Source organism: Bidens hawaiensis, unplaced genomic scaffold, assembly GCF_021521415.1.
Source record: "Bidens hawaiensis isolate Kalapana, Puna unplaced genomic scaffold, B.hawaiensis_p1.1 tig00007840_1, whole genome shotgun sequence".
Taxonomy (NCBI): Eukaryota; Viridiplantae; Streptophyta; class Magnoliopsida; order Asterales; family Asteraceae; genus Bidens; species Bidens hawaiensis.
Genome location: NW_027491543.1, coordinates 609,153 through 672,394, shown reverse-complemented (window position 1 = coordinate 672,394; position 63,242 = coordinate 609,153). Strand labels below are relative to the sequence as shown.

Below are 63,242 nucleotides of genomic sequence, written 5' to 3'. Positions count from 1 at the left end.
TGAAATATTTCGGACGATAAGTAATACTTTAGAAATAATTATATTAATTCTTTAAAGGTAATTAATCAAATAAGTTACAAGAGTAAAACAGACATTTTTCACTATCGCTGACAATAGTCATAAGATTAATTGTTGCACTCTGTTGTCGTGGGAAGGAGGCTTTCACCTAGACGCCATGACCATGTCACGCCACGTCAAGGGTTCGTGGCCTTAGCCTTCACCACCGGAAAATATGGAATTTCAATGCTTCCAATGGTTTTATCCTAACTTTTTAATATGCATTTTATTATCTTGTCCAACAAAATGCTATCATTTATTATTCTTATTTTTAATTCTGTTATATATTTAATTGAAGACTTATTTTTTTCTCAAAGAATTAGTGCTGGGTAATTAGAAAAATAAAACTAAATACACAATCTTTTTTTAATGAACTTTCCGACAAAGTTTTAACGAAAACATAATAGTTAAAGGAAGTATTTTTATCACATACGCAATTTAAAACGCACTTGAATCGACATTTCAGATGATATGTAATTGTTTATATTAATTAATAGAAATACATTAAATAATAAGAAAACACACTAATCACTTACCTTAAAACATGTTTAAATAGAGTGTTTGTCTACGTGGCATGTGTATCGTCAGTGGGAACTTGAAAGTGTTGACTATGCAAGAATGAATGACGGAATAAAATTAACCATTGATGATGAATGAAAACAGAACGTGTTTGATTGGTTAATGAAATAAAAAACTCTATTACACAAGGAATCCGTTCTCTTTAAACATATCAAAATCATTCATCCGCACTTCATATTTTTTTTCATTCCATTTCGTCTTTCGCCTTACTTTCTCAAGACCACCACCATCACCGATGTCATATTTTTAACGGTGGTTAGTTGATAAATGATGATACCTGGAGTTTTGACAAATTCATAAATAATAAACCAATAACATTGATAGGAAAAAAATGAACCATACGACAACTATATCCATTAAAATCTCATACATAATCAAGTTATAGATAAGGTTTTTATCCTAGAGGATAAACAAGTTACTTCTAGTTCTAGGTAGATTCCCAACTCCAAAGTCCAAAATAAATATGAGGACATGAAAAAAATATGTATTTAAACATAGTATGCCAATAGCATAAGCTGACTACAAAATATAATATGAATAAAAGATAAAAGCATAAAGACACGAAAAAAATAAAAGGAAATGTAAAAAATCATCTAAGATAAAGGAAACGTTTCATCCCTAAATGAAGGCCAAGTTAAATGTTTTTTCAACATATAAATAACATAACAATGTAAATTATATATTTAGTCTATTAAAGGTATTTTTGTTTTTTTCTCTTAACTTTATGGTTTTCTTATTATCTTTATAGTTTTCTTATAAAGTAAGTCAATCGATGTCAAAGTAAGTCATCAAAGTTTTGAAATACACTTAGAGCATTCACATTCCGTTCTTCATCCCCATCTCTATAATTACACTACAAAACACTACATTTCTCTTTCCTGTTTAATTAAATAATACTTTTATCATTACAGTTTTCTCTCTCCCCTACTCACAACCAATCCAACAAATATTAAAAAATAAATAGGGGCAAACAATGTTCCCTAAATGTTTCCCCAAATTTACAAAAAATCACCACATTTCTCTCTCCACCCTATAATTTACACTCACAATCGTTCAAAACCCATCCCTATAATTTACCAATCCCCTCACATAATTATGAGGGATGGGATGGGATGGGAATGCTCTTATACACAATAAAATGTTACTGTGACCATTTTAAATATATATATATATATATTCAACATTTAACATTCTGTATTGAGAGGAGAATAAAATTTATTGTTACTTTAATAAAAGTATGTGTCAACATTTATTATTAAAATGAACCCCATATGGACGGTCAGTTGTGAAGTCCGATCGAGGATCCCACAAAATAATTGATTATAAACAATAATTCAATAAGGTGACTAAAATATTAATATACATGAAAATATCAACACCACCTGCATATATTAAGTCGAGATTCATTTAAATCATATTTAAAACACATTTCTCATTAACACTGATCAAATTATGTATAGATCTGTCGATACTCGCAAAGTTAGGTTGTCACAAAGATATTGTGGGGTGTGCATGGTTATTTGGTTTGTCAGTTTAGATATGAAGAAAGACAATAGGCTATATTTGTTTTAATGGGATTAATTACACTCCAAAATTTTGGACTTAACCTTGATCTATAGGGAGAATTTAACTCTTGAATATTGTGAAATTATGGATTTATCTTTCTCGGTTCTTGAAATCGTTTATAGAAGTCTCGGTTATTATATGTACACTTATCATAAGTATGAATTTTCTCATCTCATCTATAAATACGTCCACCTTGATATTCAAATATGTTTTTCCTTGATTTGAAGGCTATGTTAAGAGTGAATGAGTATAAGAGTGACAACGTTGTATGTTAATTTCCTCTTCCATCTTCGAATATGTTTTTTCCTCTATCGCGCTAGAATCAACATCTTCTCTCATTCCCTTCCATTCACCATGGCCGGTTTTGCTGTCACTAGGCATGCTTCATTGTCTAGAAGATGGAGAAATAATAAGCCAAAGTCTATTTAAACAAAGTTGTCCAAATACAATTCTTCAACACAAAGGGCACACAATATGCGTTTGTTAAGTTTTGGAGAAAGGATGAGAGACACATGACATTATCTGTATCGTTTGTCTAGATATGAAGTTTGAAGCTATGTAGGGACATACATGAATGAATGTGGGCAAACTTGTGTACTAAGGTTGGTTTTTAATGCGTGTATGCATTTAATTTGGGTGTCCATTGGTTCATTTTGGAATTTTTGAAACTAGTGATGGATCCATAAATTTGTTATATGAGGAGACAATTGATTAAGCTAAAATTCGTCTATTTAGAAACAACAAATAATACAAAACACTTAATAAGTAGGCATTGATGAGTATTTGATACATTGGTAAGAAAATACGAGTACAAATAATCTAATAAGCTAGATAACTTGTTAGGCAAACGGGTTGAATCTGCAATGTCTCAAACAATAAACTAATTAGGCAACTTGGTTAAATTGAGTTTGATTTATTGTGTCCAACCTCGAATAGGGTATGTTTGGTATGAGTAAGGAATGACAAGAGAATGTAATGGTCGGAGGTATTCTTGAATATTAAACAACCCAAATTATCGTCATTCCATTATCCTAATTGGTTAACCTATAAAAACGAAATAAATCATTATTTTTTGTTATTTAATAGGACCGAAACTCCACATAAATGAAATAAAAATAGTAAAGATATCACTGCCTCAGAATAAAAGAAACGTTACCAAAAAAGTTGCAGTGGTGGTGGCGGCGGTTATGGTGGTGGCAATGGCGACAGTGGTGGTGGTGGTGGCGGTGGTGTGGTGTGGTGGCGGTAACAGTGATGGTGGCAAAGGTGGTGATCAGGCGGTGACAGTATTGGTCAGGTGTGGTAGAGGCGACAGTGGCAGGTGATGGTGGCGGGGCGGTGGTAGCAAACTAGCAATGGGGTGTATAGCCACTTAACCAAGGGCTGGGCCGTTTGGGCTTTTAGTTGGGCCAGTTACTAGTTTTTCTTCTTGCACCATTGGATTAATTACTAAAAATTTCCACATACTATTCTACTAATATCGAAAGGGGAATCGTATCTTAGTGTCCTCAGCTATCACTCCCACTGATAATAACATTCTTTTTGTAATATACAGTTGACTCAACTAGTATGAAAGAACATAATAACCATAGATTTTTTATGTTCCATAAAGCTTATAGATTAATAATTAACAATAACTATGAGTATTTCAATATTCTATATATTCCAAATATTCAATATTCTATAAATTCAGCATCACGCTCCAACGCATTTTAGTCCCAAAAGCCGAGGCGCGACACACTCAATGTGAAAAAAATAAGGCCTAGTTATCAAGTAAACCTTTCACAAACCTGGTTATCAAATAAACCTTCCATAATTTCTTCACACCTTGGTTGTTTTTTCATATAAACCTCCAACAGACCTGTAACTTTAACCAATTTTGACCAAAACTATATCAGGCACGCCATTTCCTCATGGGCTTTTTGAACCAAGGATGTAACTAAGCTTAAAGTTTGACCCGTTGAAGTCAACTTTCTATGGTGGTAGCAATCATTTCTGTACAATCAAGAATCTTGTTTCTTTTTGTTCTAAAAGTAGAAAAGGTTCAAGCTTTAAGAGTATCAAGAACCTAAATGTAAAGAAATGCACACATACCTCCACCCGCACACTCGATAAAAGCATAAACTTGAGAAAGCCGTTACCGACAGCACCAGAGATCTTGGGTCAAGAGGCCACCCTAAATTCATTGTTCAGAAAAGTTCCAACAAGAAACATACATCCTTTTGCACCTGCAAGTAAATTTCACTCATATAGAAGAATCATACACTTTCAAATATCCCCAAAGTTAAATAACCATCAGTAGCGGTAAAATCCAACTCGCTTAAAACTGATAGATTGCAAAGAGCCAAGTTTTACAACTTTAACATACTACAAATTCCAATGATTAAGAGGATAATACAAAAAATAACTTAAAACATATAATGATTGATTCATAAATACTTTATCCACAAGCTACAAATCAAAACTAAAATTGCAGTTATGTAACTTACAATTTGATGATTATCAACACTTAAAATACAATTTTTGTAGTTCCAAACTTCCAATCTAAATAAATCATGATCAAATCAACCAATATGAACATTGTTCTCAATTTTTCATTCCTTCCAAAGTCCAAACTATTAGATCCATTAAATTCTGAAATCGAAGACTCGAAAGCATGTAGCATATAAATATTGCATCATCATTACTTGCTCCACAATCTACAAATCAGACTAACATTGATGAAATCATAATCCAATCAATGAAAACAAACACTGTTCTTTCTCAACTTTTCCATCCATTTCAAACTATTAAATCCATTAAATTAAAAAACGAAGGCTCGAAACCACGTAGCATCATCAAAATCAAAAACTTATCAAATATATTCATCGAGTTCGAATTAAACTAGATTTAATCAACAAAGATGAACACTGTTCTCAAATTTTCATTCATTTCAAACTATCATATCCATTAAACCAACCAATTCGAAGGCTCGAAACCACATAACATCATCAAAATCAAAAACTTATCGAGACACCTATTAAACCGAAACAACATTCAATTAAACTAAACAAAACATACCAAAACAAACCCCACATCCTTAGGCACCGTAACCACCACCTCTCCACCACTAACCACCGCCGTAGCCATCTCCGGCACCGTACACTCCGGCAACCTAACCCGACACAAATCCACCAAACCCGAACCAGCTACTCCATCATCCGGTCTCACCACAACTTTAATCACACCAGGAGATATCTCAATAGCACGTGCAGCAATCTCACCGCCAATATTATCATCAGTTTCAACCACAAACTTCAACGAATCAGACGTTTCTTGAATCGAAACGACGGCGTCGGAGTAGAAGGGAAGCTCGAGGACTTTACTGAAGATGTGAGGGAGTCGTTGGAGCTTCTTTTGACGGCGGGTTGGAATGGGATCGTATACGATGATGTTGTTCTGCTTGTTGGATGTTGGGTGAATCTTCATGGGTGTTGGAATTTGGGAAAGTGTAAATCCTATAGGTTACAGATCTTATGTTAATGAATGTTTAACTGGTAAGTGAGTTTGTGTTTTTTGAGGTTTATGGTGTGTGTGTGTATATTATATTGTGTTTTTATATTAAAAGTTTGGGATTTGTGAAAAAGAGAGTGGGGAAAAAGATGGAAGTGAAGTTCCATGAAAATTACAGGTAAGGTTGGAGAAGGCAAGTAAAGTTAAAATACGCGTTAATCAAATAATAATATGAATATTTTGTTGTTTGAATAACAAATGAGCTACTGGTTAAATAATAACTCGTATTTTAATTTACAGAAAGCCTTTACCTCTGGTTAAATCATCACTCGTATTTTGATCCGAAGAAAGCCTTTACCTAAGAGATAAAACTAGTTTAGTTCAATAATCAAAGTAATGAACGTCATCTACTCGCTTAGTCTCACATCGTCATCTGGTGCCGTCGACATAAATGATTGGGGTGGGGGGGGGGGTATGAATTGAAATTAAGTCATATGAAATGTCAAGTCTCTCTTATCCATCTATCATCAATTTATTGGTATTAAAGTTTTAAGTTTCTTGTGGATTGAAAATAGAGCTAGAAACTTGGACTTAGATTGGACAAGATGGAGAAGGTTTGCGATTTAATTATGATATGTGTAGTTTTTGTATTGTCTTGTTGCCCAATCTTACTAGCTACTTGCTAGTGGGGTGTTGGGCATGTGTTTAATGAAGTTTGCACTTCAAAAAAAAGAAAAAAAGAAAAAAAAAACTACACCTTATATTTGGAAGGAATTTTACTCACAACTTGAGTACCATTAAACTAATAGATTATGAGTTTTACTTAAGTAAACATACTTTCACATCGGGGAATGCAAGTTCGTTACCTCGATGCCAGTTCATGGGACGTTAGTTGTAGAAGCTTTCGCAAATGTTACATGTTATATGTCATTAGATTTTCTTTTAGAGTTTCTATGTTACATCATGTGAACTTTTAAAGTTTTAATAAGAAACACGTTACCATTACATTTGTCTTTACATTTGACGAGGGTAATTAAGGATTAGACAAGCAAATTTAATGGATTGCCACGCATATGAAAGTAAGTGAAGGAACCAAGAAGTTGACTAGCGAAATCATAATATATGGCACCTCCTTAGTAAGTAAAAACACGGGGTTGTCAAAGGAATACAACGGTAGACTGGCGAGCCATGAAACTTTTTTGTAGGTTCCGTCTTACTTGAAAAGATAATCTTTGTTTCTTTACTCATATTGAATTTGAAAATCGAAATAAAAAATGAATGATTATTGATGATTTAGGAGGGTTGTAATAAGGGCTGAAAATCGAACAAATCAGAGGCTTTTTGTCATCGAGGTTGGTTGCCTGATCCAATGATGCTGGAGTTGACACTCGACAGCTGTGATAAAAGCGAAGGGCATAACTCAAAAGGCCAAAAGCGCAAAGGGTCGGGTGTTATATTTTAATTTTTGTAATTGTATTTTCGATTTCACATTTATTTAACTATTATTTAGGTTTTGTATGTTAACTAGGTTATTGGTTCACTTTATCTTTAATTCTAGTCTTCGCTTAATATAATGCTATGGCCGTTTGTCCGATTTAATTGTACATGTTTAGAATTTAGTAAATTATATGATTTCTTTAAAAGTTACATAAAATATGTAGTGTAGTATTTATGATACTTGAAAATAATCATGATAAGATATTTGATAAATATTACATTTAATATTTCATGAAAAGATAAAAATAATCAGTAACATAAATTTTATAATTTAAAAATATAAGGATATTTGAATAATATACTTATAAAGAGTAACTAATTAATATTATCGGGCCGAGTGAGAGAAATCCTCAAGGAGTTGCATAAATAAGCAACCATATATGCAATCACTACTTCACAAACAACAATATTCAGTTCTTCGTTTTCGATCTCTCAATCCCTTTGTTGCGTGTTCGGTAAGTAACCATTTATTTGCAGTTCTAGCTTATTAATTCCACCTTCCTATACGTGTTTCTTGATTATAATAATCTTGTATGTATAGGCAGTAAGTACCATGGACAAATATGAAATAATCGAACAACTTGGAAGCGGTGCATTCGGTGTTGTTTGGAAGGCCTTCAACAAGCAGACTTGTGAAACCGTGGCGATCAAGAAACTGCTAACAAAGTACGAATCATCGAACAAGACCATGATGCAAAGAGAAGTCAAAGCACTCGTATTCAACAGCCATGAGAACATCGTCAAACTCAAGGATTTAATCAATGATCACAACACCATCTTCCTGGTATTTGAATGCATGCAAGGCAGCCTCCACGATCTTATGGTTTATCGATCAAGGCTTCACGCGCCGTTCTCAGAAGCCGAGGTTAGACACGTCTGCTTTCAAATCTTTAGAGGTCTCGCATGCTTGCACCCAAACGGCTACCTTCACCGTGACCTCAAGCCCGCGAATGTTCTAGTTTCCGGTGGTCTAGTTAAGATTAGTGATTTTGGTGCCGCCTGCGAGATAGACGACGGGCCGTACACGGATATCGTTACAACAAGTTGGTATCGTGCCCCTGAGGTCTTCCTACATTCGGAGACTTACGATTCGGCTGTTGATATGTGGGCGATGGGCGCGATAATGTTTGAGCTACTCGCCTTTCGACCATTGTTTCAAGGTTCTTCCGATCCACGAGTGTTCCACAGAATCTGCTACGTGTTAGGCGCCCCGACGAAAAGTTCATGGTTCGAGGGACTTGAACTTGCAAGAAATATGAAGTTTGAGTTTCCAAATTATCCCGGTGTGCGGCTTTCTGAATTGTTACCGATGGCGAGCTTCGGAGCGGTTGATCTGATCGGTTCACTTCTTTCATGGTCTCCACACGCGAGGCCCACTGCTATGGAATCGCTTCGGCATCCTTTCTTTCATGGCTGTTACCTAGAGGACCCCGAGCCTTCCTCACCACCTGTGTTCGAAAAGTTGATGGAGAAGATATCAAGTTCGAAAAGTTGTGAAAGAGTTGCGGATGCACGTGAAGATGATCTGATTCGATTGCTTCCTGAAAATCCCTTTGAGTTTATGATGGAGAAGAAGGGTGAATTAGTTGCAATTTGAATGTCACTTTTCTATGTTTTTGAGTTTAGGGTTTATAACTCGGATCAAACAGTTGTTATGTACTTATGTGAATTTTAAACTGTTTTTGGTTTATATCTTTTGGGATGGTACACTTGGTTTGGTTATATGTCACGACTTTTTTTTGTTAATTGTCTTCAAGCCTAAAGATAATTTTTGTTTGGCTTTATTGTGTTAATTTGATGTGGTGTTACGAAGCAAGCTTTTATTGAACACAAACCTTGGAAACATTACTAAAACATAAACATAAGCAGATAGATATCAAACCGTCACCTTATATGCTACGTTGGATTTCAATTTTTTTAATTAAAAAATTCATTTCTTTTACAACACTATAAAATCAAAACACACTAAAAAACAATAAACGATATAAAATGTATTTTAGAGAGGGGGCCCCACACCTTCGTCGTTGCACATGCGTATTTTTGGACCCCTTTTCCGAACACCGGCCATTTCAAACCTACATATACACTACAACAAAAGAATTTGATATCACGAACCTATAGCGACATCACCACGCCATACTTCGTTGGCAAGCCTATACCGACGACATGGTTGCTATAGGTTTCACCATCGCATCCCCATTGCTACAAGTGGATTAGGTTGTCGCTATATAGCTAAGCCTTTAGCGACAACGTGGCGTGTAGACAACTCTATTATCAGAAATTTCTATTGTGGGGAGTGTTCACAAGCTCTCCAATGTGGTTGTTAAATGACATACTAGTCCATTGTCATTCAAGATGTAAAAGTAATATATATATATATATATAGGGGTGGGTTAACGTACAATAATGGCTTATCATACATTAGGTACGCGACATTCCTGAGCGTTTGATTAAAAAACGCGCGGTGGCAATATCGTAAATAACCCAACAGTAGTTCGCAATCAAAATTCGTCGATTACAAATCAACTCTGATCCGAATTCGGAACTTGTCGCTCAATCTAATCCAATTTCTAAACTCTAATCACAGCTTAAAGTATGAAATCTCTAAAGTCAAAAACCAAATCAAAATTGAACGTCGCTGAACATCAAGAAATCTTCAAATTGATCAAAAATTGATGATTTAATCAATCGAATTGATGTGTAAGAGGCTTTAGAATCGTCAATCGATTATGGAATTGCAGAACTCAATCGAGCTCTTATTAGGGTTCAAAATATTATGTTTAAACGTTCTGAAACAAAACTGAAAACCTTTAAACCATCTGACCAAAAAAGAGCATCTTTAAACGTTCTAAAACGTTCAATGAAGTTCTGGGTGTTCAAAAAACAATGAACATCTTTAAACGTTCTAATACGTTCTAAGAAGTTCAGGTTGTTAAAAAAAGTTTAGAAATTCTGATAAAGTTTAGAAGTTTTAAGAAGTTCTGGGTGTTCAAAAAAGTTTAGAAGTTCTGATAAAGTTTAGAAGTTCTAAGAAGTTCTGGTTGTTCAGAACTTCTAAAACTATAAAAAAAAACACTTGTAAACATGAAATTGAACACTGAAATCACTTCATATAATCTCATAATCATCAAACAATCGTCAATCGACCGTTAATTTGATCATTGATTCGATCATATTAACAAAATATGGAGCGTCTGCAACTGGGTTTCTGCATAATTCAAAATTGATTAATTGAAACTTCAAATTGATGATTAACTGTACCAATTTCAAAGATTAATTGATCAATTAGTTCAACAATTTCAATTTCAATTGGGCAATTTTATCAACTGACATGTGAGCAACAATTGATGGCTGTGTCAGAAGAAGATGGTGGTCGCGAAGGTGGATGATGGACGGAATCGTTGAACGGCGATGGTGAAGGTGGACGGAATCGACGGGAGAAGAGGTTGACGGAGGTCGGCTCGCGTAATTGTGATTTTAGGATTAGGATTGTTATTGAAGATGGGCGTTCCAGAATGTCGCGTACCTATTGTATGATAAAATAGTTTCCTAAAAATAACCCTCATATATATATGAGGGTTATCCTAAAAATAAGTAGTTTTCTAGGAAGACTAGGAATAAATCATAACCATTGGATCATGTTAATCAATGGTTGAGATTTAAAATTACCAATAACCGATATAGTTTCCTAAAATTATTCTTTCATCATTATAACCGACATAGTTTTCTAAAATTGTTCTTTCACTATCATTTGTAATGCCAAATATCAAAAATTTGTTAGTTATTACTATTACTAAGAAACTCCATATTATTATTTGAACTATACGTCTAAACGTTTAATAGTGTGAACTGTGAATAACTCAATCTTCTAATTTATTGAACTGTTACTCTATAAAAGGTATTTTGGGCCGTGGAAACAACATTCCGTTTTGGATTTACACTTGGGCTGATAAAGTCCAATTAAGCTATGTTGTTTCCATTAATATTGTTTGAACCAGAAGCCTAAAATGTGTGTTAAAAGGAGAATGGGTGCACCAAGATAAGCTTGTTTGGTTTTGGCATTGGAAATCGACCCTAAGCAGTAATGCTGAATTTCAAGAATTTAATATTTGTGAAAAAAAATACTCGATCCTTGCTCCTCCTTTGCCATTCAACATTCCTGGATCTGGGCTGAAGAGCGACTGGCATGTTTACTGTGAGATCGATTCGTTAGGATTGATCTCCCCTGCAATCCGAGCACCTCTTGCAAATTATATTGGAACAATTGGATTTCTTTGAAGATTAGGACTTCCGACGCACAAAAAGCATATATGGGACTAGAAGAATGATAAACAAAAGACTTTACAACCCGTTTTTAACTGAACTTTAGATAAAAGAAAAAAATAGTTTTATATTTTGTTTTAAACTATTTATTTATACTATATATAATATAGGAGTGAGGGACCTCTTAAATTTTAAGAGGTATCACTTTTGTTGCATATTATACAAGTAGCAATGCATATAATTTAAAAAATGTAGGGGTAAAATAGTCTTTGTCTATTAAAAAATAATATACAATAATGGTCCTTCAACTTTAATAAAGTTTTGTCAATATATTAAATACTTACACATTTTCCCCTTAATTAATAACCAACTACCCCACAACATTTTAACGGCTGTAACTTTTTCACACGCTAATATTTTTTCTAAAAAATTACACCATAAAAACGAGCATTTTATTATCTTTAATTTGAGTATCATATTGCTATAGTTTATTAATTTTTAAAAACTAACATGTTACATGATTACCAGTTATTATCGGCAATGGGTCGGACATGTTCGACTAATGGTATTAGAACGGGTTTGGGTTGGAACAAGTTTATACAAAAAGGGTAAATTTAGTTCATGTCGGGATGAGTTTAGATCGAAAGGGTTCTTGTCAAAACGAGGTTCGGGTTAACACATTTTCGGGTCGGAACATGTCCGTCAAAAAGGATTTTGTTAAAAGTAGTTTATTTGAAATTATTGTACATTTCATATTTGCTTCTTGCTTGTCGCCACCTGTTATGCGCGTCCAAGCATCAGTGACGTGGATGACATTGTTTATACATATCGGGTTGCTCGCGTATAGCCATTATGTGGCGCGCTTACTGGCACCGGTTACACGCCCGATGCCACGTTAAACGCCTACCACCGTCGGGTTACGCACGTACCGTTGCGAGGTTACAAACGTACTAACACCGGTTATATTTGTGCATACACCGCTGCATCGCGCGAACAACTGGCTAGTATATGATTTATGAGCATGTATTTTTGCTTTGTAAGTTATTTATTACAATCGATTTCTAAAATTAGTCTTGTCAATTAACTAATTAAATGAGTAGTTGGTATAAAATCATTATTAATAGTTAAAAAAAAAAAATAGTATCCCCCCCCCCGTTTCAAAAGAAAAAAAAAGTTTGTATGTAGTAAGTTATTGTGGAGAACCAACATCCACTCACGTACCCGGTGACTATCCATTAATGGGCCATCCCACCCATTATTATTATTATTATTATTATTATTATTATTATTATTATTATTATTATTATTATTATACCAACCACTTAATTAGGTTAAATTGTTTCTTTTAATAGATTAAATCACTTTTCCGAGATAGAAAACACAACACGTAATTCTTATATGTTGTATCGTTTGTCACGTAATTCTTAGCTTCGGATGCTATGGACCTTTTGAATAGAGTTCAGAAAGTCATGAATAGTAACTTATCGGCTCATAAGAATCGAAACTTTGTTTTTAGTAGGATTGAGTTTGCTATAAAAAACGGGGTTGCGGCGCAGCTTGTTTTCCGCTTACATGCCATTTCATTGTAAATCGTTTGGTTGTTTTTAATATTAAATAATAACAAGGAGGTCAAAAACTAGTCAAAACATCCTTTTATAATAAATTGTTTAGTTACAACTTACAAGGCATGTTCTTAATGAAAGATTGACATGATACAGTAAAAATAACTTAACAACATAACAAAAACAAATCTTCAAACTTTTGTTTGATGAAGTTTTAAAGAAATAAGGTTATCAATCAAAGGTAGATGGAGAAAGAGAGTGAATGTGAAAGAAAGGTATGTGTGTAATAAGTATAATGATGACGCTTTAGATCCATATATTCTTAGACTTCAAGATGAAGGACCACTCACAACCATCCAAAGCTTTCTTTCAAATGTAAGGTAAGTATTTATAACTTATAAGGTAGAATAGTATTTTATTCATAGATATATATATATATATATATATATATATATATATAATCTTTAGATTGGTAAAAAATGATTATGTATAAATGGAAGATCAAACTATTTAAGTATGTGGTAAACTAATTCTCATTTTTGTGAGGTGGTACGATGATTTGAGTGTAGAACATGAGGTCAATAGTTCAGTCTATGTACACTACAACCTTTTGTTGTAAAAATATATGTTAATAATAACTATAACTATTTCAAATATTTTTTTAACAGCCAACGAATCCTCTAAATGAGTTACTGGCTAAATTCATGACATCGGGATATACTCACATTCAATCCTAGGAAAACCCTCACCTAAGGCCAACACCCGTGAACACTCGCCCGAAAACACGACAGCGTGGTGAGATAAAATCTGTTCAGTTCACGGATCAAACTAGCGAACGCCACCTTAATCGCCTAGTCTCTCATTATCATCCGGTACAACCAAAACTAAATGGTGAGAAAAAAAATCAAAACTAAATCACATGAAACAACAAATCTCTCTTTTACTGCTTCATCAGCTCACTTGTAACTTCACCCTGTGACAGATAAATGCTCGTTTCTCAATCAAATCCAAAAATATCAGGTGGATTGACCTTCCAATAGGTTATAAATTTTTTTGTTGTGCATTTAGTCAGGCGCTTTAGTGGAACTTAGCTAAATAGCTAGTTGATAGGATTGTTGTACATGTTTGTTAAACGAACATATTAAGAATATATTTGGATTTCAATTCCCCTCAATTCAAATTCCTATTGAAATGTTCAGAGTTCAAATCCAATTCCTTCAAATTCCAAATCCTATGCAAATTCCAATTCCAATCCATTACATTTCATGAAACGAACGCGCCCTTAAGATCTATTATTTGTATTTATGCTACAAACACATTTTCAGTTAAGGAGATAGTTGGTAAATAAATTTTATCAGTGTTCAATATATGAATTCTTTACATACAATTCTGTACACAATATGTGTATTTAGGGAGTAGGTTCCTTCTAAGGTAAAGCCAAAGCATAAATAATACAGAGAAAATTCTCAATAAACTTTTGATATAAATCGAACGAATTAATCATTACAAGAAATGTCTTATTTATAGACACTTATGATCCGGCTCGTCAAGACCTATTTGTTCGTTAGTTGTGGGCCTCACAACTCCATTCCTGGCCAAGTTATGCCAGTTTTTATTTTGAATCTTTTATTTGTCATGTTTCTCTGTCTAGTTGGTCCAAATAAGAGTTTTGTCAATTGTAGGGCAGTGTTAGTTGGTTCAAACAAAAGTTTTGTCAATTGTAGGGTAGTGTTTGTTATACAGGATTAGCATGCGAAAGTGAATGAACCATTGTGAGGCAATGAAAGAAAAGACTATGCTAATTAATTGGTCAATCGAAATCGAATCACCTATCACACAAGAAATTTCAAACACATCGAAACCCTACTTATTTTTCATTTTATTCTCTCTTTCACATACCCTACATTCCCAACACCACTACCACCACAACCTAGCCGCCTCAACCGTAGTCACCGCCACCACAACCAACACTGACACTACCACTACCAACATTGCCACTATCGCCGCCACCATCCTCACCACTTGACCACCATCATCGCCACCGCCACCACCACCACCACTACCATCGCCATGTCCATTTTCTTTAGTATTATGGGAATTCTTCATCTATTCACATAGGTTGGTTAATTAAACAAGTCAATAGAACGATAATGATAAATGCTCTTTATCCATTCAGTTTCCTTGTCTGTTTCATCTCTTCCGTTCATTCGATTAGCTCATAGTAAACAGAAAAGAGAATTTATCATCACCTTTAACTATGTGAATTAAAGTGTCTCTAAAAAAAGTAATTTGCCCAATAAGATTTACCACGTGTATGAGCTTACTATTATAGGAAACTACAAGTCAGACAATCTAGTGATAAAAATGATCAATTTAGATCTAGATAAACAAGAAACAAGATAAATATTATTTTTTTAATAACAAAAACATGACTAGAAAATATAAAAGTTATCGGGCTAACATGCAAACGTTAGGTAAATGATTTACCTTTGATATTAGTTGATGCCATAGCCCATACGAAGAACAATATCATTGCAGGTAATTTTCCTAGATTGTATCGCATGTGATATGTTGCAAAACAACAATAATCATTTATTACGTATAATTATGATCTTTTTATCATTTTGGGTCAATATATTTACAATTTAAAAGATCATACATATCAATATTTTCAATGAATTAATTCAAGCATGAAGTAATCTTCCTCTAGAGCTCTAAACATAGAATAGTCTTTATTAGATCTTCCTCTAGTCAATCCAATCACATTCCCTAATGCCACATGTAAAACGGTTTAAAGCTAACTTGCATAGTGATATGTATGATCTTGGTCAATGTGGGACTACGGGTGAGCAGAATTAAAGATTTTGAAGTTAGTTAAAAGAAAATTAAGAACTTCAAGGGTACATATATTTGTCATTAGTTGAAAGTTGCTTTAAACTGTCGTTTTAAGCTTCTGGTTTTCTCAGTACAACTGGTGATAGTTTAGGGGGTGAAGATAAAACTTTGCCTTGAAAGTTCTACAGCGATGAAGATCAGGTTGTTATAATCAAAATCTAGGGCTTGGAACCACTAATTCAATTCTCTCTTATTACTCACTCGTTTCTGATTAATTCGCCTTTCTTAATTCTGTAATAACCCTAAATCAATTTCTTGAAATAGTGATTGAATAATACCACTTCGTTTATGGCTTAGTGTTCTTCGTTGTTAACTATGATTTGAATTCTTCATTATTGTTAACACATTAGACACCTTGTAACCATCATCAGCAAAAAACATATAACTATTTAAAACTGGGGTTTAAATTGTATGATACCCGGAATTGCTAAATAAATTTGACATTAAACGAGCTCGATCTCAAGCTACATACACGAGCTTGATCAGGCTTGTGATCCTAAACACTCATATAATTTATTTAAGTATAACATTCTTCAAATAATATAATATGGTTTTACCGTTCTGCCGTTACCCCCTAAGTCAAATTCCACACCTCAAACTCAAATGGCAATTTGATGAATCATCACACATGCGTTTTAAAGTGTGTGGGCGGGGGACAAGGGAAGGGAAGGGGGGGGGGGGGGTTGAAGGTAATTTGACATTTAACTATGCAAATGACTGTTTGATTAAATTCGAGTTTTTATTCATCATCCTAACACATGAATATATTTTATGCACACATGAATTCGCTCATAACATCATGATTCTTATCTTTCTTTTATTCTTCGTTAAATCAAATTATTTAATCACACATAAATTAATATAAAAATGGAAAAAAAAATTGAAAAACTTATATTTAATAGCTTTATATTAGTTTTTGTGGGTGGAATACTCTTGGGACTTGGATGGTAGTTATTTTGGATGGAAGTTTGGCCAGATTTTTGCATAACTTAACTGAAAGTCAATATAGCATAAGCATCCAACTTTGACCGATCAATTAGTCAGTTTGAGACTGGTGGCTTATGACAGTGAGTGATTAATGTTTACATTATTTATTTATTAATTACTAGTTGAACTTGTTTGAATCAATATAATGTAAACTCTACTAATGTATATGCAATATTTAAACTGTTTTCAAAATACTTTATAATTCTCTATATATTTCTATTAGTATGTCATGTATACACTACGGAGGTTCACACGGGGTGCCTACATGGCTCAAATGATGCTCCATGCATAAACACCGAGCATCCCATCCTCTCCTCATGCGTGACGGGGTGCGCATGAGGGCCACTGCGTAACTCACCCATGTTTCCCATTTTATGACCCCATTACTCACAAGTCACAATCTCACTCAATCATATTATTTTTCCTTTTATATATTCATTTCTTTTATGTATTTAAATAATTTAAACATATGAAATGGTAGGGAGTGAAGTATAACATGAGTTGAGTGGTGAGGTTGAATGTTGAAGGAAAAACTGAAATAACGCGCTCTGACGTGGTGAATGATGAAGAGTAAGAAAATATGTGTGATAGCTAACAGGTGTTTGATTTTGATGCTTGACTTCTTTTTTTAAAACGACCAATTAAGTAACGCCGGGTACTCCGTACGCGGCCCCCATTGGCTAAAGGTAGCCCGAGCCGGCCACTAGTCCGGACGGACGGAGCCCCTAGCGGTCCACCTATTAAGGGATTCACCAGATAAAACCTGACCCCCACGCTCGTCAAATGGCACGACAACGAGGAGCCGGTAAAACCGATTGAGATCAGGACTCGAACCCTGGCAAGCCAGAGTCATCCCTCATATCTCTCATATAAATTGGTGATAGTGAGGTTTGAACTCCCTCCTCACACATCCGATTTATGATGCTTGACTTCTTTTATCTTCCAAATATCATATATGGTGTTATTAAAAAAAGAATAATCCTACAATAATCAAATTAACTACTTAAAACCTCTTTTATTTAATTCACTTGGAGAGAGAGTTACATCATTTGATTTCCCTTTGTAAGACACACACGTGTATGGTACGTGTGTATATATTTTGTGCGTGTATCTAATATAATATTAATTAAATAAATAACTAGAGTAATAGTCACTCCACAAATCACAACTCAACCATCATTTTCTTGATTAATTATTAAAGAAGTCCTTTTTGAAACTTGTAATTGCTTCCTAATTCAGAAATCACAACACTTTCTCGCTTCTTTAATTGATTTTTACAAAGAAATCTAGGAGGGTAATTAACTATAACTATTTATCTAGAAATAAATAGTTAGAATTTTGTTTCTGATCGTCAAATTAATAGAATTATTCAAGTTAGTTAAAAACAAATTGTGACACCATATTTTTTGCTTGTAAGAATTGTTAGCATAGTTATTGCGGAGACTTATAGGGAAATCATTTATCATGGATTTTTTATACCACTTACACTTAAACACACTTTACTGTGGAGTTCTTTCCTAATCCACTACTATTATGCTAAAAATATGTTGGTGATATCTTAGGCATGGAGTTCTTTATAGCTCAACAATTCTCCTGTGACAGGATATAACTTGAATTTTCTTAAGGTGTTACAAACACCCCCGACTCATCGTGTTCGATGAGCTTTACCCCACCAAACTAAACATAACAAAATTGGCTCTTATATCATTTGTAACATTCGGCTTCTCCTTACCAACATTTGTGTACGCTTGTCACCAAGGATCTCAAGGATTTGCTCTTATAAGTTAATTGCCCGGATAGAAATTTTATAGGAGATCACCCATCATGGTGCTGAGCATGCTAACTGTGGAGTTCTACTCTAGTCGACATGTTGGTTCAAACAAAATTGAACTATGTAATATTTACCTAAGGTGGTGAACAAATTGTTAAAAAATGACTCCAAAAATGAAAAATTACTCTAGTGGCATGGGACAAACATTCATATAAGATTTTAATCTAGTTTTAAATTTTCCCAAGCTTTGCATCGGAAGAATACATGAAAATATGATTTTTCATCAAATTTGTACACATTCGACTTTATTTATATATAAGTTAATTAATTGACAAATAATGAGTTTGATATTCTCCTTTATTTAGGAGAAAGAGAGTTTTGCAACAAATCAAAGTGTGTCAAAAATTGAATTGAATTTTATAAATATGAAATTTGTTTAAGGTGTTTCTGTTACACAAACTTTTATATCCATAAATAGAAAACGATTTTGAAAAACTTACTCTAGTGGCATGGACGCATGGCATGTGTCAAACTCAGACATCAATACAAGATTTTAATTCAACTTTCAAAATTTCACAAGGCTTGTGTAATTGCAGTGTTTTGAAACCCGGTCGGGTCGGTCGGACCGGTTCGACCGGGACCCGGTCCCTATACTGGGTCGGGTTAGTATATTTGGGCCGCTTTGAAAAACCCGGTCGGTTTTGCCGGTTGACCCGACGGGTGAACCAGTAAAACCAATTTTTTTATTAAATTCAAAATGTAATGTGTATGCCGGGATTCGAACCTAGGACATTTTGAAGATGAAAACTTTTATAATTACCCATGACCCAACCAACCAAGCTTCATTGATATCTTAATTGATCAAACATATATCATATATGTTTAAAAAACAATATATAAATCATAGATAAACATTAAAGTTTGTTATTATTATAATTTTTGGTTATTATTAATTTTTATATGTATATGAATTATATATATATAAGTATATATATGTAAATATATATTTAAATTATTTATTACGTCATCCGAGTCAAACACCGGTCTGTCCTCCCGGGTCGGTCCAACCTTTGACCCGGTAAGGCGTCCGGGTCGACGTCCGGGCCGGATCTGAAAACATAATTGTGTCTGAAATTTAGATTTTATCAACTCCGTACATAGTGATTTCACTTTAATATAAGTTATAGAATTGATAAATAATGGATTTGGTGTTCTCCATGATTATTTTACAATAAATCGAAGTGTGTCAAAATTAAGTTAAGTTGTATGTGATATCAATTTCCAAAGTAGTTATGTTAATACGAAACCTGAAAAGGTAATGAATAAAAGTTTTCACATAGCCGAGTGGACAAACCTTGAAGTTGTATATAAAATTTCTCATGTGTTAATTCCTTAACTATAGGAAATAAGTTATAGCCCAAAAGTGCGTGAAACACCATATTAAACACTTTCACATGTAACCTTGACCATGGTGTTTATTTTACCAAAATTGGTTAGAATAGTAGAATACTAGACACGAGTCAGAGCAGAACATATTTTCTCTTTTAGGAGATTGGCCTATGTTATTACTTCTTCTTTTCCATAATATGAAACACCAAAATTTTTTGTGTTATCTTGGGCATGCAAGTCATTTTAATAAATACAACCACTACTGTGTGAAACATACACGTTCATTTAAAAGTAGACATGAAACTCGCTTTAGAGGATCCGTGTCAAACAACACATTGGTCTGAATCTTTCCACGCTTTAATTTACATTATTGTAATCACGAATTCACGAATTGTGAACATCAATTTGCTATACGTGACATGATCAAAACACTGTACACTAATCGAGTAGTTTTCACTTTAGAAAATACAATAAAACCTACCTTAATTTGCAACAAGCCTTGTTCTCCACCTTACTCCATTTTCACCATTTTCTCTTTCTAAACACTCTTTTCTTTCTTTCTCTCTCATTTGGGGTTTCCCCCCTCCTCTGTTTTGGGACATCTTCACAACACACAAACACAAACACAAAGAATCTTCAGCTTTTTCTTTATGGTATGTCGGTCAAACCCTCTTCATGTTTACTAATTCTTTAACCTCAAATTCAACTTTACACTCTTTATGTTCATGTATCTATATGTGCACACATATATATGCATCATGCTTTTTTACATTTATCCATAATAACAAGTTACTAGCATGTGCTGATGTACATGTGCATGTGTTGTCTCCCTGATGTCATTTTAATGCCTTCCCTCGATTACTGCACCAATTTAATACCTTTTTTGGAAATTTATTAACCCTTTTACTTTTCATGTGATTCCAAAAAAACCCTAATCTAGTTTTATTCCTTGGTATAGCATGTATTTATGTTCCTTATTTTTACAAACTCTTGCCAATTATTTTTAAATTTCTGGTGTTTTTATCTATATGTTTTGATTATGGATTTCCAAGATGTTTATTACTTTAAAATTGGCTAATGAATAGTTAGGTGATTCATGCCATAGTTGTTTTCTCGTGACTATACTATAAAACCGTATCAAACACTTCTGGTCAGTTATGCCTGGTTATAGTAGCTAGGAGAGATAAAGAGATATGATTATGCGGATAAATATAACCGTTTTATGTATGACACTATGACAGTTAAAATAACATGTACAAATGTTTATTCAGTTCTACACTTTAAATTGGACTTGTAACATATATATTCTACGTAACAATGTTCACAAACTTTTATGAATTAAAATACTATATTTAAAAAGCATAGAAATCAAATTAAAGACACACCAAAACATCTTTTTTCCTCCCAAAACTTTTGTCTAAGGTTCATAGGTTGTCTTGTCATGTCTTGATCCAACAAACTGACACCCATCACTTCTATAAAAAGAATGAAAAATTATGTGTCTTTGTTCAATTAAGGATATGGGTTTGTGCACTTTCATATGTTTTTACCATTTATAATATTGCAGATTTGTTGATATGGAGAAGATGAAGGTTGACAGTTATTCTCCCACATGTGTTCTTGAGGATTATTTAAGGGGTTTGGAATCTGATACAGTTTCCTCAAAAGAAAGCACATCTGGAAGTGATCAAGATCATCAAAAGGATTCAAAGTTTTCAAAATGGATGGATTTTGTTCATTTGATTAAAAGCAAATCTAAGAAGTGTTTGCATCCTATTACTAGTGGTTTGCAATTATCAAGAAGATTAAGTAGCAGTTTTAGAGAACAGTTTCCTGTGATTCCACCTTCTCCAATGGTGGATATGAGTTATTTTAAGCCTCATTGGAAGAACTTTACATTCTCACAGTTGCAATCTGCCACTAATAATTTCTCAAATGGTAAGATTTTTGACAATCTTGATTATTTTTTATCTGGATGTGTTTTAATATTTAGGGGTTGAAATTGTGTTCGGTTAGCGGGTTTTGGGTAGGTGGCTTGTAAATTAATTTTAATCGAGTTCTAAACGGGTTGGTGGGTTGTAATAAATGAGTTGACGGGTTGATCTTCTCAACTATATTTTTTTTTCTTTTATTCTAGTTTAAACGGGTTTATGGATCAAGCTGTTTAATTAAACGGGTTAAATTCATGAGCCTGCCCGGACACCGTCTGATAACGATCCATTTAATTAAACCGGGTTAATTAGGTCAACCCGAACGACCCGTTTATTTACTGATAAGTGGGTTAAAAAATCAACCTGAATGCCACCTGTGTTAATTAAATTGGTTAAAACAGGTCAACCTGTATACAAACCGTTTAATTAAACGAGTCCTAAACATGGCCTTTTTTTATTAAACGGGTTTAACTTGTCAACCCGAACATGGCCTGTTAACTTTAATGGGTTTAACATGTCGACCCGAAGATTTCCCGCTTAATAAATCAGTTAAACAGACCAACCCGAACAAGACCTGTTGTGTCTGTGTTTTGGGTTGTATCCGGAATCGCCACACCTAATTTTACTTATTAGTTCTTGACATAACAAGAATTTACCAAATACCATGTTTTATTAAAATTACAGGATTATTTGATTCTAACTATTATACATCACATAATTAATCACATTACAAATTTTATAGAAAACATGATTGGAAAAGGAGGTTATGCTGAGGTGTACAAAGGAGTTTTTAAAAATGGCCAACTTGTTGCTGTGAAACAACTCACACGAGGCCCGATCGATGAACGAACCGCGAGCTTTCTATCCGAGCTAGGCATCATGGCTCATGTGAACCATCCGAACACAGCCAAATTAATCGGTTATGGTGTTGATGGAGGGTTACATCTTGTTCTTGAGTTGTCTCCCAATGGTAGTTTAGCTTCATGGCTTCATGGTTAGTAATAATTATAACTTCTAAATTATTATAATTGTGGGCCCAGACCGGCCCGTTAATTATTGTTTCTTGATATTAAAGTGTAAGGGAGTAAAGGGTTAAAGCTTAAATTTGAATTATACAATTTTGTGACAGCTTTGAAGGAGAAATTAGATTGGGACATTAGGTATAAAGTTGCTTTAGGGACAGGTGAAGGTTTGCTTTATTTACATGAGGGATGTCAAAGGAGAATCATTCATAGAGATATTAAGGCTGCAAATATATTGCTTACAAAGGATTTTGAGCCTCAAGTAAGTAAAGCCTTATTTTCATTTGTTGGTGTGTTTGTGACAGAACAGAAACACAAAATAAAAAACATACTATTTAGAGAACATAATCAGTAAATGACAGTTTTTGGAAAATCATCTTAAGGTCAAAATTGAGACTTTGTGTGAGGGAAATTGGATCCAAAAGTCAACGTCTGGCCCATTGCAGTCGGCCCTTTTCTAGCCCATTATTTCGTTAATAGTTAGTTAGTTAACATACCGGTTTGGAATTTTGGATTTGTATTTTGGTTAACTAATTTGTACAACTTAAATAATCAAAATATAAATATATAATAAATTGAGAAAAATGGTAAAAACAGCATAATCCTTTGTTATTATTATTTAAAACACAAACTGTTCAATTATTCTATTTGGTCCTCATCATTACATTCATTAAGTCACAAACTTTAGTCTAAAAGTAGAAAAATATGTGACTATCAGTGTGTGATTTTTTAAGTTTTGTACACAAACAGTCAAATAGCAACCATTATCATTTCAGATTTGTGATTTCGGGCTAGCGAAATGGCTGCCCGAGCATTGGACACATCATACGGTTTCAAGATTCGAAGGCACATTCGGGTTTGTACATTTCATTACTGTTTGTAAAGTTTGTATAGCTGTATCATACTAGTATTGTGATTATTAAATTTCATAATTTTACTATTTTGTGTAGATATCTAGCTCCAGAGTATTTGATGCACGGAATCGTTGATGAAAAGACTGATGTTTTTGCCTTTGGTGTACTTTTGTTGGAGCTTATTAGCGGTCGTAGAGCTCTCGATTATTCCCAACAAAGTCTTGTTTTATGGGTATTGTTCGTCACTTCGTCCTCTATTTAACCCGCAAAGGGGTGGCATTATGGGCTGGGTTGGGTGGGTTGAATAACGGGTCAAAATATGTAAACTTTTATATTTGTTTGAAACAAGTCAAAGTTGGGTTGACTAGAAACATTTGACCCGTTTGGCATGATCAAAAAAGTAGTTCAACTTGACCTGTTTTCTGTTCATCTAACTTTTTGACACGGTTTGAAATATTAATTTTAAAGGAACATTTGGTTTACTTAAACAGGCAAAACCGTTGCTGAGAAAGAATAATGTTAGAGAGCTCGTTGATCCTGCGATCGTTGATCATTGTAACACCCGACAATTGCATTTAACGGTTTTGGCTGCTTCTTTATGCATACAGCAATCATCCATTCGACGCCCTGATATGAACCAGGCATGTATAATATAATCTTTCAGATGAAGCTTGACTTGTATCAAGCAGCATTTAACCATGTTTAACCGCGGTATAATGTATATACAGGTTTTACAGATCCTAAAAGGTGAATATGGTGGATGGGAATTCGCGATGCAAAATTGTAGACGTCGGTCGTCATTGAAGAAACGTTATGAAGAGCTTTTTAGCATGGAAAATTACGGTACGGTCACTTCACAAAACCCAAATCATGATGGTTGATTAGGTTTTGTTATATTAAAGTTGTAACTATCTAGACAATTTATGAGTCATGTTTGTGAAATTTTGAAGTAGAAATGTTGTATTATGTTCACATGTATAATTACTTTTAGTTCAATTGTAAAAATATATATATGTATTGTTGTTTTAAGAATGAAAACAAAGGTTGTTGGTGGATCCAACAACATTTATATGATGAAGAGTATTTGTATTGTCATGTGACTTTTAATATCTTATGAAGAACCTAAAACAAGATCATTTTTGAGAAAATTGGGAGTATAGGATAAAGACAATCAGTGAGTTAGAAATACCTTCCTTGAATGTTGAATAGCATATATTTATCAGGCTAACTATTCCAAGAGTTTCTACTATTCCAGGGGTAAAAAGATACTGTAAAGTTAACTTAAAGTATACTCTAAAAATTGTTATTAAGAATGAACTCGCAAGCTTACTTGCAAAGATAGAATGAGTACTTTTTATTTACAAGGTTTTCTCAAGTTTAAGTTATATAAAAAAAAAAAAAAAATCCAAACGCGTGAGTGTATTGCAAAGATATCTTCACCATTGGTCTGTCTTCAGTTGTTCACACGTTTTAAACGCGTTTTGCGTATTAGTAAAACATATTTTGTAACATATTCTTGTACATTTATTATCCGGTCAACTGTTGTTATTCACTTCCCTTAATTAGTAGCTAGTTTTGCTCCTGTAATTATGTTATTACAGTAAAGTCTGTAGGCCATCTGATCTAATTGTATCCGGTACAACTGATTCTTCTTGGACACCATAATGATCAATCACAAGAAGTAAAATAAAGAACAAGATAAAACTATGAATGTGATAGTAACTTGATAAACAAACTTCTTATTCCACAATAATCAGTATGTACAATCGTAATGTCACAAGCCTTAAATAGATAATGAAGTGTTGCGTTGGATGGGAGGTGACGGTTTTGTGATAACCGTCCCAAACGATTATTCGTGACCAACTAACATCTCCTATAATCACAGAGATTATCTCAATCTACAAGTTGTTTGTTGGCCAAAGGCCCAAACATTAATCCCGCAAGCCCAATTCGACCAGTAGAAACCTCAATATAAAAATTTATATGTTAAACAGAACAAAAGAATTCATTTACCAGTAGGAACCTCAATAGAAACTTCATCAGAAAGTTACCACTACTCTGTGTTGGTACTTAGTGCCAAGCATTATTACCACTTAACTAAGTTACTACTGCTTAATAGTTAATTGCCACTTTATCATATTCTTTATTTCAGAAATTGTTTTAAAAGCTACTAACTTGTTAGGTTTGCCCCTTGAATTGAAAGCATTATATGGATCCCAACATTCGAATAAACACGCAATTGAATTTTAACAAGAATAAGATGATAGCATTTATTCGATACCAAATTTATGAGAAAATATTCAACTAACAATGGGACTGATCTTTATTTGATTCAGATACATGATTAATGAATGATGATCACTTAATCGAGAATATTAATTAAATAAATTCTTGTTTTCTTTAGTAAGTCCACTCTTTCGGGAGAAATATTTCAGGTGAAGAACTTCGGTTTTGAGAGATGACACATGTTGGGCTCGACACATCCCTGTTCTTCTTAGGTCTAATCTGATCGCATTCTAATCCCATCACATTATTGTTATGCTCTGAAATAACCAGAAAAAACATGCGACGTTAATGGTACGGTAATGAATGGAGATTATTTACAAAAGGTTAATATTAGATATATAAGATTCAAATAAAACCAATATATGTGTACCTTGAGGCTTGATTTGCAAGCCTAATTCGTGTACGTTGAGGTTCAAAGCTTTTACAACACGAGATGGAAGGAGAATGGGAGCAATTGCTGAAAATAACCATCAAAGATATGTTCAGTTTAAAATTGGTTATTTAAGACATACAATACTGACTCTGGTTGGGACACCAAAAAAAAAAATTTCTGTTGTATATTATTTTTTTACAGCCTGTTTTATATTATTTAAGCAATTAATTCGGATATAATGATTAAAAAATATAAATATGATTAAAGTTTATACTTAATATATAATAAGTATAGGATGTGTTCATTACAACAGTCTTTTAAATAAAACATAATCGAAACTGAGCTCCTTATTAGTAAACGAGACGACTTTGTGACTTAAAAGTTATTAGTATATAATTTCTAGCGATTTAAAAGCTCTCTTTAGTTTAATATGGTTCTAAAGAAACAATTATGACATATCGTGATGATATCGAGACAAGAATTTACCTGGTTTTCTAGGTTTTTCGGCTTCGGTTCCTGCTGTACGAGGAAGAAAAACTCCTGTACCACAAGATCTTTGGCCAGAAACTAGAAACATAGCTTGCATACCAGGTCCTCCAGCTGCCCAATTTGTGGAATACTTGGTCTTTTGATCCGGTTTTGAATAATTCTTCCAATGCTAGCAACACAAAATAAAACTATTTAACATTTACACCAAAATTCGAGTTCATATTCTTTTTGAACAAGCAACTCCATATATAAATTACTATGTACAATGTAAACGGTCTAAATCAACTTTCTTTACACAACAAACAAACTAAGACGCGATTCTTTTAAAATAACTAAGACCATTCCTAGTCCAATGCCACAAACACCAGCCGCTTGTGACAAGGACTAGGCTTTGCCCCTTTGGCATGAGCGCTCACAAACGGAGATGTGGGCCCATTCACTCACAATTATAAATAAACTAGCTACGTGCCCGCGCGATGCGGCGAGGTATGCACGCAAGCATGACATCGGATGCGTAACCGGTGTTACTGTCTCTGTATGTGCGTGACTTCATAATAATACGCGCGTAACCCGACGATATTATACTCGTATTGCGGCATTGGAATCTTAACCGGTGTTAGTAAGCACGTCACACAACGATTGTGCACGCTCAGTCAGGTGTTGGTGCGCACTTAACGCTACATTGAACTCGTCTTGACCCGCAACCCGTTCCGCTTGATAATTTTCTAACTGAAATTCGTTATGACTCGACTCCTTTCAACCCAAACCCGTCCTGACCCAAACCAAATTAACTTTTTTTGTATCGACTCATTCCAACCTTAACCTTTTAGACCCATGACCCGAACGACCGAACCCGCCCGATTCGTTTGCCGATCTTTAATAGTAATCACGTAACAAGTTAAGTTTTTGAATGAAAAAAGTATAGCAATACCATACTCAAATTAAAGAGAATAAAATAGTCGTTTTTATGGTATAATGTTTTAAAAAAATTTTAGCATGTGAAAAAGTTATAAACGTTTAAACGTCGTCGGGGTAGTTGGTTTAAAATAAGGGGTATATATGTAACTATTATATAAATTAACAAAATGTGATTAAAGTTAAAGGACCAAACTTGTATTTATTTTTGAATAAATTAAAAATAAACCATAAAATTTTGCTAAAAGACAAAATTGTCAAAATACAAAATTGCCCCTAAAATGTCTTAATTTTATGCATTATACTTTGTACTAAAAATAACAAGTTTGGTACCTCTTAAAATTTAAGAGGTCCCTCACTCATGCTTTATATATAGTATAGATATAGATAAATAAAAAGTATGTATAATTGTATAGACATTGTACACACACGATACTATAAAAGTGCATTGATAATTTGATGCCAACTTCATGTAGTAACTGGTCAATGAGATTCTGGAATCTGGAATCTTTCACATTCTATATTGTGCTATAACATAATTGGAAGAATTCAGAATCTTTCAACTTATGGTGCTGATTTATTTATATTTGATTTCATACTTATTAACACAATTTGCAAGTTGCAACACACCGGCTAAACGACAGTTAAAAATGATATGAATATACGTTATTTTATATTCTTAAATACCCTAACAAATTTTTAGGTTGGATGTATAAATCTCGTCAGTTAACAAGTTGACTATTTTATACAAGAGTTGACATCATGACTGCTATATTTGATAGAATTCTCACAATAAATGCTAGATTATATATTATCATCACTTATTCTAATCACCCAATTAGAAGTTTTTATATGAATTCTCTCTCCATGCTTTGTGCATGTGTGTTACAAATTAATATCGTGTACAAATATAATTACCGGTGGTGGTGACGCCAGAAGAGGAGGTTGTGCCCGCGACTTCCGGCCCGGCGGAGGTTGATGTCTGTGCTTATAGTTATAATTGCTCTCCTGTTAATATTAACAGCATATAAGCCCACAACCTGTAAGGCGTCCGGTTTGATGTCTAGTCTGGTTTTGAAAACATTGAAAACAAAACTAAAAGTGTGCTTACCGTATAATTAAAACGAAGATCGTCTTCTCCAAATGCTTCCAATTCGCCATTGACAACGCTCCGTCGCTGTTATTGTTTCAGTTATCATACATTAGCGCGATTTATTTAAATCAAACTAATATTCGCCTAATTAAAATCTATCTATACGAACTCAAATGATTAAATGTAATCACTGCTTTTCAGTTTTATATTTTTAACTTAGTATTATTATGCATATATGACGATAATTCAAATATTAATTCAATTACATTAAATTCAAACATAAATCCAAAAGCGTATTCAAAAAAATAAATCAAACATAAATCAAATCCGAAAGAGCGTGTAATACCTTTGAAAATAAGCGATACTCGTCTTGTCCGGAATCTCCACATGCTTCGGTATCATCATTGAGAATGCAAGTAGGAAGCCATGGCAATCCTGAGTCATGAAACTCGACGATTTGATGCGCTTGTTGAGCCATAATCGATGTGTTTATGCGATTGGAGACGGTGAATTTGGGAGAAGAGAAGTTAGAGGGAATGTGGATTTCCAACTCTAGACCTGCAATGTAACTACTTATAGTTGCCACCCTTTATATATGAGTATGAGAATTTGAGGAAAGAAGGCTGTTGTTTATATAGTGACACACAGACACTGTTCCTTTATTTTCTCCGGAAATTATTATTTTTTGTATTCAAGTTTTAAACAACTTTCCATAATTGTCCTTATGTATATTTTTTAATTATTGTTTTTTTCTTTTTGTTATCTACAACTTTAAACCAAAAGTTGGTAATCTAATGGTCCTTCACCAAGTAGAAGGGTCAATTAAGTTTGACCAGATTGAACTCCGATCGGTCAAACCGAAAAAATGTTTATTACGCCGGTTCGATTATAAGTTGATGGACAGGACATAAATGAACTAGACATAGCACACAAATTTTTGAACCATGACGGTTGGTTGAAGCTAAATAGTAGTGTCAATTTGCTTGCAAACTCATGAGTTGGACTTAAATGAATCGACAAATTTTTTAAGGGATCATAAAAAATAATCGTCACGATTGGGTTATTTCTTTGTTAGCAAACAAGTTTTTTAGACCAGGTGAAACGAAATGTGTTTATAACTTGCTACGTTCTAACTTAATGTTGTCCAAAATGTGTTTTAATATTTAATTATTTACAATTTACTAAATTATTTATTTACTTAATGACAACTTTATTAATAATACATTTCTTTTAGCATTGTATTTTACACATTAATCTTTACAATTTGTAGAAAGTTGATACAACTTAGACAATCATTTTCTCAACAGTTTCGACTGGCTATAAAGTATAAACATAAACAACCCACCGCATCCTAAATTTATTCTCAATCAACTAATTCAACTATTCAGTTTCTGTTCATACTCATGTCTAATTTTATTTTGATAGGTATAATATGCTAAAACTGGTAAGGGTAGAATTGTAATTTTAGAGATAATGAAGTAAATAGAAAGGAGTGTGGGGGATATGGATAGGTTGGTTTTGGGTTGGGTGAACCTCTTCACGTTTTTTAAATAAAAACGTTAATTTCACAGTTAATTTCCTCACGTATGGTTGTTTCTATCCTTTCCATTATTGTAGCTAACACATTAATTATGTTTCATCTGTTTTTTTTATTCTTAAACTACCCTTTTAGTTGTAAAGCCAAAAGGTTTATGTCTTTTTTATACAAATAGTTTAATAAAAAAAAGTTGTTATATCTAGTGAACGAACTCATAAGCAGTTGTATATTATAGTTTCTGCCATAAATCAGGAAATAAAAATGTAGGTTTGCTCGATACGTAACGGGTAATTACCCAGTAGAAACCCGACGGGTATGTATAAGATTTCTAATTATAATTAATGGTGAGGCGCGTAATAAAACTTTTAACAATACTCGTTTGTTTCTAACAAAGATACAATTTATAAAATAAAATATTATTTTGTATAACCAACTTCAATTCGATTTCTAATTTCATCACCAAAATTTGAAAGTCATTAAGTTGGTTATATGATCATTGTAAAACATTTCCTTTAGGGGTAACCAACCAAGTATGTAATGTTTATTTAGGTAAACAAATTCAAGGAACATAGAACTGATGTATGCACATGATAGTTGATACATGGTTGAGATCAAACTAACAGCCTACAAGTGTTCCTTCTCCTTCACAACCACCCACAACAACACCCACCCAACAACACCTTCAAAAGGTTTGGTTTAGTAAAGTGGAGCCCACAAGATATATTTATAACATGGATATAATAAGGTAGGCTTCCTATATTTCAACTTCTCATTCATATGACCATTACTAAATATAAAGCTAACTCACCCACTTTTCAAAACTAAAATATGTCATAAAATTTGTTGTTATTTCCTGAATGATTTATCGGAAATTTTTAGTGGGGAACCATGTGTGGTAAACGATATCACCGACTGATCAACTTTCACCTTTGAATGTTATAGGTGGATCACTGTGACTATATCATTAACAGATTAGTGACGATCATTCACCAACGGCCACTGATGAACCAATCTGTTTATCAACAACACAACTCAGCCTGAACACTAGAAAAATCGAAAAGGATATTTGATAACTTAGGCTTATCCTTGAAGGGCTCAATTGACAAAGAATGATACGGGACCGGGTTGGATCTGAAAAGCATTGGGCCAACCAAAATAACCACACAAAGTTGATGGCTTATTAGGCTTTTTATTTTATTAGAGCATAAAGGCTGACCCAAGCCCAGCTACATCGTTTTATAAAGAAGTTCTCACGAGGGTAATTGATAAAAAAATAATATATAATAATTAAAAAAAATACTAAAAAGTAAAAACGATAAACTTATCATACATTGTTTAAGAAGCAGTCGTTATACTGTAATGTTTAAAACAAGTATATATAGTTATTTTCGTTCTTGAAATTAATTTTTAATTGTTATCAATTAACTAATAAAGGGTAATGAATGATTTTAGGAATTTAGTTGGTTTCAAATTATGAGAATTAAGTGGGAGTGACAAGTGACAAAACATTGTAAGTTTTTTAAGATAGTATAGGTTAGAGAAATTATGAAATTATCAGCTAACTTCTGAGTATAATTCTATTCACGGTTGTTCATGAATTTTGAAGTGTTGTGCGACTGATAAAACATGCCTGAAGAATATCTGACACATGCTCTGCAACGACGATAGCTACGTATATTATTATGAAATGGTTGTATTTTTCTTTCATTTTAAAGGGAACTGTTCCCACCAACATTCAAGATTTTTACTAATAGTCTGTGTGTATAAAGATTAAAGACTAGTGCGTTAAATATTTAAGAATAAGGGTGACATGTGACACTTTCCAAAATGTAGCTTATGGGTACCGGAGTCTTTTTTTTTAATGTGTGTTAATCTTGGAATTGATCATGTTGTTATAATATGTAATTTTCATGGATCGGAAACAAAACATCTACTACTCTACCAAGGGTTGCTATTGGACACTTATCCCCTTTTTTAGGGGGTCAACATAGGAGTCATGTAGGCTGTTCTCCTTTTATAAATCTAATATCTATGATCTATCTAATATTTTAAATTAGAAAAAAAAATACTGCATTACATAGACCTGTTTTCTAATTTTATAACCCATGACGCGTATCTATTTTACAAACAAGCCGTATCAATATACTTTACCCTAATAGTGATTCAAAACATTCAAGGGTATCTAGTTGTTGATTTTGATCTGATTCCAAACGGCGCTATAATCAAGTATTATGAATTGCAAATTAAATAAGAGTTAATCTATTGTATAATCAATAATTCCATATGTTAATCGATTTTGGTTTAATCGTTCAATAATTCGAAACGGCGCTATACAAAGCCGGCCCTGACCTTGTGCAGGTGGCAACCACATAGGGCCTACTCTTTTTCGGGGCCATAATTTTTTAAATTTATATTTGTTAATACAAAATCTCATAATTAGAATAAAAGCTAAATAACAGGAATAAGAAAAAAAATTAGTTTAGGCTCATTAAAAAAATTAAGCCTATTGTTTTAGCCCATTCATATAGACATAGTCCATTATTCAATAGTCAATACTTGTTGAATCATTAATAAAAGCCCAATGCCATGTTTAAAGTTTAAACCAACTAACCCAATTAAAAAATGGTTTGCGGGGAGAGCGTTTCTGCTTATGCCATTTAGCTCTTTCTTATCAACGATCGCCGATCATAATAGAAACTAAAACATGTTCTGGTTTTTGATGTGGAGGCTGGAGCACATGGAAGTGGGAACGAGGCCGGAGGTCGGGGTCAGTTAGGATCACGTCTCCCTTATATAGTCTTTTTGCGCTTTTTGGTCTTCGAACAAGTCAGTAATGGGGCATCATCAGTATGCCTTGCGAACACTATCATTTTGAGTGCCACATCTTCTCTATAGAAGCAAAACTCAAACGGATAGAAAAGATAATCCAACTACATAACTGATGAGGTAAATATAACTAGAAAATATATTTTAAATTAATAATTTTTTTTTTCCATTTCATTGCTTCCATGGTCATGCCTCATGGCACGACAAATACCAAGCGATAGGTTAGCGAAGCGTGAGCAGGCACACAGAAGGAATGGCTAAAGGCTTCGGTCTAACGGGAATGAGCAAGGACGAAGTGACAAGATTAGTTGCCTTTGCCACTCCCATTTAGAAAGAAGGGTCAAAGTTTTTTAACCCGTAGCTTTACCCATTCCCTCCTTTTCAGCAATGCTTGTGTAGGGCGCCATAAGAATTCGGGCTTGACACTCTCACCTTAACAACGAGTGGAAAATCGATAGTTGTTGGTCATGGATACTACAAAAATATCTCCAATGAAAATGAATATTTCACATGGAGATCTTTATGTTGAGTGTTCTTCTATCATACAACCTAGCAGCTTATGTGAAGCATGTGGCCCACCCCTCCTAATAGTTCAAGGCAGGCGGCGAGAACTATGATTCAATCTGGGTATTCAATCTCGCCATTGAGATGCTCAGAAAAATAGTTTATTTGTGACCTTCGTAAATTTACAAACCCAAAAACTCAACCGTTTAACATTTCGATGTAATTTGGATCTTCTGTTATATATAATAAAAATAGTGAATTTATCGAGTATTTATGCTCATTATATTGCTTATGTTTACAATGATGTTTATTATTTATAATGTTTTAAAATTCAACCCCAAGTCTCATTTCATGTATTTTGTACATTTATGGCATCTAAATCCAACTCCAAGAACCAAATGTGTCAAATTTCAAAATTATGAAAAATTGGACACATTGGATACACAAGTGCCCATCGCGTAGCGCAACAATCTTAGGTTTTATCCCGTAATTTTTTAGGTCGCGCTACGTGAATCCTTCCGTTTATTGCTCGTCGCGATACGCGACAATGGTTCAGAACCGTTAAAACGAGTTTGTCTCACGGCTAGCATCATGTTAACCCGATTTCTCGCCTCTTGACTCGTTTAATTCATTATACAATGAATCCATACTTTTGCTAACTTGTTAATATAAGTTTTGATGTAACTATTTTGACTCATTTTGGCCCCACTAATAAAAGTCATGGATTCATAGCAGTTACATAATAAAGTGAAGGTATATATGTTTAATACTACTTAGAGAGTAATTTTGTCATTGTATGTATGCAATCATAAGTTGATATATGTGTAATAACCAATTTCCCCATAGGTTGATGCCTGAAATTGGCCCGTAGGGGGTGGGACTATAATATATCATGCGAGATGCGGTGTTCATCGGCCCAAAGTTGTTATTATTGTTGTTGAGTGAAGTTTCCATTGCTCTAAAAACTTCGACTATTCTAAAGGCATGACTATTAGTTGGTTGAGGTTTCCTCAACTAAAGACCCTGCGCTATTTTGAAAGCATTATCGATTAAAAACTTTAGTGCTTTACTATTATCATTGTACAATAACTCTAGCATTGGCTAACATACACCAATTAATTGTAACAACCCAGCATAACCACATAATATTGTCCATTTTGACCGGGATGAACCACCATCGCCTCGCGGATTTAGAACGCGTCATGATATGGAAGATATCCAACTCCTTATAAAAAAGATTTCATTCTCTTTCCCAACAAATATGGGATATTATATTAGTCGTATCATCAATTAAAATATATACATATAGATGATTGAACCAACGTAGTGTAAACCATTCGGGCCGAATCACTTAAAACCATTCATAAAATAGATCGACTAAACCAACGCGGTGTAAACGATTCGAGCCGAACTTATTCGACTCGCAAACAAAGCATACATTTCAACAAATTTAAAACGCACGTGCTATTTAAATACCCAAAAACAATTCACAATTAACACTTTACACCTCCAAGAAACCTTTACTTTCTAAATACACCCCTTAAACATTAACCATTCATCCAAATGACCCCCTCGCACAGTCTCCATCAACAGATTTCATTCCATTCGCTGTACAAACAATAAATATAATCATTAACACCGATCACCATCATGCAATCGATCTAAACCCATATCATAATTCTAATTCACTCTTATTATTAATCGATCGATTATTAATTTTTGCTTTTTGTAGCTGTTTATTAATGTCAGGTGGATCAGTAACCGGAGCACCGGTTTCCGGCCGCCGGAGCACCGTACGCGTGGCGGTGGTCGGTGATCGGGGCACCGGTAAATCAAGCTTAATTGCGGCGGCGGCGTCGGAGAGTTTTCCTGAAAGCGTGTCTCCGGTTCTTCCGCTGACTCGGCTTCCGGCGGATTATTATCCTGACGGCGTTCCGGTCACGATCATCGATACGGCATCGAGGTTGTCAATCGTGTCGGGTTGGCGGTTGCGGGTTGCGGGCTGTGGTTGACGGGTTGAAATGTGTAACACGTACCCGATACATATTATTATTCATAGTCCAAGATTTTAACTTTAAGCCGCACACACAAATTCGGGTCGACTTGGTTTATTAAAAAATGATTTTTTTTTCTAAAACGACCCGTTTTATTATTGATTTTTAATTGATTGAATTATAGTGTTGTTTGTTAGTTAAATTCAGGTCGACCCGCTTAACTCATTTATTAAAATTTATTAAAAAAATATGATTTATTTTTGTTTTTTTCTCTAAAACGGCTCGTTTTGTTATGATTTATTTAATTGATTAAATTATACTGTCATTTAGGTCGATCTGCAAACGACCCGTTTAACCAATATATCGGAAATGATTTTTTTTTTCTAAACGACACGTTTTGTTTTGATTTTTTTTACATTGATTAAGTTATAGGTTAGTTAAAATTTTTGTGTTGGTTGTTAATGTAGTTTGGAAGGTAAAGCTAAGTTAGAGGAGGAACTGAAGCGAGCTGATGCGGTAGTGATAACTTATGCTTGTGATAGACCTGAAACACTTAATCGCCTTCAGACTTTTTGGATTCCTGAAATTCGTCGGTTAAAGGTTTCTTATTCATTTATATTTAATAATGAAACAGTAAAGAAAATTAGATGTTATATGCATTTAATTGTTTCAAATGGTGATTCTGACACTTGATTAATGTCTTTAGATTTATGTATATATGTATAGGTGAAGGCTCCGGTGGTTGTGGTTGGTTGCAAGCTAGATTTGCGTGATGAACAGTTTCCGGTGAGTCTAGAGCTGGTGATGGCTCCTATAATGCAACAGTTTAGAGAGATTGAAACTTGTATAGAGTGTTCTGCAGCTAATCTTGTCCAGGTATGTTATTGTGTTTTGACTTTAATATCAATGATTATAGTTAGCAATTTTGTCAACGCATAAAGTCCAATAATATTACTTACTGTAAATAGATAATTAGATTATTTGATTTTCTGTGTTATTGCCAGTTTTTACTCAAAGGTTAACCCTGTACTTTTACTACTTAAATGTTTTACTTGATGCAGTATTAATTAATTTCCTTTTCATAAATATTTAAGCTATTTTGTGTTTTGTTTAATGGAATTTCTGGTCAAAAGATCTAAATCATACAGAAAGTCAAAACGCTAAAACGCGTCCGGAGAAGTTAAAAAGCAGGAGTTTTGTTTGCTGCATCAAGTTTAACCTCTCCATCATAGCGCTAATTTGTTTCGTGATTACATTCAAAAGCTTATTATATCTTGTTTTGTAGATACCTGAGGTATTTTACTATGCTCAAAAAGCAGTTCTTCATCCAACAGCCCCCTTGTTTGATCAAGAATCTCAAACGTTGAAACCGCGATGCATAAGAGCACTAAAAAGAATATTTATTCTTTGTGATCATGATATGGACAGTGCATTAAATGATAGCGAGTTGAATGAGTTTCAGGTAGCATGTCTTCTGTTATCTTCCATAAATCCATTACAAGAAAGTCTTAATACTTTCTTCTTATAACGAGCTACTTTTTTTTATAACAGGTTAAGTGTTTCAATGCTCCTCTACAACCTGCTGAAATAGTTGGGGTTAAAAGAGTTGTGCAGGAGCGGGTTCCGGAAGGGGTCAATGATCGTGGGCTTACCCTAACCGGATTCCTGTTTCTTCATGCTTTGTTTATTGAAAAAGGCCGTCTTGAGACCACGTGGGCTGTCTTGCGTAAATTCGGTTACAATGATGACATTGAACTCTGTAAAGAGAATCTTCCTGATCTATCTAAAAAGGCTCCTGACCAGGTTATGCTCTTTTTAATTACAAGTAATTTTTCTGTTTTTTTTGCATTTCCTATATGATATTCAATATTGATAATAATTTTTTAACGGTTGTTTTCATGTAGAGTGTTGAGTTGACTAGTGAAGCTGTGGACTTCCTTATAGGGATTTTCCGTTTGTTTGATTCTAATAATGTACGTTTTCTTTCACACGTATTCTTAGTTTTTATTCAAAGGTTGTTAACTACATTAAGGATCTTTACTCAACTTTTTCAGTAGCTGTTTAGTAACTTTGCTCGTATATGTTAAAATTAGTAAACTCCCATTACCCTGCTGATAATGTTGTGATGTAACTAGTGCCATTGTAGTTACTAGTAAACTCTTGTCATTTTTAGTTTTTGAAGTTATTTGTCTCTATTATATGTCTTGGAAGTAAAGGTCACATACTGAAATTTGTAACTGATTTACATGCATATAACTCACATGTAAACACGTTCACCTGCTAGGATGGAGCTCTACAAGATTCTGAGCTTGATGAGCTATTTTCAACTGCACCAGAAAGGTTCAGTTTTTCTTTTTTTCTTTAATGGTTCCTATTATAATGCCCGGACACTCGGATGAAGTATTTTCATATTATACTTTGTTATTAGCTATGACACTCAATTGACTAATTACAAGGTCAACATTTCTTTTAAAACTAATATATATTAATTTTTAAAGCAATATGTTTTCTTTCCAGTCCTTGGGATGAAGCACCTTACAAGAATAGCGTGGAGAGAAACGAATTTGGGGATATAAGGCTTTCTGGTTTTCTCGCTCAGGTACGTGTGATAACTTGAATACTTAAATGGTATTAATATAATTACTAATTATATTAACATTTGTTCTTTGGAATACACACACATATTCAAATATAAAAGGTTTACTAAGTTTAGAAATGAAATACATGGTTGCAGTGGGACCTAATGACGTTACTGGACCCATCGAAAAGTTTAGCCTATCTGATATACCTCGGATACTCTAATGATCCTAAAACAGCACTCCGTGTTACTAGGAAAAGAACCTTAGATATCAAAAAGCAACTATCAGACAGACATGTTTATCAATGCTTTGTGTTTGGGCCCAAAAACGCGGGCAAGTCTACCCTGTTAAGTTCGTTTGTCGGAAGGTAAACTTATAAAATCTTTTGTTCTTTAAACGTTTTTCTAAATGTTCTAAACCAAATTATTATCTCCACAAACCGAGTTTATATCTTATAAAACACGTTTGCTTGCAGGCTTTTTCAAAATGCTCATGGTTTAGCTGACAGTTATTCTTATACAGTCAATACAGTTGATCAACTTCGGGTGAGTGTTTATTATTAACAATTGTGGTTTTATACGTGTACTTGACAATGGTGTCTTAACAAGTTTCATTTTATATCAGGGAACTAAGAAGACTCTTATATTGCATGAAATTCAAGAAGATGATGTCAAACAGTTTTTATCTAGTAAAGATTCATTGGCTGCGTGTGACGTGGCGGTTTTTGTTTACGACAGGTAAGCTTCATGCTAATGTAAACTGTAGAAACATGAAATGAATCTGACCTGATCCATGACGATGTTCCCCGGTCTTCGAGATGAACGAACCACGACTCGATCTTCTTCTCCGGTAGCTTGTGATCTGCAATGGTTTTTGGGGGTGTGGAGGTGACTGCTAAGAAATCTCAAGGATCTCTTGTTTACAGACACAAAAATGGTTATGGTGGTGGCTCTTATTGAGAACAATAACCACCCTTAATAAGGAGGTGGAGACCTCCTTATATAGGGAGCCTCATGGCCACCATCATGGTACCCTAATGGGCCTAGCCCAGTTAGGGTTACCTCCACAAAACCCCCTCAGCCCAATAATATTGTATTAGTCCATATAATAAAATAAGCCAGACATAATAAATTAAGGTCGTAAGCCGGGTTTAGTACCATACCCCTACATAAACAAAAGTTGTACGTTCATACACTTGTTTAGAAGTCTAAAAAACATTTAAAAATGAATATCTAATTGGTTGTTACAGTTCGGATGAATATTCCTTAAAAAGAGCATCAGCACTTCTTATGGATGTAGCGAGGCGAGGTGAAGATACCGGTTATGGTGTACCATGTCTCTTCATTGCTTTTAAGGATGACTTGGATTCTTACTCAATGGCAATCAGAGACTCAGAAGCAGTAATTAAAGCTTTATTGTTTAAATAATATTTGAAGTTTTATGATGTAAATTTAACAATCACTTGAATTTTGTTCTAGATTTGTCAGGAGATGAAAATAGACGCACCCATCAGTATTAGCGCCAAGAAAAGAGAGATGAATGATATCTTTTGGAGAATTGTAAACGCAGCTGAACGATGTCATTTGAGTGTCCCGGAAACCGAATATGGAAGAAACATGAAGCAATATCGCCGCCTTGTTAATCACTCCCTCATGTTTGCTTCTGGTAAAGAAAAAAAAATCACTTCCCCTTAAACACGATAAAAAATGAGTCGAGCCCAAGCCCAAGCTTGAACTCGACTCGTGAACAATTTTTGAATCTTGAGCTCGGATCATTTATTATTTAGTTATTTTAATACAACATACAGTTAAGTTTGCATATATTTATAATTATATGTATATAAGATAATATATATAAAGTGTGCCAAAATGATATTTTCTTAGAAAGTTTGATTACCCAATGTTTGGTATGTATTTTTTAATAATATAATGTTTCTACAAATTTGCAGTCGGAGCTGCTACAGCTGTAGTAGTAATGGCAGCATACCGAGCCTACGCGTCAAGGAAGAGCCATTCGGCCAGTTAGGTGCAAAGCATTAGCATCTTCCCGAGTCGCGGTACTATACAATTCAAAATAAACGGTTGGTTGATTGGTATTTTCCAACCCTTTTTAAACTGTAGTGTACAAAAAAACAAATAGTTCAAATCTCAGGTATATTTATCTTCGCAATTTTCTCATTACCATTTGTTCATGTTATTTGAAACTCTGTCATCTTAAAGCTCTTAGTTATCTTGAAAGCAACCCATGATTATTATTATTATTATTATTATTTATTGTTACGTTGGATCATTTGCAAGGTTGTAAAACTCGCTAGGCGCTAGCCAAGGGTTGGGTAGGGACTAGCGATTAATCTTGATTAACATGTATTAATCGGATTGAAATTTTTATATGTAATTTTGATAAATTAGATATAAAAGTTCACATAAATATTTGAAGGAAGGTTCACATAGTGTAGTTAAAACTTTAACAATTAAACGTAAAATAACAAATTAATGAGAAAAACAAATATCTGGGGTTAACGGGTTAAAACCAGGCCCATTTGCCTTCCAAAAGTTTTTAAAAGTATCAACTGTTTCTTTAAAAAAAACGTTCGATCTGGGCCGATTTGGTCCAGTTTGACTTGATTTAGGCCGACTAGGTCCAATTACTAATTAAATGGACCAATCAGCTAAAAATTTATCGGCCTAGGGGCACATAACAATTAATCCCCGCCTAGGCCCGAGTTTTATAACACTGGTTGTATACATTCATTTAGGGTATGATACTGATCAAATGTAATCAGCAACAGAATATGATATGATATATGTGTGTGTTGTATTTTACCATTATACAAGATCATGTATGGGCACATAGGAGAAACAATCTCTAAGTTAAAAGCTAAACCCTAATATTTGGCTTTAACATAAACTAATGATATAATCGAACACTCTCCCTCGAGTGCTAGGGGAGTAGGGGTGTTCTTCGAATCCAATTCGGATTATTCGAATTTGAAAATTTTAAATTGAATTCTAATAAAATTTTCAAACACGATTCAAATAAGGTTATCAGAATTCTGGTTTGTTTAAATAAACCGAATAAAAAATTTCAAAACCGCAAATTATAAAGATGAAAATTACATCTTTAAACTTAGACATAACCCAAAACCTATATATTACATATGCAAAATTGGATTATTCAAATCGGATAGGTTATGCGGAATTCAAATTACAAGTTGGATTATTCGTAAATTTCGAATTTAGTTTGGTTCGAATTTGAGGTTGTTTTGAGTCCTATTTGAATAGTGAACATAGATATTAATTATAAACGTGGCTACTGTTTCTTGATTGACCAGTTTGGAGAATAAAAAAAGGATCCGACCAATTTTATGAGGGGTTTGCATTTTTGAGCAATTAGACAGGAAAGTGAAGACACTGATGTCCAGATTTTTAGGGACTTTTGATATTTGAATGATGGAGAGAAGTCAATTAGAATGGAAATGTGGAGGTGATGGTGTCTATGTATCTATGTCTCATTGGTTCTTGACCCCAAAATGATTTCATTTCTCTCAATTATTTCTTCAAAGATTCCACTCAGCCAGTGATTAAAGGCATTGAATGGGGTGGCCTTTGTTATTATTATTATTATTATTATTTTTTTTACTTTTTTTTTTGAGAGGGAGGCTGAAAATGGATTCAACTTGGACTGATGATCAGATGATAACTCACCAATATATTTTTTTCTTATTATTATATCATTATTTACTTAATATTTATTATTATAAATATAGATTGAGAGTTTGAGACGTGTGATGGTTAATACTTGATATATTTATGGTTTTATGTTCGAAACCTGATTCAATGAGAGATTTTCAACTGTGGTGGCTTTCTCCTTAATGGTTTTCTTGTGTTAGCAAGGTTGAACCGTCAAAATCAGCATGTATAGTTGAAATTTTGTCTCAAAAAGACTCACTCAGGTATTGAGTGTAGTTTCGAACGATGTTAATTAAAACTGAGTCTAAGGAAAACCTAAGGAGGATCATGACAAGAAAAGCTTATAAGATCTTGTGCAAGTAGACTCTGGTGTGTTATCCTCTCTATATCTTCTTAGGTATGTGGCCCAACATCCTCTGCGTCTCTTGCGAAATGGTGTAGCAAAAGTACAAATATTTAAAGTGAAATAGATTTTCAAAGCAAAATATATCATTCTTGGTATTTTAAACCATCGACTACGCGTATATATAAACGAGAACTCCAAAGATGATAGCAATCGGTAACCACATCTACACTATACGTTCTTACATCAAAATAATTTCACGTAATAGTAGTTCGTTACCAAAATGATATAGAAAGACGATGTAACTAATGATACTGTAAATAAGTAAAACATTAATAGTATGTTATATGTGTTTATGATTAAACTATATGAAATATTACTGCATGGGCAACTGAAATTAATTTAATGTATGAATTGATGATTACATTGCATGTGTTATCCATGGCTACTGATATATGTATTGGTGTATGCATTATGTTTACACTACTCTGTTACTCAATTAATGGTAAACATGTGTTTCTTCAATGTTCTTAATATATTTCAACTGTTTATTATTTCAATTTTTGTTCGGTTTGGGTCCATATTTTTCTAATTGATCTTCTAATATCTTACAAGGTATGTTTTTGATCTATATGTATAGTGTAATATTATCGTTGCCTATAAATAATCTTTTATAACATTTGAATAATGCTGTCAATAATTGAAGAGGTAGGTCCCCGCAAAGCCCAGTTGGACCCGCAAGACACACCTTGAAGAGGTACGTCTGTGCAAAGACTAACTGGCCCCGCAGGACCCACCATGTTCAGAGAGAAGACCTTACACGCAGTAAGCCAGCTGTTCCCGCAGGAAAGCCTCCCTTGGTATAGTACCATGCCTGTTCCCGCAGCTATGGGTACAAGCCAAGAAGGAAGGCTACCCGCACTAACGGTAAGGCTACACGCATAAGGCACTAACTCTTATACTTTAGCAATGTCACCTGAAGGAATGAGCAAGGCGGAATATTCCCGCCCAAAACAGCCAGTCCGTACGCTTCTGGAAGATCTTTTGTACTATACCTGCCAAGGTATGGACAAAATAGACAAGATCTGACCAAAGCAGCCCATGAACCAATCACAGGGTGACAGCTCACCGACAATAGTACGAGGAGGAGCACGCTCTAGTACAAAACGTCACTATCAGCCGCTGCCTACCCACCAACTCCCATCGTGGCACATACATAGCCCGTAGTTGGTGGAAAAGGAATAGTATACAGCCGGCCATATCACTATCAGCCGCTGCCTACCCACCAACTCCCATCGTGGCACGTACATAGCCCGTAGTTGGTGGAAAAGGAATATTATACAGCTGGCCGTACCTGCTTGGAAACCTACCTTCGGCTATAAATACTCCAACACCTTGGAACGGTATCATGATCTTATCTTCTCTCTAGCTATTTCTCTCTATATACATTTATATTCAGAGCAATCTAGTCTGATTCTCACGCCGGAGGGTGGTCACAAGGAGGAACCCCCCCCTTTCTCAGTGACGAGCTCACGGTGTCTGTTTTGCAGGTCAAGAAGAATAATCATCTTTGCCGGACCTAACCCTCGTGGGAAACATCTACTTAACCCCCAGATTATCCTTAATCTGCCGGGGTCACTTAGTGTTTCTTCATTGGCGCCATCCGTGCATAAAAGCTAGAACTAATTCTTTTTCTCAGTTTTTTCAAAACCTCTGGAAAGATGGTTAAGGTTACTCCATGCCAAGGCCAACGAGTGACCAAGAAACTCCGGTAACCACAACCCAGCTACTGGGGGGAACACCGGCGAGTACACAATTTTTACGAACACTACCCCGGTTACCCAAGCCGGGACAAGTGCAGTAAACAATCCTCCCCTGGGATTCATTGATACCCAGTTGGAGAAACAACAGACGAGGCTCCCCCGCCAAACACTTGATTAAGTTAAAGCGTGGGCAGAAGCACGTCAGAAAGAATTCCAAGCTGAGTTGGATGAACGTTTACGTTCACTCCAACAGGCTAATGACGAATTCGGAAGCACTCGACAACAGCTAAACATGAGCAACGATTGCGAGTACTTAGACGATGATTGGGAGGAGTCCGACAGCGACGCAAACCCTCGTCATAGGGCGAAAGGGAAGCGTAAAGAAACGGACCTCCAGCCGAGAATAAATTTTGGAGAAACCTTTAAACCAAGGAACGCGGGGGGAAACCCACGTGACTTCTCCAAAACCTTCAGGCCAACTGTTGCAAATGCGGGAACGTCCAAGTTTGCAAGGGACATTACGGAAGCAATCGCCCCGAAAAGTGCCAAACAGATGTCCAACATCGGCACTTATGATGGCATATCCGACCCAGACGATCACTTGAACAGATTCATAGCGGGGGCAACCGTCAGCAACTGGACGGAACCCACGATGTGTTATATGTTTCAGATGACGCTGGTCGGAGCGGCCAGGGCGTGGTTTGATCGTCTGCCGGTCCACCACATCTACGATTGGGCGGACTTCCAGCACAAGTTCAGCCAACACTTCAGTCAACAGAGAAAATATACTGAAGAGCAGTGGACGATCCTAAACTGCGTTAGAGAGGAGGATGAATCTTTGCTAGACTTCATCACTCGCTTCAACTCAAAGAAGCTGAGTCTGGGCACCATAAGTGAAGATCTTGTTCGCGCCGCTTTCATCCAGGGCGCCGAATACCCAGAGCTTATCCGCACGCTGACGGGTAAAGACGGCATGCCATCCACATGGGATGCCATCATGACGGCAGCCAAGCGCTTTGCCGAAACGGAGAAGCAACTGGGTAGGAATCTTCCCCAGAGTACAAACCTCTACACGCAGAGGACCAGAGAAAACAACGTCCGTACCGCCCGGCAAAATAAAAAGAGGAAGCTTGGTATTTGGCAGTCAAGGGTAAACTTTGACACCTCATCCAGCTCTCGCCCTCTATTAGGCGGAAGGGATAACACGCACTCATCAAACCGGAACCCTAGATGGACGCCACTCACCAAAAGCGTCACAGAGATATTTGCCACCGAGAAACTCCCATGGCCAAAAGCTCAAATGATCCGACAGCGCCATAACGCTGATCAGAGCAAATCCTGTGACTTCCACGGGACAAAGGGCCACACCACTGAGGAGTGTACATCTTTGAAGGATATTGTCGAAACATTCGTCAAAGATGGAAAACTTACACACCTTGTGGCATCAATCAAGAATGGAGGGAGAAATGATAATCCGTACCAGGGCAACGGACGAAAGCCCGTCGACATCAGCATCCACATGGTTCATGGTAACGTCAGAGGAAGAAAAAGACGAACGACAGAACCATGTGCGTGGAAGGAAGCTGAAGTGCGCTTCTCGCGAGTGCCAGGAGGGCCCAACAAAGAAGGCCCTATAGTCATCAAAAGCCAGCTGGGGCACTACATCACTTCCCGCACTCTTGCTGATAACGGCGCTTCATCAACGGTCATGTACAGGCAGTTCTTCGACAAGCTAGACGACGAAGACAAAGAACGCCTGGAAACGGTCTACGCCTCGATGGAAGGGTTCGATGGCAGCACAAACACCCCCTGGGTATCCTATCTTTCCCCGTCACTCTCACGGACGGGAAACACTCCCGCACAGAAGACGTGGACTTCGTCGTAATGAGGAAGCCACACCACACATACGACATTCTCTTCGGGAGAGACGGGATGGCAAGATTCAATGCCGTGGTGTCTTCAGTCCACGGCCTGATGGGGTGGCCAACAGCTGAGGGTGTAGCGATGATCACCGGTATTCCCCAGGTATGCATCGCATCTGTCTCATCTAAACCCAAACCAAAGATGGCTAAACCAACCATTACCGAACCAGAAGAATGGGCCTTCAATGGCAAATACCCTGACCAGGCTATTACCATTGGCCCAACAATCACCGATCCCACACGCACATTACTCAAACGCTTACTGCAGAAAAACGCTGACATCTTCGCGTGGACACCAGCTGACATGACTGGTGTACCTCGAAGTAAGGCAGAGCATAAGCTCAAGTGTGACCTGGCTTTTACGCCGGTCATACAAAAGCGTCGAGTAATGGGAGCGGAACAGGCTAACGCGTGTAGAACTCAAGTCAAGGAACTCCTTGACGCAGGCATCGTACGCGTTAGTAAATATCAAACATGGGTTGCAAATCCCGTCATGGTACCGAAATCTAACAAACAATGGCGCATGTGCATAGATTTCAAAGACCTAAACAAAGCATGCCCCAAAGATTATTACCCGTTACCCGAAATTGACCTTAAGGTAGATTCGTTAGCACCGTTTCGCCTTAAATGCTTCCTTGATGCGTATAAGGGATACCATCAAATCCACATGGCCGTTGACGATCAAGACAAAACCGCATTTCGGACGCCCGATGGCACGTTTTGTTATCAAATGATGCCATTCGGACTTAAGAATGCCGGGTCCACATACCAACGCCTGATGGACAAAGAGTTTCATGCCTAAATTGGGAGGAACTTGGAAGTTTACATGGATGACCTGGTCATCAAAAGCCTTGAGCCAGAAGCGATGTTGAAAGACATCGAGGAAACTTTCAACACGCTCAGAAAGATAAACATGAAGCTCAACCCGAGCAAGTGTTCTTTTGGAATGGAAGAAGGGAAGTTCTTAGGAGTCATCGTTACCAAAGATGGCTTCAGAGCGAACCCTGAAAAGGTCGAAGCCATTATCAAAATGGAATCGCCTACTACCATCAAACAAACTCAGACACTGAATGGACGACTAGTCGCACTCAACCGCTTTTTGGCGAATCATGCGGATAGGTCGTTCCCATTCGTGTCAACATTGAGAAATTGTTTAAAGAAAACGCACTTCCGCTGCACACCAGAAGCGGAAGCAGCTTTTCAAGAGATTCGGTCACGCTTGATCGAACTCCCAACGCTCACAGCACCAGAAGCGGGGGAGGAGTTAATCCTATACCTCTCCGCCACAGATAGAGCAACCGGGGCAGTCCTGCTAGTAGAACGAAAAGGCATCCAGATACCCACTACTATGTTAGCCGCGTCTTAACAGACGTAGAAACCCGGTACTCTACTTTGGAAAAATTAGTCTTAGCGCTCGTACAGGCTTCACGCAGGCTAAGACGATATTTCCAAGGTCACCCAATCACCATTCTCACCAACTTCAAACTTGCAAACGTTCTACGCAAACCCGAGTTGTCAGGACGCCTAGCCAAATGGGCAATAGAATTGGGAGAATATGCGATAAAGTACAAGCCAAGACCAGCCATAAAAGGTGTAACACCCCGACCAAAGGCGGATTATACATCGGGGCGCCACATATTGTTTCATTACTCGTGACACTATTGGGTGTCAATATTTAATAAATACATTCATTCGCGCACGCGCAAAGTAAACATAAGATAACATAAATCATCATAAATCAATATATTATAAATCATAATATTCGAACAGCAATAACTTGTCTTGATACATTTTAATCTAGGTCAAAAATAAAGAAAACTTCCTACGTGTCCACAAGCTCCAAAACAGCTACTGCAAACCTGAACATGTGTTAAAATAAAACGTCAAACACTTGCGTGTTGGTGAGAAATCAAGTTTAATACAATACATAGATAACAATAAATCTGCGCGCAACATGTGTATGTCTGGTTTTCAACAAGGGTGTAATCTGATCGGGACCAACTCTAAGATTCATAAGACTGCCAGTGCTCACAATTGAGCTCACAAACAAAACAAACTGTGCATGTGTAAACAAAAGAGAAAATCATAAACGATAGTTCTCCCGTGTTCATCTAATGGTACCATGAAAACTGCGGAATAGACCGACAAGACGGTTAATGATCCACACATACAAATAAACAGCCAAGTCTACGTCCTCAACACATGGGATACTGCGCGACTAAAGTTCATAAACAAGTTTAAGACTCTAAGTTTGTATGAACACATGAACATCCAAAAACATTAAAAGCAAAAAGGGATTAGGTACGAGATTACTCACTTGATAAACGGTGCGGTGTAAGATAAAGCAAGAACCAACTTTAAACAAGCACAAGTTAACCTATAATTAAAGATTATAGTTTTAACGATTGGTTTTAAGTCTTGAATATAAGTTAGCATAATTAATAAGTAAATTATTATATATATATATTACCGGAAAAGCAGGGCAGAACAGGGAGGAAGACGGAGGCAGAGAGGGAGGCGGCAGAGAGAGCAAGGAGGAGGACAGGGGAGATTAAGTGTTTTGTGTGTGTAGTGTTAGGAAAATAATACTATTATTTATAGAGAAACCCTAGGGAACACAATCCCTAGAAAAAGGGGAAAAGATCTCAAAAAGTAAAAGATTCCAAAAGCAAAAGATATGGAAAGATATGGCAGCTGCAGAGGCAAGATAAAGCTGTCAGGGAACAGTAAAAAGGCATGGGCGGTTCAGAAAAAGGTACTGGTCAAGCATGGCAAAAGCAGATTCTCAAAAGATTATGTCAGTCACTTTATCTGTCAACCAATGGGGTTGGTGCGCATGCTGCGCCGAAAGTAACTTTTCAGACATAAAACAGATTAGGTCAACAGCTCAAAAGATAAGACAACACAAAAGCAAAAGGCTAGATTAAACAGAAGAAAACTCAAAGGGTTGAGCGCGAGAAGGCTAAGGCAGACACAGAAGGTCAAGAGAGCGCGAGCGCGAAGGCAGACAGAACTAACCTTAACGCGTCGCGGAAAGAACTACATTTCTAAGCGCGCCGCGGGAAGAATCACATTCCTTAGCGCGCCGCGGGAGGAACTAAAATTCCTAGCGCGCCGCGGGAAGAACTATAATTCTTCGCGCGTCGAGGGATGAACTACGATTCTTAGCGCGCTGCGAGAAGAGTTCGTCTCGCGTATCGCTGAAACAGGTGGTCTTCACGCAGGATTCCTTGTAAGGGGTCTAGCGCGTGGAGCTGCGCAGACAACCTTAGGCGGAAAGGAACAAAGGACAAGCAACGAGTTAGAAGAAAAAAGAGGGAAACAAGGCGTAAGGGCGGGACGGCGACAAGAGGGAAAAGAAGGCGGAAAGAGAGAAGGAGAGGGACGGGACGGCGGAAAGAAAGAGAGAGAAAGAGGCGGGAAGGAAAAGTATATATTATTATTAAAAGTAAAATATAAGTATAAATGAATATTAAATCATAAAAGAAAGAGATCGGATCAGAGAAACGGGTACCTAGGTCGGGTCGGATCGGGTCAGATGTCACAGTCTCCCCTACTTTAAGAAATTTCGTCCCGAAATTTATCTCGAAGTAGGTTGCGCAGAGAACAGGTGCGGGTACTTGATCTTCATTTGATCTTCCCTTTCCCATGTAAACTCGGCTCCGCGCTTGGACTCCCAGCGAACTTTCACGATAGGGATACGACTGCGCTTGGTTTGCTTTACCTCGCGATCCATAATCTCAACAGGCTTCTCAACGAAATGCATAGATTCATCAACTTGAACTTCATCAAGTGGAATGTGAAGGTTCTCGTCAGCTAAACACTTCTTGAGATTGGATACATGGAACGTTGGATGCACATTACTGAGCGCGGGCGGCAGGTCAAGTCTGTAGGCTACTTTTCCCACACGCGCGAGAATCTTGAATGGACCAACATATCGAGGAGCAAGCTTACCTTTCTTCCCAAAGCGGACAACACCTTTCCAGGGCGACACTTTGAGGAGAACAAGATCACCAACTTGAAATTCGAGAGGCTTTCGTCTACGATCTGCGTAACTCTTCTGTCGGCTTCTGGCAGTCAGCAGATGATCACGGATCTTGGCGATTTTATCGGTTGTCTCTTGAACAAGTTCGGGTCCTGTGATTTGAGTTTCACCCACTTCGCTCCAGCAGATCGGGGAGCGGCACTTACGACCGTAAAGTGCTTCAAATGGGGCCATACCGATACTGGAATGATAGCTGTTATTATAAGAGAACTCAATCAAAGGCAGGTGTGAATCCCAATTACCTCCAAAATCAAGAACACAAGATCGGAGCATATCCTCAAGAGTCTGAATAGTTCGCTCAGACTGACCGTCAGTCTGGGGATGATATGCCGTACTCATGTCCAAGCGAGTTCCTAGCGCAGATTGGAGAGATTTCCAAAAGCGAGATATAAAACGGCCATCGCGATCGGATATGATGCTCAAAGGAGTACCATGGCGGCAGACAATTTCCTTGACATAAAGCTGCGCGAGTTGCTCAACACGGTAGTTTTCACGAATGGGCAGAAAGTGAGCAGACTTAGTCAAACGATCCACTATTACCCAAATGCTATCATGTTTGCTTGCTGTCAAAGGTAACTTGGTAATAAAGTCCATTGCTACACATTCCCATTTCTACGTAGGAATTTCTGGTTGTTCGAGCAAACCAGATGGGCGTTGGTGTTCAGCTTTTACTTTAGAACAAGTCAGGCATCTAGCTACGAACACAGCAATATCCTTCTTCATACCGGGCCACCAATAAGTAATGCGCAAATCCTTGTACATCTTATCAGCGCCAGGATGAATAGAATACCGAGATTTGTGCGCTTCACTCAGGATATCAGCGCGAAGATTCTCATCAAAGGGAATCCAGATGCGATTGAGATAGCAGAGAATTCCACTCCGATTAGGCACAAAATGCGCTTCCGCGCCACACGCTAACTCGGCGCGAAGGTTACCATTACTGATGGATGCGCGCTGCGCGTCACGAATACGCGATTCAAGGTTGCTTTGAATCGGCGCGAAGTGAAGCTGCTGTGCGCGGCAAAATACAGTTAAGCTGGCAGGGTTTTCGGCTGAGCGCATCGGCTACCACATTAGCCTTACCAGGATGATACCGGATCTCACAATCGTAATAGCTGATGAGTTCGTTCCATCGGCGTTGCCTCATGTTAAGTTCCTTTTGATCAAAGATATGCTGAAGGCTTTTATGGTCGGTGTAAAGGATACACTTAGTACCATAAAGGTAGTGTCTCCAGATCTTCAAGGCAAAAACAACTGCACCAAGTTCGAGATCGTGAGTTGTATAATTCTTTTCATGAACCTTGAGTTGCCTTGATGCGTAAGCGATAACCTTGCCTCGTTGCATAAGAACACAACCGAGACCTTGGTTGGATGCATCGCAATACACGACAAAATCATCATTACCCTCAGGTAGCGCAAGAACAGGAGCTTCACACAACAAACGCTTGAGCGTCAGAAAGGCTTCTTCTTGCTTCGAGCCCCAAATATACGGTTTACCTTTGTGCGTTAGAGCTGTTAAAGGCAAAGCGATCTTTGAGAAGTTCGAAATAAATCGCCGGTAGTAACCAGCTAAGCCCAGAAAGGAACGGATTTCGGTAGGAGTGGATGGCGTAATCCAGTTCTTGATTGCTTCAATCTTGGATGGGTCGACATGGATACCCATCTTGTTAACAACATGGCCAAGAAACTGTACTTCATCCGACCAGAATTCACACTTGGAAAGCTTAGCATAGAGTTGCTCAACTCTAAGCTTTTGCAACACCAACCGAAGATGTTGCTCGTGCTCGGCCTTGGTCTTAGAATACACCAGAACATCATCGATAAACACAATCACGAATTTATCCAAGAAAGGCCTACACACCCGATTCATTAGATCCATGAAAACGGCGGGTGCGTTGGTTAAACCGAAGGACATGACCAAGAATTCAAAATGGCCATAACGAGTTCGAAAAGCAGTCTTCGGAACATCTTCATCGCGGATGCGCAACTGGTGATAGCCAGAGCGGAGATCAATCTTGGAGAAACAAGAGGCACCTTGGAGTTGATCAAAGAGGTCGTCAATACGCGGTAAGGGATACCGGTTCTTAATGGTGAGTTTGTTCAACTCGCGGTAATCAATACACATGCGAAACGATCCATCTTTCTTTTTAACGAACAACACCGGAGCACCCCAGGGCGAAGAGCTAGGGCGAATGAATCCTTTAGCAGTCAACTCTTGAAGTTGGCTGGCCAATTCTTGCATCTCAGCGGGTGCAAGACGATAAGGAGATTTAGCCACGGGGGAAGCACCAGGGACAAGATCAATACGGAACTCGACTTCACGAGCGGGAGGGATACCAGGAAGATCATCAGGAAAAACTTCAGGGAAATCACGCACAACAGGGATATCGCGAAGCTTCTTTTCTTCAGCAGGTTTAACCACATGGGCTAGGAATGCAATACACTTCTTCCGCATGAGTCTTCGGGCTTCGGCGCAAGACATAAGTTTAAGACCACTGGAGGGTTTTTCGCCGTAAATATGAAGATCACCATTTTCTCGAGGAATGCGAATCAACTTCTTGGCGCAAATAACTTCGGCGCGATTATGCGTAAGCCAGTCCATACCAATGATAACATCAAAGCTTCCAAGAGGCATAGGGATGAGGTCAATCAGAAAATCGTTTTCGTTAAGGTTAAGCGTGCAATCTTTAATCACAGAGTTAATTAAAACAGTTTCACCGTTAGCCAATTCAACTGAAAAATTTTCTTTTAAATCGCTGCGCGGTCGCGCAAGCTTCTGCTCGAAGGCGCGAGAGATAAAACTTCGATCGGCGCCAGTATCAAAAAGTACAGAAGCATAAAATCCGTTAAGCAAAAATGTACCATTAACTACGTCATTATTCGCTTGCGCTTGGTGCGCGGTTATGTTAAAAGCTCGTCCACGCGTCACTTGGTTCGAAATCTGGTTCACCGGATTCGCCTGTGTGATTTGCACTTGTAGTCTCGGGCACGCGTTCCGGAAATGACTGGGATCACCGCAGTTAAAGCACGATCTGGGTCGTGGGTTTTGGTAGGTTGGTTGTGGGTTCTGCGGGTAGACTGGTGGTGTTGGCGCAATTGGGTTGGCGAGAAGGACTCTACAGTTTTCTGCAAGGTGACCAGTACGGCCACATCGGGTACAAAGTCGACACGGGGTTTGGGTTGGGTGGTGAAATCTACAGGTTGGGCAAAAGGGGTGGTTTCCTGTGTAAGGTTTCTTAGTTGGCGGGGCAGGGAGTGCTGGATTGGTTAAGGCATAGTTGTGGACTACAGGAGGTGTTGGGTAGGTTGACAGAGGGTTAGGCGCATAAACTGGAGGTTGGTAAATGGGTTGCTAGACAATGGGCGGGTTGGTAAGCGCATAGGCCTTGCGCCTGCGCTTGAGGTTGTTACGGTTTGAGGGTTCGGGTTTGGTTTCTGTTGGTTCAGGGGCAGTCTTGGTGGGTTTGGTCTTTTCTGTTCCCCGCAGGAACAGGGTTCCTGCTCTGACATGGTTGTCGCTGAGCACAGCGGCCAACTCGATGGCGTCAGAGAGGGTTACTGGGTTTCTGGCCCATACAGAATCTTGAATTTCCATGGGGAGACCCCCAAGGAATTTCTCTATGGCTCGGCGGGAAGGGGTAACAAGGTGAGGGACAAGCAGGCTTAGTTCATGGAAGCGCGTCGCGTACTCGCGCGCTTCACCGCTGTATTGCTTAAGATTCCAAAATTCCTCCTCTAGGCGCTTAATTTCGTTGGGAGGGCAGAATTCTCGCGTCAGAATTTCCTTGAATTCCTCCCATGTCATGCTAGAAGCAGCCTCTGCGCCACGCGCATGAGCTACTCCATTCCACCATGTAAGCGCTCTAGATTCCAGGACACTGGAAGCATACAGGGTTCGTCTGTCTGAGGGGCATTGGGTATGGAGGAAAGTGTTTTCAATCTTTTCGAGCCATTGGAGCATCACGGTGGCTCCTTCAAGACCTGTGAACTTTGGAGGGTTACCCGCGTTAAAGGACTTAATGTTATAACTGGAGGTATTGTTTTGGCTCAAGGCTTGGGCTATCGCGGCGGCCATTTCCTGGGAACGTTGCTGTCTACGCATGCGCGAGGCTTCTCTTCTCTGAAATCGGCGAGATAGCGGAGGCATTCTATAAAAGTTTTAATTTTAGTTAATATCTTGGTTTTAGCGCAAAGTTTTAATCTTATAAAGCTTGGTTTCACGGAGTCAGTTACTGTCAAAAGTTAAAGTAAAATAAATGACTTTAATGCAGACTTAATAAAGATAACAAATTCGAATCAAGAATCGACAATTCATGTATCACCATGACTTTCCGAATTCCCAATTTAAAATATACGAGCAAACGAGTATTGGAGATTGACGATTCATGTATCACCATGACTTTTCAATCTTCAATATAAAATACACAAGAAAATGAGTATTGGAAGTTGACAATTCATGTATCACCATGACTTTTCAAGTCTCCAACCTCATAACATAATCGTAAATGGAAATTGAAAATCAACTATTCATGTATCACCATGACTTTTCGGATTTTCAATCCCAACAAACGAATATGTAAGTAAAATCAATAAAAATCGAAATTCAACAAAAATCGAAATATCGCGAAATAAGACATAAAATCATATACTGCGCAAGCGCGAGCATATTCATAAATAACGAGTAATTAACAATAAGCGCGCAAACATGAGATTTCTCTCATGCGCGAGAGGGGACTCTTAGGTATTCTAGGCCGTTACGTCTAACCACCTATCCTAAAGTCAACGAGCTCTGATACCAATCTGTAACACCCCGACCAAAGGCGGATTATACATCGGGGCGCCACATATTGTTTCATTACTCGTGACACTATTGGGTGTCAATATTTAATAAATACATTCATTCGCGCACGCGCAAAGTAAACATAAGATAACATAAATCATCATAAATCAATATATTATAAATCATAATATTCGAACAGCAATAACTTGTCTTGATACATTTTAATCTAGGTCAAAAATAAAGAAAACTTCCTACGTGTCCACAAGCTCCAAAACAGCTACTGCAAACCTGAACATGTGTTAAAATAAAACGTCAAACACTTGCGTGTTGGTGAGAAATCAAGTTTAATACAATACATAGATAACAATAAATCTGCGCGCAACATGTGTATGTCTGGTTTTCAACAAGGGTGTAATCTGATCGGGACCAACTCTAAGATTCATAAGACTGCCAGTGCTCACAATTGAGCTCACAAACAAAACAAACTGTGCATGTGTAAACAAAAGAGAAAATCATAAACGATAGTTCTCCCGTGTTCATCTAATGGTACCATGAAAACTGCGGAATAGACCGACAAGACGGTTAATGATCCACACATACAAATAAACAGCCAAGTCTACGTCCTCAACACATGGGATACTGCGCGACTAAAGTTCATAAACAAGTTTAAGACTCTAAGTTTGTATGAACACATGAACATCCCAAAACATTAAAAGCAAAAAGGGATTAGGTACGAGATTACTCACTTGATAAACGGTGCGGTGTAAGATAAAGCAAGAACCAACTTTAAACAAGCACAAGTTAACCTATAATTAAAGATTATAGTTTTAACGATTGGTTTTAAGTCTTGAATATAAGTTAGCATAATTAATAAGTAAATTATTATATATATATATTACCGGAAAAGCAGGGCAGAACAGGGAGGAAGACGGAGGCAGAGAGGGAGGCGGCAGAGAGAGCAAGGAGGAGGACAGGGGAGATTAAGTGTTTTGTGTGTGTAGTGTTAGGAAAATAATACTATTATTTATAGAGAAACCCTAGGGAACACAATCCCTAGAAAAAGGGGAAAAGATCTCAAAAAGTAAAAGATTCCAAAAGCAAAAGATATGGAAAGATATGGCAGCTGCAGAGGCAAGATAAAGCTGTCAGGGAACAGTAAAAAGGCATGGGCGGTTCAGAAAAAGGTACTGGTCAAGCATGGCAAAAGCAGATTCTCAAAAGATTATGTCAGTCACTTTATCTGTCAACCAATGGGGTTGGTGCGCATGCTGCGCCGAAAGTAACTTTTCAGACATAAAGCAGATTAGGTCAACAGCTCAAAAGATAAGACAACACAAAAGCAAAAGGCTAGATTAAACAGAAGAAAACTCAAAGGGTTGAGCGCGAGAAGGCTAAGGCGCGAAGGCAGACACAGAAGGTCAAGAGAGCGCGAGCGCGAAGGCAGACAGAACTAACCTTAACGCGTCGCGGAAAGAACTACATTTCTAAGCGCGCCGCGGGAAGAATCACATTCCTTAGCGCGCCGCGGGAGGAACTAAAATTCCTAGCGCGCCGCGGGAAGAACTATAATTCTTCGCGCGTCGAGGGATGAACTACGATTCTTAGCGCGCTGCGAGAAGAGTTCGTCTCGCGTATCGCTGAAACAGGTGGTCTTCACGCAGGATTCCTTGTAAGGGGTCTAGCGCGTGGAGCTGCGCAGACAACCTTAGGCGGAAAGGAACAAAGGACAAGCAACGAGTTAGAAGAAAAAAGAGGGAAACAAGGCGTAAGGGCGGGACGGCGACAAGAGGGAAAAGAAGGCGGAAAGAGAGAAGGAGAGGGACGGGACGGCGGAAAGAAAGAGAGAGAAAGAGGCGGGAAGGAAAAGTATATATTATTATTAAAAGTAAAATATAAGTATAAATGAATATTAAATCATAAAAGAAAGAGATCGGATCAGAGAAACGGGTACCTAGGTCGGGTCGGATCGGGTCAGATGTCACAAAAGGCCAGGTCTTGGCCGACTTTATTGCCGAAGTCCCCGCTTCGTGGGAGAAAGAGTGCCAGAAAGAGGCTCAACCCTCTCCAGCACAGGACATTGATGATGTCTGGCGACTCTACACTGATGGAGCAGCCAACAACGAGGGTTCAGGCGCAGGGTTGAAACTAACCAACCCAGCAGGCCAAGAGTACACTTACGCTATTCGACTGGATTTTCCAAGTACGAATAACGAAGCGGAGTACGAAGCATTCTTGGCCGGATTGAGAATTGCGCGTAAGATGGGAGTGAAAAACTTGGAAGCCCACGTGGATTCCATGTTAGTAGCCAACCAAATAAACGGAACGTACACGGCTGTGAACGACACAATGGCCCTGTACCTCGCACAAGCAAAAACCCTTATGCGCGATTTCAACGATTGTAAAGTCATACACGTCAAGCGAAGCGAAAACAAATCTGCGGATGCGTTAAGCAAGCTTGCATCGTTAGCCTTCACCCACTTGGGAAAGGACATCCGCATTGAACTCCTTGGAACACCATCAGTCCCGCACAAGGAAATTTGTGTCATCCAAACCGGCACGGAAACGTGGATGACACCAATCATAAATTACCTTGCGGCGGGTATACTACCAGAGTCAAAAACACAGGCAAGAAAGATACGCTGTAAAGCACTGAACTATCAACTCGTTGATGACATACTTTACAGGCGTAATTTTCTTGGCCCACTCCTAAGATGCGTGGACAACCAAGATGCTGATTACCTCCTAAGGGAAGTACACGAAGGCATCTGCGGAGTACACGCAGGTCCACGCGCAGTTGTAGCTAAGCTAAACAACGCGGGATACTTTTGGCCGGGGATGCATACGGATGCGCTGGCATACATCAAAAAATGCAGGTCTTGCCAGCTTTACGCACCCAACACGCACCGCCCGAAAAATGAACTTGTTCCAGTCACCTCTTCATGGCCATTTCAGAAGTGGGCCATCGATGTGACAGGCCCATTTCCTACAGCAGCAGGAAATGTTCAGTTCCTAGTGGTAGCCATCGACTACTTCACCAAGTGGATAGAAGCAAAACCCTTAGCCCAAACAACCGCGAAACATATCAAAAAGTTTATTTGGGAATTTATTATTTGTCGTTTTGGACTTCCACAGAATTTGGTGAGCGATAACGGCACCAACTTTGCTGACAAGAAGCTACAACAGTGGCTGAAAGAACTTCAAATCACCCACACCTTTACCTCAGTGGCGCACCCGCAAGGTAATGGTGAGGTGGAAAGAGCAAATAAGAGCATCGTCGACGGCATAAAGAAAAGACTCTTGGAACATAGATCCGGCTGGGTGGACGAAGTTCCACACGTCCTTTGGGCAAACAGAACGCTGAAAAAGGAAAGTACGGGAGAAACCCCGTTCAGCCTCACCTACGGCACTGAAGCCATGGTCCCGGTCGAAATTGGTCTACCCTCACTAAGGGTCTTGACTCAACCAGAAGACAATGATGCGGAAAGACGGTTAGACCTTATGCTAACCGAAGAACGCAGAGACTTAGCCGCAGCGCGTGAAGAGAATTACAAGCGACAAATGCAAAAATACTACAACACGCGGGTAAAACTCTGCAACTTCAATATCGGAGACTACATACTGCGTAACAACGAGGCTTCGAACCAAGAGCGCCCAGGAAAGCTGGCCCCGGTCTGGGAAGGGCCATACATTATCAAAGAAGTTTTGGGAAAAGGCGCATACCGGCTCGAAAGGCTCGAAAGGCTCGATGGCACCCCCATCCCAAGAACATGGAATGGGGCTCAATTACGCAAATGTTACATGTAGATCAATTCCAAACTTGTAAAGAAAAGGCCTAGAGCCACTTCTAATGGAAATGATTCTCCTCTATCACATTGTGTTGATAGCCTTACCTTTATACTTATGAACTTTCCAGACTGATATGCCGGTATTCACCGCATAAATAAGTGTGGAAAGAAGTAAGTCGTTGCGTGTGGAAGGCGGCAAAACCCGCATAAACATAAAAACGGTAAAAAATTCTAAGGAAAAGATGAGGAAAACCTTCAAGCAGGTCAGATATAGGTAAAGTTTGGCCATCCTACTAAGTGAAAGTGATGGTCTTACCCGCACAATCATGATAGAGGAAGCAAAACTTGAACTTATTATCTACCACGTTGACAGGTTAACTTATCCTAAACACTTAGAAAATTGCTAAGTTAAACTAAAATATGCATGAGCACAACATATAAGGTTTACAAGGCAAGGCATTAACAAAACATTTATATTCCATAAAAATTCAAACATTACAAAAATGGCTGGGTATCTACCCGCCTACAAATATATAAATCTATCCTAATGATGGGAAGGGATCTCAAGGTTCAAACTTCAGGACCAGTCCCTCCAAACCCACTTGAACCCGCACCATCAGTTGGCTGTGGCGGTTCAAGGAAAGCCTTGAGAATAGTTAGCCCATCATCAGCAGCAACAATCTCATTCACCTTCTCCACCACCGGATGCGGGAAGGCAGCATACTGGTTCACTGCTTAGTCGTAAGCAGCTTCAGTGTCCACGTCATAAAGAGGGAAGTTGGAAGGCGGGATGCCCTTCTCAACAAACCCCAGACCAAGCATGAAACCAGCCTTTTCCCCATCCTCATGAGAAGCGTTGAGGGATGCGCTCATAGCATCGTCATATGATGTGTTCGTGAAAATCCGATGCACAACCTACAAAATAAAAATATATGTATCAAAAACTTTTCTAAATATGAAGAAAAGCGTAAAGAAATTACGCAATTACGCATACCTGCGACAACGCTTCTCGTAGAAGCCATTCCTTGGTGATCAGAGCTTCCTGGAGGGCAGCTTGAGCTTGATCACGGGCGCGTTCGGCTTCATTTTTGTTAAGGTTGGCAAGCAACACATCCTTAGCAGCAGCCTCTTCAACGCCCTTCAGTTTACGCTCAGTGCGGTCAAGCATACCCTTCTGGTCCAGAAGCTCTTGGAGTTTCTTGGCATCTTCTAAAGCCAAAGCATCATGAGCCTGCTGAAGCCTCTCTAGTTTGGCTTTAAGCTCTTCATTCTCGGCGCGCAGAGGCTCAGCAATGGCTTCAGCTTTGGTGGCCCTCTCAGTCGCGTTCTGCGCAGTTTTCTTAGCCAACCTAAGCTGTTCGTTAACAGCTTGGGTAGCCTTGGAACGGGCCTCATGCATGGCCTGGACCTCGACCTCAAGGTCCTTGAAGGCCTTCTCCTTCTCCGCAGCAATCATGGCAAGCCTTTTGTTCTCCTCCCGCAGTGCACGCGCCTGAGCCACTTCCAGGCTACGCGCCGTCTTTAACTTGTCGTTTTCACGACAAAGCAACTCGACACGCGGCTGCATTCGAGCAAGGAGAATTCGAAGCTCATTGGTTAGCCTACCCTCCTGGTAGCTAGCCATTGCTTCCCCCAACGCACCGCTCGGGGCGGCGTGGCGCGCCCATTCGACGCAGTCCACAGCCGTTCGAAGGGTTGTTCCCCGGCGGATGTTCCACCGTGGAACATACACCTCATTGGAATCTGAAACTGCAAAAACAAAAAACAGTTAGAAAAAAAAAAGGCCAAAATAACCCTACGCACCTGTAGGGTCGACAACAGGCCGGTAGCCGCCAAACCCATCACCCGAACCTAAGGGATATCCATCCAAGAGGTCAGGGAGATGGGAAGGAGGCAGAGATTGGCTAGAAGCCCCAACCCTGAACATACCTGATGAACCGGCCGGGGACGAGGTAGTCGCCGGTGCCGGAGGAGGCACGGTTGAAGCCGCCGCGGTAGAGACCATCGGAGGTGAACTCACTGGAGGTGAACTCACAACCGTGGCCGCCGCTGCGGAAGAGCCCGCAGAAAAAATCACCGCCGGCTCAGTGAAGGATGCGGTGAAGATGGCACTGACAGCCGGCGGAGATGACGTCACAATTGGAACAGTTGCCTCAACGGGATGAGCAACTGAACCAACCCTGCAAACAGGCGCAGCCGCCTGGGTCATCGCCTCAGGTAGGTTGACCAAACCTACCGTCGTGGGTCCAGAACTGCTCCTTCCCGCACCACTTTGGAATGCAGTTGCATCCACGCCTGAATGAAAACAATATTAAAAACAATGGCGGAAAGGAATGCGAGAAAGATAAAAAGTAAACTTACTGGTTTTCTTAATCTTGAAGGTTCTGACGGGCGGGGACGAACCCGATGGAACGGGCCTCTTCATACCAGTCACCGTCGTAACGCTTGGCTGCTCGGAGGTGACAGCTGTCCCAACCTCCGAGACAATTATCTCACCACCACCAGGGTACCTCGCTGCCCCCTCGCTTTCAGTCTCGGAGTCAGACTGATCTCCTAGGTTGACGGCGGAGGTAACCTTCGCCTTGCCCTTCACGGCGGCAGCTTTCTTCTTCCTCACGAAGACATGCCCATCTGCGGATTCCTCATCAGAAGATGACAAAATTAGAGGAACTCCAGCAGAAGTCTGAGCATGCAGAGGGCGAGGATTAAAGAATCCCTTACCTTGCCGCGTGGCGCTCAAAATCTCGTGGCCCGGCGGGTAGACCTCCACGAACCTATCCGCCGTCTGCTCCAAAATGGGCAACTCGTTCTCGTCGAGATCACGAGTAACCAGTCGAGCGGGACCACCAGTCTCCCGCGGTTGCAGAAGCGATTGTAAGTTGTTTTCCTCTGAAAATAAAAAGAAAGAAACAGTTAGAAGAAAAACCCTAAATCAGCACAAAAGACGGAGCATACCGTAGGGAGTAGAATTCAAACCGTATTCGAGGATGATAGGTACTTGCGGCGTCCCAGAACCGGCATCCTTCCATACCCGGCTCATCCCGAGCATCACCATCCCAGACTCCGCAAAGCGGTAAACCGGAGTTTGGATCTGGGATATCTTGGTAAACCATTCCGTCTCCTGATAGTTGGAGGCGTGAAGGTTGGGGAGTGCTATCCCGTTCTTGAACGCCATCGCAATGGGGATGACGCGGGCAGAGATGTAGAAGAACTCCCGTTTCCAAGACCGAAGACTGCGCTCGGTAGCGCAGATCTTCAAACCCTTGATCCGAGTGACCAAGGTATACCAGCCCTGGATGCACCTCCAGGAGTAGAAGGTCATCAGGCGGTCAACACAGGGCTCAATGTCCAGAATGTGGATCACCCATTCAAAATGGCGGACCTTAGCGATCGCCATTGGGTGTACCTCCGTCAAGTGTACACCGTGTTTCTCCAATACACTGTATACAAACTTCGTTAATGGGAATCTGAGATTCCCATACATGAAGAATGAGGCATAAACCCCTATCTTGCCCTTGGGGGCATCATACACCGTCTGGTGAGGCTCTGGAAACTCAGGCTCGTAGGGCTCGAGCATGAACTTCTTGACGATGTAGTGATACAAATCGACAGAAAGAGCACACTGGCACTCGCCAGCAGTACTCTTGTCGTCTTTGTCAGACGTGGACATCGGGTTCTCAGGGTATACGTCGGACTCTTCGGCAGTAACCTCAGGATCATGAACGGATGACATGTTTTAAGGTAGGAAAGAGAACGATTTCAGGAGAATGCTCAACAGAGAAGTTAAGAGTATTCGCCGGAAATCGCTTAGAAGAAGAAGAGTGAAGTGAAGGTGTGAATTGAAATGCACCCTCTCCCCCTTTATATACTCATCGCAATGAATGCGATGAATTTAATGCGGAGGAGAGAGGGAGTGCAGGTTCAATGAAATGGCGACACGTGGAAAGCGCAAACTGGCAATAGCTGTCGAAAGGACGCGTGCCGTAAAATTCGCGCCCACGCGCCCGAAAACTCGCGCCCACGCGCCTGAAAAAGCGTCTGGAATGATCATATACTGTCACGTCGCCATAACTTCCTGCACGTCCTGAAACCGTCAGAAGAAACCGTCAGGAGACGCCAACGTCACTTCAACAGTTTGGACTGTTCTTATCCTTTCACCAACTCTTCGAATTGCAAAAAGATTCAAAAAGATTCAAAAATAAGAGAGAATATATCCCCTTACCTTGGGAAGCAAAAAACCATAAGACAAATGCGGGTACAGCGTCAAGGCGAAACCCTTCACATACTTAGCACTTGCAGGGAATTGAAGCCAAGAAGGACCTTATGGGCCATGCTTGCGGAAAGGGAAATAACACCTCCGCATTGCGGGAACGTTGAGAACTAGATTGTTTGAAACTTCAAGGTGGAATTGGTAGTTTAACATAACTGATCACTATGTCCAAAACTTCCAAAAC

General features: G+C 37.9%; 4 protein-coding genes and 1 pseudogene across 4 annotated transcripts; 3 read left to right on the top strand and 2 right to left on the bottom strand.

Annotated features, from left to right (window-relative positions):
• Positions 1–5,206: 5,206 nt before the first annotated feature.
• On the bottom strand, positions 5,207–5,670 carry LOC143636221 (uncharacterized). Its single transcript, XM_077103872.1, has 2 exons — positions 5,263–5,670; positions 5,207–5,218 (listed from the first exon to the last, which is right to left on the bottom strand). The coding sequence occupies exons 1-2, from the start codon at positions 5,668–5,670 to the stop codon at positions 5,207–5,209; spliced, it is 420 nt and encodes a 139-aa protein (XP_076959987.1).
• Positions 5,671–7,744: 2,074 nt separating this feature from the next.
• Positions 7,745–8,788, top strand: LOC143636220 (cyclin-dependent kinase F-4 pseudogene; annotated as a pseudogene).
• An 11,850-nt stretch (positions 8,789–20,638) lies between these two features.
• LOC143636243 (receptor-like cytosolic serine/threonine-protein kinase RBK2) lies at positions 20,639–24,853 on the top strand. Its single transcript, XM_077103888.1, has 8 exons — positions 20,639–20,711; positions 21,626–21,996; positions 22,732–22,983; positions 23,119–23,273; positions 23,788–23,867; positions 23,962–24,097; positions 24,357–24,506; positions 24,594–24,853. Exons 2-8 carry the CDS (start codon positions 21,636–21,638, stop codon positions 24,744–24,746), a joined length of 1,287 nt encoding a protein of 428 aa, XP_076960003.1. The 5' UTR covers positions 20,639–20,711; positions 21,626–21,635; the 3' UTR covers positions 24,747–24,853.
• Positions 24,854–26,204: 1,351 nt separating this feature from the next.
• LOC143636242 (uncharacterized) lies at positions 26,205–29,830 on the bottom strand. Its single transcript, XM_077103887.1, has 6 exons — positions 29,368–29,830; positions 29,040–29,105; positions 28,847–28,936; positions 27,011–27,182; positions 26,522–26,608; positions 26,205–26,408 (listed from the first exon to the last, which is right to left on the bottom strand). The coding sequence occupies exons 1-6, from the start codon at positions 29,497–29,499 to the stop codon at positions 26,266–26,268; spliced, it is 690 nt and encodes a 229-aa protein (XP_076960002.1). The 5' UTR covers positions 29,500–29,830; the 3' UTR covers positions 26,205–26,265.
• Positions 29,831–35,383: 5,553 nt separating this feature from the next.
• LOC143636241 (mitochondrial Rho GTPase 1-like) lies at positions 35,384–40,653 on the top strand. The gene is made up of 14 exons (XM_077103886.1): positions 35,384–35,851; positions 36,350–36,482; positions 36,609–36,758; positions 37,168–37,344; positions 37,434–37,685; positions 37,787–37,855; positions 38,167–38,222; positions 38,400–38,481; positions 38,617–38,828; positions 38,937–39,006; positions 39,086–39,198; positions 39,711–39,861; positions 39,940–40,126; positions 40,410–40,653. Exons 1-14 carry the CDS (start codon positions 35,631–35,633, stop codon positions 40,484–40,486), a joined length of 1,950 nt encoding a protein of 649 aa, XP_076960001.1. The 5' UTR covers positions 35,384–35,630; the 3' UTR covers positions 40,487–40,653.
• Positions 40,654–63,242: the final 22,589 nt, after the last annotated feature.

Bases quoted from the DNA above. Each gene is read 5' to 3' on its own strand.
- LOC143636221 (XM_077103872.1), bottom strand. From the start codon at position 5,670: ATGAAGATTCACCCAACATCCAACAAGCAGAACAACATCATCGTATAC.
- LOC143636243 (XM_077103888.1), top strand. From the start codon at position 21,636: ATGGAGAAGATGAAGGTTGACAGTTATTCTCCCACATGTGTTCTTGAG. The intron at 21,997-22,731 runs GTAAGATTTTTG...CAAATTTTATAG, and splicing joins CACTAATAATTTCTCAAATG to AAAACATGATTGGAAAAGGA. The intron at 24,098-24,356 runs GTATTGTTCGTC...TTACTTAAACAG, and splicing joins AACAAAGTCTTGTTTTATGG to GCAAAACCGTTGCTGAGAAA.
- LOC143636242 (XM_077103887.1), bottom strand. From the start codon at position 29,499: ATGGCTCAACAAGCGCATCAAATCGTCGAGTTTCATGACTCAGGATTG. The intron at 26,609-27,010 runs GTAAATTCTTGT...GGTTATTTTCAG, and splicing joins CGAAAAACCTAGAAAACCAG to CAATTGCTCCCATTCTCCTT. The intron at 26,409-26,521 runs GTACACATATAT...TGGTTATTTCAG, and splicing joins CTTGCAAATCAAGCCTCAAG to AGCATAACAATAATGTGATG.
- LOC143636241 (XM_077103886.1), top strand. From the start codon at position 35,631: ATGTCAGGTGGATCAGTAACCGGAGCACCGGTTTCCGGCCGCCGGAGC. The intron at 35,852-36,349 runs GTTGTCAATCGT...TTGTTAATGTAG, and splicing joins ATCATCGATACGGCATCGAG to TTTGGAAGGTAAAGCTAAGT. The intron at 37,345-37,433 runs GTAGCATGTCTT...TTTTTATAACAG, and splicing joins GCGAGTTGAATGAGTTTCAG to GTTAAGTGTTTCAATGCTCC.